This window comes from Phyllobates terribilis, unplaced genomic scaffold (genome assembly GCF_046119375.1).
Source record: "Phyllobates terribilis strain yellow unplaced genomic scaffold, ASM4611937v1 Scaffold_13__5_contigs__length_258822181, whole genome shotgun sequence".
Classification (NCBI taxonomy): domain Eukaryota; kingdom Metazoa; phylum Chordata; class Amphibia; order Anura; family Dendrobatidae; genus Phyllobates; species Phyllobates terribilis.
The window spans coordinates 137,800,688-137,872,776 of NW_027362773.1; positions in this window are offsets into that span (position 1 = coordinate 137,800,688).

Sequence of the window (72,089 nt, forward strand, 5' to 3'; positions counted from 1 at the left end):
CCATGTGGTGTGGTTAATTCATCAAAATTTATGCAACTTTAGTGCCACAAATTTTGCTCTAGTGTCTTACTGGAATAACATTTCTGGTGGATGAGCATGCCAGTTGTAGGATGCACCTAATTCATTAAGTGGCTCCAAAATTAACTAAGCACATCTTACTCCAGCATACTCATCATTAAGACTGCTGTGTACAATGCCAGTCATAACGAATCACGCTCTTAAATTCCACTTTAGAAGATTGACAGTGGCTTTTAAGCTGGTCTGATCACTGCTCTTGGAAGAAGGTGCCAGTTGTATAAGGGTATAATCACACTGTGTCTTTTATCACCATTTTTTGTAAAGTAGATCTACTCAAATAAATGTCAGAAAAAACAGTAACAAAACAATCAAAATAATGATCCTGTTCTTTTGCAGATGCCAAGCGTTTAAAAGAGGTAACATACATTCTTCTGGTGTCTTCTGGTAGGAGGAAATACCTATCTTCCTAATACTTTGCAACAGTTAATGGGACTGCCGTAATGAACAGTAAGTTATCACAAGTGAAAGTGGATGGACAACCCCGTTTAATTGTTATGACCTCTTTTCTACTGATGCTCTTTCAAGTACAAGAGGATTTTTCCTTTTTCTATCCAAGAAGGACATTCCACACATATCCCATTCATAGGTAAAAACATCTTATGGAATCCTTTTGACTGTATATTTGCAGATCACCACTGATACACGGTGATTATTATGTACTTTTTATGTATTTAAAGGAATACTTAGTACAGGTTACTTACTTGACTTGCCTTAGTTATGTACCGCGTGAATACCCTTAGGGGTATGTATGGTATTCTTTGACCCTTTCACTTTAATAGAGGTCCTCTTTTTCTGTATTTATCAACTATACTGTATATTGTCTCCAGCTAATAACTTCCATGTATTATTATCATAATTCTGAAATGTGCATTTTCTAACATGTATATATGTATATTTTGATTCGTACACAGCCAGACAAAGGTTTCATTACCCGAACCGTTGCTATACTTTAACCTGTGATGTAGTAATTTTTTGGGAATACGAGAGAAGAAAAATAAAGAGCTTTCAAAAAAAGTTCCTTTTTGTGCCTTTTCTTGATGTGCTTTAGGCTGTGTGCCCACGTAGCGTTTTTCAAGCGTTTATGCTGCGGAATTTCCGCAGCGGAAACGCTTGTAAAACGTAAGGTAATCCGCACCCCATGGTCCCCAAGGGGATTCCGCATGTTCTATGCACATGCTGCGGATTTTTCCGCAGCGTTTATGCTGCGTACAAAAATCCGCAGCATGTCATTTAATTTTGCGGAAGTGCAGCGGAACTCCCGCCATTGACTTGCATTGAGACGCACAGAAACCGCGACTGTACATTTTTACAAGCGGCTTCTATGCGTTTCTATGTGCGGATGATACCCAGTTCTGGAGGAGAGGAGACTCTCATCCAGACCTGGGTACCATTGTACCTGTAAAAAAAGAATAAAATAACAAATAAAGTTTATACTCACCTGTCCGGCGTCTTCTCTCTGAATGCCAGCAGCGCTGAAGGACCTTCGGTGACGTCACAGTCATGTGACCGCAGGCCCTTCACCGCTCTGTCTCGCGATATGCCGGCAGCCGGGAACCAGCCAGGAAGCAGCGCTGCAGCCACGCCGGGGCCTCGGGGGTGAGTATAGCTTTATTTGTTTTCATTTTTAAGGTTCACACTGTATAAATCCATGCTGTTTGCATGGATTTATACAGTGTGACCTAGTTGTCAAGCACTTTCCAAGTGATGCTATCGCCTGGAAAGTGCTTGTCAATCTGCATGCGGAAACGCATGTGAACCCGCATGTGGATCCGCATGTATTCTGCAGGAAAACCGCATGTACAATCTGCATGCGTTTTTTTCTGCCAGGGAGATGCAGAAATGCTGCAGAAATTTTCTGCTTCATTTCTGCATCGTGGGCACATAGCCTTACACTATTAATTTTCAAATTTACTATATAATGTTAGTTGTCACAACTATGACTTAAAGTAGACAGTATGCCAACAAACAGATACTTACTGTTGTTTTATATGGTGTGGTCTTCGTCAGATCTCGAAGTGTTGAAGTCAAATTGAACGGCGTTGTAGTTGGATATGTGCTGGTTGAGTATGTTTTAGTAGTGGTTGATGTACCTGTAATAGTTGAGATGTTGAATATTTTATACTTTACACTTAAAATTTTTCACACAGGTATATATATATTCCATAGCATTTAAAAATGAAAGCCTTTATAGAAACTTAGTGTAGGAAGGGTTGTCATGAGGGGAATTTTTAAAGTCAGCTTTGATTTTTTTGCTGTTATTTGTGTCAAATTTATTAAATTTAACCTAAAATAAAAAAAATGAGAAAATACCCTGAAGTCAGCAAATAAATGAATAAATAAATAGTAATAGCACATGTAAATAACATAGGGTACTCCGATAACACAATTTTGATCAAAGATCATAAAAGTCACCCCACTGCGACAAGGTGTACCCAATCAGGATGGTCCTATCTCTAGTATTAAATCTTTTTATGTGTCAGCTGGCCTGTGTTCCAGTTAATTTATTTGATTTTGCTTTCGTTTTTTTGTACTTTGTACATACAGGCATGTGGCTCCCCCCTTTTTGGACTGTGCATACAGTCAGGCCTGGGTCCTGCTCTGCCCCCATCTATTGAAGGCAGCTGGCACATACAATTGTCTAATACTAGAGAGAGGACCATCCTGATTAGGTATGCCTTGATGCTGGTGGGATGTTTTTTACGCTTTTTTGATTAAGATAGTGTCAACCAAGTACCCTGTATTAATTATATGTACTTTTGCATTTTACTAATTCACATCCTGCAGGTCATTTGCTTATTTTGTTTTTATCTTAGGTTATGTTTGTTAACGGCCACAGTGTGAATGTGCACCTACACATTGCACTAATATCAACATGTGTTCCGGCTCATTTCTTTTGTTTATATTTATCAAATTGTGTCAAGATGGTATATGAAACCTTTGTCTTGAGATGTTTTTTTCAGGATTTACTCTACCCCATTACAGGAGTGAGTTTGCTACTTTTTGTGTGTGTTTTTTTATAACAAGTCTCAATTACTAAATCTAGATTAACCTTGGTTGCATAACTAATTACAAGCTTTCTAAAAGTGGCAAGGGCAATATAAATGAGCAATATGTTTCACCACTGCAGCACATCTACAAAGACTGGAGCAGTGGTGTAGAGGCAGTGCTGAACCTGTAGAGGGTATGTAACAGCTGTGATTTATAGATCAGCAACCCTATGGATAAATAAAATTTCAAAGTAGACAATCCATTTAAGTGGGGAGAAGAGTGCTACACAAACTATGAACTGCCTGCTCTGTCACTCCCTGACTGTTATATGAACTTACTAGATCATGATATGGCTGCATAGCGACCAAGATGACACTCAGTAAACAGCCTTAAAAAGGTGGTACACTACTACACTGTATAATGCCCCCATCAATTTACACCTTTTAACTAAGTATTTTTGTAAATACCTTCTGCAGCCATATGATGTGCCTGTGAGCAGCACTATCTCTGCTCGCTCAATCCGCATCACGTGACCCCGGCTGCAGCCACCGATGACAGCCACTGTTGTCACGTCAACTTCAGGATTTCCAGGATTCACTCAGGCGTGACCCAGTCGCACTCATCCCCTTCCTGATTGACTGGGCTGTGGGCGGTGTTTCATCGCACATCTCAATCCACTATCCTGAGCGTGCTTTCCCTCTTTTCTCTGCTTTCATTGGCCACAAGCACATGCTGGATACTAGGTGGTGACGTGCGGTGAAACGCCACCCATAGACCACGCATTCAGAGAGAATGCATGCGACTGGGTCACTTCTGGGTGAATTCAGGAAATCCGGGAAGTTGATACGACATCAGCGGATGTCAGTGGCGTCTACAGCCGGGGTCACTTGATGCGGACTGAGCACAGCAGAATGTATTTACAAAAAATACTTAGTTATAAGGGGTAATCCATGGGCGCATTATACAATGTAGTGGACCACCTCTTTAGTGCGATGCTCTACCCTGTCACTGAAAATTGGCTATATCTTTCACATGTACAAAAAAAAAGGATGGAATCCAGCATCACTTCTATGAATAAAAATGATCTTCTTTCTTAATTCATATTACAAGCCGTACAAGGAAGGTAAGGTATGAATGGGGGAAGATCTTACGCATTTCGAACCAAAAGGTTCTTAATCATAGTGGCACTATGATTTAATAAAGAAACTAATTTTAATTCATCTACGTGATGCTGGATTATATCCTTTTTTTCTCCTGCTTGCTGCCGACCCAGCATTCTGTGCATCACCCAAGATTAACTCCACAAAGTGAATTGAATCTAGGTGAGCTGGATTTCTTTTTTCTGTGTTTCTTTCATATGTACAGTCTTTCTATAGGACACCCTCTGTTCGACTCACGCTGCCTCTTCTGCTTAGGTTGGCTAGTCTTTCCTCTTACTTCCAAGGTACCCTGCTGTGTACTGTGTAATGACTGTGTCTGACCGTACGGGAACATGGTCTGATCATACCACAGCTCCTGGACAGGGGATCAAGCAAAAGAGTATACAGAGAGAACAGTACGGGATCACAGCTGATTCTTTCTGTGAGTAAAACATTTCATTGCCTGTTTTTAAACAATGTTTTACTTCAAAGAAAGAATCATCTGTGATCCCGTGCTATACTGTCTGTATACTCTCTTTTGAATCCTCCACTGCCTAGGAGCAAAGCTTTTTGAGTGGTCCTTGCACTAGAAAATAAAATGGACATCAGCCATGAAAATACATTGCAGTAAATTTGTCACAGTGGTAATCACGACCCACCCAGTCCCTACTTTTGCAATACCTTGCCCAATTATTAGAAGTCTCGGGTCACTGGCAGTGCAAAAAGGCAAAAAAATCTGAATGTTTTAAGAAAATACTAATTGTGATGAATTTTACTATTTTTTGACTACAAAGATTATTAAAGCATTGTAAAGCCTATCATAAATGAAAAAAAAACTTTATTATTTACTTGCTGTTAAAATTTTACTCTTTGTATGCTGCAATGTCATCTCCAGCTCCTTAATGCCTGCTATAGTTAAGATCACAGAGATTTCCTGTCTGTGCTTTGAACAGTTCAACTCGCATCTCTACAGTGTACTCTTAATAATGATGTCATAGAGGGCATGGATTGTGATTATCAGCAAGTTTAGGATGAATGGGGATGTGATTTTGGCAAGAGGGAATGGTGCTGACTGAGCATTCCAGTGTGCCAGATTACATTACAATAAATTAATACAATGTGTCACATATTGTTCCCCTACAGTATATTGAGCCAGTGTGGAGCCAGTGTCAGCAGCTGTAACATTATTTTCTGTAACATTATTGACTGCGGGAGAATGTCATGTAATGATAGCACATACTAAGTGAAGTTGGAGAAATATTAGGGAGGAGAAACTGGGTGCAACGATTTATCCATCTTGAGAGTGTATAGGAGTCTCAGGATGGTGCTTTGTAGGTGGATTGTGCAGGCATTAAGGATTATGACCATGTGAGCTGTAGGAAAGTTACAACTCTGTCTTTTGGGAAATTAAATCTAAAGGCACAGAGGGAGAGCTGATAGGAAGTTTATGATGTAAACAATATCAAATCACAAGAATGGCTGCAGGGGGCTGAAGGTGAGCTCAAGATAATTAAAATAAAGGTAATAGGTAGATTTGTGGACTCCTTATAGAGGCAGACAGTTTTTTCCTTGTGCCTTGAAAACCCTTTTAAGTGTACAGTTAGCAATATTCAAAAAGATTTCTCTGCTCACAGGGCACCTATTCTTTGCCACTTTTCTCTATCATTTGCTTGCCGTAGCTTCACAAATTCAGTCTCAAAAGTGATTTAGGTTCATCTTTACTAATCCCTACATATGTACATGCTTAGAATCACATCTACTACCTAAAGTAATTGATTTTACATATAGAGGGCTTTAGGGGTATGAAAGAGAAGCGTAGTTAAATACCAGAATAAGTATGTACTACAAGTCTCAGTAATCATGCACCATTAATGTAAGACTGATAGACATGCCATTTAAAGTGCTCATGCTTTTGACCAGCTTTCATGTGTAGTAGGGTGCCAATTCTCTTCCAACACAAGATGGAATTGAAAGTACAAGTTCAGCTTTAGTCATGAGCTGATATATAGGTATATATACAGTACAGAACAAAAGTTTGGACACACCTTCTCATTTAAAGATTTTTCTGTATTTTCATGACTATGAAAATTGTACATTCACACTGAAGGCATCAAAACTATGAATTAACACATGTGGAATTATATACTTAAGAAAAAAGTGTGAAACAACTGAAAATGTGTCTTATATTCTAGGTTCTTCAAAGTAGCCACCTTTGGCTTTGATGACTGCTTTGCACACTCTTGGCATTCTCTTGATGAGCTTCAAGAGGTAGTCACCGGAAATGGTCTTCCAACAATATTGAAGGAGTTCCCAGAGATGCTTAGCACTTGTTGGCCCTTTTGCCTTCACTCTGCGGTCCAGCTCACCCCAAACCATCTCGATTGGGTTCAGGTCTGGTGACTGTGGAGGCCAGGTCATCTGGCGTAGCACCCCATCACTCTCCTTCTTGGACAAATAGCCCTTACACAGCCTGGAGGTGTGTTTGGGGACATTGTCCTGTTGAAAAATAAATGATGGCCCAACTAAATGCAAACCGGATGGAATAGCATGCCGCTGCAAGATGCTGTGGTAGCCATGCTGGTTCAGTATGCCTTCAATTTTGAATAAATCCCCAACAGTGTCACCAGCAAAGCACCACCACACCATCACACCTCCTCCTCCATGCTTCACGGTGGGAACCAGGCATGTAGAGTCCATCCATTCACCTTTTCTGTGTCGCACAAAGACACGGTGGTTGGAACCAAAGATCTCAAATTTGGACTCATTAGACCAAAGCACAGATTTCCACTGGTCTAATGTCCATTCCTTGTGTTATTTAGCCCAAACAAGTCTCTAATGCTTGTTGCCTGTCCTTAGCAGTGGATTCCTAGCAGCTATTTTAACATTAAGGCCTGCTGCACAAAGTCCATCCATGCACCCTTCTGGGTTCTGTGGCACCAATGCACAGCAGGGGCGCCACAAAGGCCTGCTGCACAAAGTCTCCTCTTAACAGTTGTTGAAGAGATGTGTCTGCTGCTAGAACTCTGTGTGGCATTGACCTGGTCTCTAATCTGAGCTGCTGTTAACCTGCGATTTCTGAAGCTGGTGATCGGATAAACTTATCCTCAGAAGCAGAGGTGACTCTTGGTCTTCCTTTCCTGGGGTGGTCCTCATGTGAGCCTGTTCTTTGTAGCGCTTGATGGTTTTTGCAACTGAACTTGGGGACACTTTCAACGTTTTCCCAATTTTTTGCACTTACTGACCTTCATTTCTTAAAGCAATGATGGCCACTCGTTTTTCTTTACTTAGCTGCTTTTTTCTTGCCATAATACAAATTATAACAGTCTATTCAGTAGGACTATCAGCTGTGTATCCACAAGACTTCTGCACAACACAACTGATGGTCCCAACCCCATTTATAAGGCAGGAAATCCCACTTATTAAACCTGACAGGGCCCACCTGTGAAATGAAAACCATTTCCGGTGACTACCTCTTGAAGCTCATCAAGAGAATGCCAAGAGTGTGCAAAGCAGGCATCAAAGCAAAAGGTGGCTACTTTGAAGAACCTAGAATAAAAGACATATTTTCAGTTGTTTCACACTTTTTTTTTAAGTATATAATTCCACATGTGTTAATTCAAAGTTTTGATGTCTGACTCTTCAGTGTGAATGTACAATTTTCATAGTCATGAAAATACAGAAAAATCTTTAAATGAGAAGGTGTGTCCAAACTTTTGGTCTGTACTGTATATATATATATATATATATTATATTCTTTATATTTAATTAATAGAATTATATTCTTCAGAGAAATGTGACACTGCTTTCCACCCTCTTTAGCGACAATTTCAAAGCAAAGTACAGCACCAAAATTCTCTCTTTCACAATTCTATTAAGACTTACCTCTTGTGGTTGATGAAGATATTGGAGTACTTGTGCTTGAAGTACTGCTTGTAGTGGTCCTAGTTGCTGGTGTTGTGGTAGCAGTAGAAGTGGATCTTGATGTAGTACTGGTTGTTGGTGAAATAGATGTTTTTGAAGTTGTAAAGGTACTTGTAGTGGTTGGTGTTGTAGCAGCAGAAGTGGATATTGATGTTTCTGTGGTTGTAGATGTGCTGGTTAAGGTACTGGAAGGAGTTGCACTTGTAGTGATCACAGTTGTTGGTGTTTTGGTAGCAGTAGAAGTGGATCTTGATGTAGTACTGGTTGTTGGTGAAATAGATGTTTTTGGAGTTGTAGAGGTACCTGTAGTGGTTGGTGTTGTTGTAGCAGTAGAAGTGGATATTGATGTTTCTGTGGTTGTAGAGGAGCTGGTTAAGGTAGTGGAAGGAGTTGCACTTGTAGTGATCACAGTAGTTGGTGTTGTGGTAGCAGTAGAAGTGGATCTTGATGTAGTACTGGTTGTTGGTGAAATAGATGTTTTTGGAGTTGTAGAGGTACTTGTTGTGGTTGGTGTTGTTGTAGAAGCAGAAGTGGATATTGATGTTTCTGTGGTTGTAGAGGTGCTGGTTAAGGTAGTGGAAGGAGTTGCACTTGTAGTGATCACAGTTGTTGGTGTTTTGGTAGCAGTAGAAGTGGATCTTGATGTAGTACTGGTTGTTGGTGAAATAGATGTTTTTGAAGTTGTAGAGGTACTTGTAGTAGTTGGTGTTGTAGCAGCAGAAGTGGATATTGATGTTTCTGTGGTTGTAGATGTGCTGCTTAAGGTAGTGGAAGGAGTTGCACTTGTAGTGATCACAGTGGTTGGTGTTGTGGTAGCAGTAGAAGTGGATCTTGATGTAGTACTGGTTGTTGGTGAAATAGATGTTTTTGGAGTTGTAGAGGTACCTGTAGTGGTTGGTGTTGTTGTAGCAGTAGAAGTGGATATTGATGTTTCTGTGGTTGTAGAGGTGCTGGTTAAGGTAGTGGAAGGAGTTGCACTTGTAGTGATCACAGTGGTTGGTGTTGTGGTAGCAGTAGAAGTGGATCTTGATGTAGTACTGGTTGTTGGTGAAATAGATGTTTTTGGAGTTGTAGACGTACTAGTAGTGGTTGGTGTTGTTGTAGCAGTAGAAGTGGATATTGATGTTTCTGTGGTTGTAGATGTGCTGCTTAAGGTACTGGAAGGAGTTGCACTTGTAGTGATCCTAGTGGTTGGTGTTGTGGTAGCAGTAGAAGTGGATCTTGATGTAGTACTGGTTGTTGGTGAAATAGATGTTTTTGGAGTTGTAGAGGTACTTGTAGTGGTTGGTGTTGTTGTAGCAGTAGAAGTGGATATTGATGTTTCTGTGGTTGTAGAGGTGGTGGTTAAGGTAGTGGAAGGAGTTGCACTTGTAGTGATCACAGTGGTTGGAGTTGTGGTAGCAGTAGAAGTGGATCTTGATGTAGTACTGGTTGTTGGTGAAATTGATGTTTTTGGAGTTGTAGAGGTACTAGTAGTGGTTGGTGTTGTTGTAGCAGTAGAAGTGGATATTGATGTTTCTGTGGTTGTAGAGGTGCTGGTTAAGGTAGTGGAAGGAGTTGCACTTGTAGTGATCACAGTGGTTGGTGTTGTGGTAGCAGTAGAAGTGGATCTTGATGTAGTACTGGTTGTTGGTGAAATAGATGTTTTTGGAGTTGTAGAGGTACTAGTAGTGGTTGGTGTTGTTGTAGCAGTAGAAGTGGATATTGATGTTTCTGTGGTTGTAGATGTGCTGCTTAAGGTACTGGAAGGAGTTGCACTTGTAGTGATCACAGTGGTTGGTGTTGTGGTAGCAGTAGAAGTGGATCTTGATGTAGTACTGGTTGTTGGTGAAATAGATGTTTTTGAAGTTGTAGAGGTACTTGTAGTGGTTGGTGTTGTTGTAGCAGTAGAAGTGGATATTGATGTTTCTGTGGTTGTAGAGGTGGTGGTTAAGGTAGTGGAAGGAGTTGCACTTGTAGTGATCACAGTGGTTGGTGTTGTGGTAGCAGTAGAAGTGGATCTTGATGTAGTACTGGTTGTTGGTGAAATAGATGTTTTTGGAGTTGTAGAGGTACTAGTAGTGGTTGGTGTTGTTGTAGCAGTAGAAGTGGATATTGATGTTTCTGTGGTTGTAGATGTGCTGCTTAAGGTACTGGAAGGAGTTGCACTTGTAGTGATCACAGTGGTTGGTGTTGTGGTAGCAGTAGAAGTGGATCTTGATGTAGTACTGGTTGTTGGTGAAATAGATGTTTTTGGAGTTGTAGAGGCACTTGTTGTGGTTGGTGTTGTTGTAGAAGCAGAAGTGGATATTGATGTTTCTGTGGTTGTAGAGGTGCTGGTTAAGGTAGTGGAAGGAGTTGCACTTGTGGTGATCACAGTTGTTGGTGTTTTGGTAGCAGTAGAAGTGGATCTTGATGTAGTACTGGTTGTTGGTGAAATAGATGTTTTTGAAGTTGTAGAGGTACTTGTAGTGGTTGGTGTTGTAGCAGCAGAAGTGGATATTGATGTTTCTGTGGTTGTAGATGTGCTGCTTAAGGTAGTGGAAGGAGTTGCACTTGTAGTGATCACAGTGATTGGTGTTGTGGTAGCAGTAGAAGTGGATCTTGATGTAGTACTGGTTGTTGGTGAAATAGATGTTTTTGGAGTTGTAGAGGTACCTGTAGTGGTTGGTGTTGTTGTAGCAGCAGAAGTGGATATTGATGTTTCTGTGGTTGTAGAGGTGCTGGTTAAGGTAGTGGAAGGAGTTGCACTTGTAGTGATCACAGTGGTTGGTGTTGTGGTAGCAGTAGAAGTGGATCTTGATGTAGTACTGGTTGTTGGTGAAATAGATGTTTTTGGAGTTGTAGACGTACTAGTAGTGGTTGGTGTTGTTGTAGCAGTAGAAGTGGATATTGATGTTTCTGTGGTTGTAGATGTGCTGCTTAAGGTACTGGAAGGAGTTGCACTTGTAGTGATCCTAGTGGTTGGTGTTGTGGTAGCAGTAGAAGTGGATCTTGATGTAGTACTGGTTGTTGGTGAAATAGATGTTTTTGGAGTTGTAGAGGTACTTGTAGTGGTTGGTGTTGTTGTAGCAGTAGAAGTGGATATTGATGTTTCTGTGGTTGTAGAGGTGGTGGTTAAGGTAGTGGAAGGAGTTGCACTTGTGATCACAGTGGTTGGTGTTGTGGTAGCAGTAGAAGTGGATCTTGATGTAGTACTGGTTGTTGGTGAAATAGATGTTTTTGGAGTTGTAGAGGTACTAGTAGTGGTTGGTGTTGTTGTAGCAGTAGAAGTGGATATTGATGTTTCTGTGGTTGTAGAGGTGCTGGTTAAGGTAGTGGAAGGAGTTGCACTTGTAGTGATCACAGTGGTTGGTGTTGTGGAAGCCGTAGAAGTGGATCTTGATGTAGTACTGGTTGTTGGTGAAATAGATGTTTTTGGAGTTGTAGAGGTACTAGTAGTGGTTGGTGTTGTTGTAGCAGTAGAAGTGGATATTGATGTTTCTGTGGTTGTAGATGTGCTGCTTAAGGTACTGGAAGGAGTTGCACTTGTAGTGATCACAGTGGTTGGTGTTGTGGTAGCAGTAGAAGTGGATCTTGATGTAGTACTGGTTGTTGGTGAAATAGATGTTTTTGAAGTTGTAGAGGTACTTGTAGTGGTTGGTGTTGTTGTAGCAGTAGAAGTGGATATTGATGTTTCTGTGGTTGTAGAGGTGGTGGTTAAGGTAGTGGAAGGAGTTGCACTTGTAGTGATAACAGTGGTTGGTGTTGTGGTAGCAGTAGAAGTGGATCTTGATGTAGTACTGGTTGTTGGTGAAATAGATGTTTTTGGAGTTGTAGAGGTACTAGTAGTGGTTGGTGTTGTTGTTGCAGGAGAAGTGGATATTGATGTTTCTGTGGTTGTAGATGTGCTGCTTAAGGTACTGGAAGGAGTTGCACTTGTAGTGATCACAGTGGTTGGTGTTGTGGTAGCAGTAGAAGTGGATCTTGATGTAGTACTGGTTGTTGGTGAAATAGATGTTTTTGAAGTTGTAGAGGTACTTGTAGTGGTTGGTGTTGTTGTAGCAGTAGAAGTGGATATTGATGTTTCTGTGGTTGTAGAGGTGGTGGTTAAGGTAGTGGAAGGAGTTGCACTTGTAGTGATCACAGTGGTTGGTGTTGTGGTAGCAGTAGAAGTGGATCTTGATGTAGTACTGGTTGTTGGTGAAATAGATGTTTTTGGAGTTGTAGAGGTACTAGTAGTGGTTGGTGTTGTTGTAGCAGTGGAAGTGTATATTGATGTTTCTGTGGATGTAGAGGTTCTGGTTAAGGTAGTTGAAGTAGTTGCACTAGTAGTAATCCTAGTGGTTGGTGTTGTGGCACCTGCAGAAGTGGATCTTGATGTAGTACTGGTTGTTGGTGAAATAGATGTTTTTGAAGTTGTAGAGGTACTTGTAGTGGTTGGTGTTGTAGCAGTAGAAGTGGATATCGATGTTTCTGTGGTTGTAGAAGTGCTGGTTAAGGTAGTGGAAGGAGTTGCACTTGTAGTGATCACAGTGGTTGGTGTTGTGGTAGCAGTTGAAGTTGATCTTGATGTAGTACTGGTTGTCGGTGAAATAGATGTTTTAGAAGTTGTAGAGGTACTTGTAGTGGTTGGTGTTGTTGTAGCAGTAGAAGTGGATATTGATGTTTCTGTGGTTGAAGAGGTGCTGGTTAAGGTAGTGGAAGGAGTTGCACTTGTAGTGATCACAGTGGTTGGTGATGTGGTAGCAGTAGAAGTGGATCTTGATGTAGTACTGGTTGTTGGTGAATTAGATGTTTTTGAAGTTGTAGAGATTCTTGTAGTGGTTGGGGTTGTTGTAGCAGTGGAAGCGGATATTGATGTTTCTGTGGATGTAGAGATGCTGGTTAAGGTAGTTGAAGGAGTTGCACTTGTAGTGATCCTAGTGGTTGGTGTTGTGGCAGCAGTAGAAGTGGATCTTGATGTAGTACTAGTTGTTGGTGAAATAGATGTTTTTGAAGTTGTAGAAGTACTTGTAGTGGTTGGTGTTTTTGTAGCAGTAGAAGTGGATATTGATGTTTCTGTGGTTGAAGAGGTGCTGGTTAAGGTAGTGGAAGGAGTTGCACTTGTAGTGATCACAGTGGTTGGTGTTGTGGTAGCAGTAGAAGTGGATCTTGATGTAGTACTGGTTGGTGAAATAGATGTTTTTGAAGTTGTAGAAGTACTTGTAGTGGTTGGTGTTTTTGTAGCAGTAGAAGTGGATATTGATGTTTCTGTGGTCGAAGAGGTGCTGGTTAAGGTCGTGGAAGGAGTTGCCCTTGTAGTGATCACAGTGGTTGGTGTTGTGGTAGCAGTAGAAGTGGATCTTGATGTAGTACTGGTTGTTGGTGAATTAGATGTTTTTGAAGTTGTAGAGGTACTTGTAGTGGTTGGTGTTGTTGTAGCAGTAGAAGTGGATATTGATGTTTTTGTGGTTGTAGAGGTGCTGGTTAAGGTAGTGGAAGGAGTTGCACTTGTAGTGATTATAGTGGTTGGTGTTGCAGTAGCAGTAGAAGTGGATCTTGATGTAGTACTGGTTGTTGGTGAAATAGATGTTCTTGAAGTTGTAGAGGTACTTGCAGTGGATGGTGTTTTTGTAGCAGTAGAAGGGGATATCGATGTTTCTGTGGTTGTAGAGGTGCTGGTTAAGGTAGTTGAAGGAGTTGCACTTGTAGTGATCACAGTGGTTGGTGTTGTGGTAGCAGTAGAAGTGGATCTTGACGTAGTACTGGTTGTTGGTGAAATAGATGTTTTTGAAGTTGTGGAGGTACTTGTAGTGGTTGGTGTTGTTGTAGCAGTAGAAGTGGATATTGATATTTCTGTGGATGTAGAGGTGCTGGTTAAGGTAGTTGAAGGAGTTGCACTTGTAGTAATCCTAGTGGTTGGTGTTGTGGCCGCTGTAGAAGTGGATCTTGATGTAGTACTAGTTGTTGGTGAAATAGATGTTTTTGAAGTTGTAGAGGTACTTGTAGTGGTTGGTGTTGTTGTAGCAGTAGAAGTGGATATTGATGTTTCTGTGGTTGAAGAGGTGCTGGTTAAGGTAGTGGAAGGAGTTGCACTTGTAGTGATCACAGTGGTTGGTGTTGTGGTAGCAGTAGAAGTGGATCTTGATGTAGTACTGGTTGTTGGTGAATTAGATGTTTTTGAAGTTGTAGAGGTACTTGTAGTGGTTGGTGTTGTTGTAGCAGTGGAAGTGGATATTGATGTTTCTGTGGATGTAGACGTGCTGGTTAAGGTAGTGGAAGGAGTTGCACTTGTAGTTCTCCCAGTGCTTGGTGTTGTGGTAGCAGTAGAAGTGGATCTTGATGTAGTACTGGTTGTTGATGAAATAGATGTTTTTGAAGTTGTAGAGGTACTTGTAGTGGTTGGTGTTGTTGTAGCAGTAGAAGTGGATATTGATGTTTCTGTGGTTGTAGATTTACTGGTTAAGGTAGTGGAAGGAGTTGCACTTGTAGTGATCACAGTGGTTGGTGTTGTGGTAGCAGTAGAAGTGGATCTTGATGTAGTACTGGTTGTTGGTGAAATAGATGTTTTTGAAGTTGTAGAGGTACTTGTAGTGGTTGGTGTTGTTGTAGGAGTGGAAGTGGATATTGATGTTTCTGTGGATGTAGAGGTGCTGGTTAAGGTAGTTGAAGGAGTTGCACTTGTAGTGCTCCCAGTGCTTGGTGTTGTGGTAGCAGTAGAAGTGGATCTAGATGTAGTACTGGTTGTTGGTGAAATAGATGTTTTTGAAGTTGTAGAGGTACTTGTAGTGGTTGGTGTTGTTGTAGCAGTAGAAGTGGATATTGATGTTTCTGTGGTTGTAGATTTACTGGTTAAGGTAGTGGAAGGAGTTGCACTTGTAGTAATCACAGTGGTTGGTGTTGTGGTAGCAGTGGAAGTGGATCTTGATGTAGTACTGGTTGTTGGTGAAATAGATGTTTTTGAAGTTGTAGAGGTACTTGTAGTGGTTGGTGTTGTTGTAGCAGTGGAAGTGGATATTGATGTTTCTGTGGATGTAGAGGTGCTGGTTAAGGTAGTTGAAGGAGTTGCACTTGTAGTGATCCTAGTGGTTGGTGTTGTGGCAGCAGTAGAAGTGGATTTTGATGTAGTACTGGTTGTTGGTGAAATAGATGTTTTTGAAGTCATAGAGGTACTTGTAGTTGTTGGTGTTGTAGCAGTAGAAGTGGATATTGATGTTTTTGTGGTTGTAGAGGTGCTGGTTAAGGTAGTGGAAGGAGTTGCACTTGTAGTGATCACAGTGGTTGGTGTTGTGGTAGCAGTAGAAGTGGATCTAGATGTAGTACTGGATGTTGGTGAAATAGATGTTTTTGAAGTTGTGGAGCTACTTGTAGTGGTTGGTGTTGTTGTAGCAGTAGAAGTGGATATTGATGTTTCTGTGGTTGTAGATTTACTGGTTAAGGTAGTGGAAGGAGTTGCACTTGTAGTGATCACAGTGGTTGGTGTTGTGGTAGCAGTAGAAGTGGATCTTGATGTAGTACTGGTTGTTGGTGAAATAGATGTTTTTGAAGTTGTAGAGGTACTTGTAGTGGTTGGTGTTGTTGTAGCAGTGGAAGTGGATATTGATGTTTCTGTGGATGTAGAGGTGCTGGTTAAGGTAGTTGAAGGAGTTGCACTTGTAGTGCTCCCAGTGCTTGGTGTTGTGGTAGCAGTAGAAGTGGATCTAGATGTAGTACTGGTTATTGGTGAAATAGATGTTTTTGAAGTTGTAGAGGTACTTGTAGTGGTTGGTGTTGTAGCAGTAGAAGTGGATATTGATGTTTCTGTGGTTGTAGATTTACTGGTTAAGGTAGTGGAAGGAGTTGCACTTGTAGTGATCACAGTGGTTGGTGTTGTGGTAGCAGTAGAAGTGGATCTTGATGTAGTACTGGTTGTTGGTGAAATAGATGTCTTTGAAGTTGTAGAGGTACTTGTAGTGGTTGGTGTTGTAGCAGTGGAAGTGGATATTGATGTCTCTGTGGATGTAGAGGTGCTGGTTAAGGTAGTTGAAGGAGTTGCACTTGTAGTGATCCTAGTGGTTGGTGTTGTGGCAGCAGTAGAAGTGGATCTTGATGTAGTACTACTTGTTGGTGAAATAGATGTTTTTGAAGTCATAGAGGTACTTGTAGTTGTTGGTGTTGTAGCAGTAGAAGTGGATATTAATGTTTCTGTGGTTGTAGATTTACTGGTTAAGGTAGTGGAAGGAGTTGCACTTGTAGTGATCACAGTGGTTGGTGTTGTGGTAGCAGTAGAAGTGGATCTTGATGTAGTACTGGTTGTTGGTGAAATAGATGTTTTTGAAGTTGTAGAGGTACTTGTAGTGGTTGGTGTTGTTGTAGCAGTGGAAGTGGATATTGATGTTTCTGTGGATGTAGAGGTGCTGGTTAAGGTAGTTGAAGGAGTTGCACTTGTAGTGCTCCCAGTGCTTGGTGTTGTGGTAGCAGTAGAAGTGGATCTAGATGTAGTCCTGGTTGTTGGTGAAATAGATGTTTTTGAAGTTGTAGAGGTACTTGTAGTGGTTGGTGTTGTTGTAGCAGTAGAAGTGGATATTGATGTTTCTGTGGTTGTAGATTTACTGGTTAAGGTAGTGGAAGGAGTTGCACTTGTAGTGATCACAGTGGTTGGTGTTGTGGTAGCAGTAGAAGTGGATCTTGATGTAGTACTGGTTGTTGGTGAAATAGATGTTTTTGAAGTTGTAGAGGTACTTTTAGTGGTTGGTGTTGTTGTAGCAGTGGAAGTGGATATTGATGTTTCTTTGGATGTAGAGGTGCTGGTTAAGGTAGTTGAAGGAGTTGCACTTGTAGTGATCCTAGTGGTTGGTGTTGTGGCAGCAGTAGAAGTGGATCTTGATGTAGTACTACTTGTTGGTGAAATAGATGTTTTTGAAGTCATAGAGGTACTTGTAGGTGTTGTAGCAGTAGAAGTGGATATTGATGTTTTTGTGGTTGTAGAGGTGCTGGTTAAGGTAGTGGAAGGAGTTGCACTTGTAGTGATTCTAGTGGTTGGTGTTGCGGTAGCAGTAGAAGTGGATCTTGATGTAGTACTGGTTGTTGGTGAAATAGATGTTTTTGAAGTTGTAGAGGTACTTGTAGTGGTTGGTGTTGTTGTAGCAGTAGAAGTGGATATTGATGTTTCTGTGGTTGTAGAGGTGCTGGTTAAGGTAGTGAAAGGAGTTGCACTTGAAGTGATCCCAGTGGTTGGTGTTGTGGTAGCAGTAGAAGTGGATCTAGATGTAGTACTGGTTGTTGGTGAAATAGATGTTTTTGAAGTTGTAGAGGTACTTGTAGTGGTTGGTGTTGTTATAGCAGTGGAAGTGGATATTGATGCTTCTGTGGTTGTAGAGGTGCTGGTTAAGGTAGTGGAAGGAGTTGCACTTGTAGTGATTACAGTGGTTGGTGTTGTGGTAGCAGTAGAAGTGGATGCTGATGTTTTTGTGCTAGTAGGGGTACTTATCGTTGTAGTACAAGGAATGGACACTTCTTTTTTTTTACATAGATCGTCACATATAACTTTTGTACAATTAGTATTGTTTTTCGTGTTGCCATAATATAATACACTATCTGCAAAAATAAATAAAGTAGACAATGGAGTTATTGTTAGATTAATCGAAATACAAAATTGTCTTTAACAAAAATATGCCTCAAGAGTTACATCTTTGAAAATGGCATTTATCCACATTTTAATACTAAATATGCAGATTTGAAATATGTGGCTTCCTTTTGTCCATTTCTTTTACATATAATTGCTGCATACAAATGGCATAGCTTTTAGCTTGGACAAAACAGTATAGACAGTATAAAATTTATCAGAATCAAGCAAACTTGCTGTTGGATCTTGTGGAAAACACATTCTTGTTTCTTGGTTTCCTAAGATAATGAAATATTTGCATTTATGAATCTCTTTTTAAAAATAAAGCTTTACTAATTTTTTCTAACATTTATAAATCTTTATCATACTGTATATTCATGTCATTTGGAATGAGCAGATATTGCTGCTTATTTATAAAAATAGTTAAGGCATTTTCAGGAGCTCTATTGAATCTCTTGATAAAAGTAAATGAGGTAAATGTTGGGCTGAGTATGTATATTAAATCCTAGGTACTGCAAGCAATGACTAGACTGGAGTAGACTGAAGTCTACTGTTGGTCTATATCAGGACTTGTGTAACTCAGAGCCTTTTACATGATAGATTTCAAACTTCTGCATAACTTTTCTTTCGCAATTGTTTTGTAAAGTTGTTGGAATGACATAGCCATAAGTTAAAATAATTAAGAATATTTATTACTTATTAACAAGATAGCTGTTAGATGTTGGGGAACTCAACCTGTTCTATAGATCAGTGGGGATCCCAACAATAGGGTCACCATTGATTTAACATTGGTCATTTAGCTCTTGGATTGTTGATAAACGTCTTTGGTTCTACCTTGATCTGTGATCTGTAATTCCATCAACTTCTTCTAACAAAGACCTAAAAAAGTCTTAAACTCATTTTATAAAATACTTATATTTCAGGGTGTGGGGGGTTTCGCCACTGACAGTGATGTAAATATAACAATTTAACTTACAGGCAATGCTGAATATATGTTTTCGTTTTTACTACATTGGACTACTTTCTTTTTCTTTCTTTTTTTGGGGGGGTAACTTTTTAATTCTTTATTAAACTTAATTGTACAAGGGAAACTTGAGGCAGCAATTGTGTGATGGGTCCTTTATCAGATTCCAGGCTGCGAATGGAAAGCGTCACACAGAAGGGGGGGTAAGGTTTAGCAATACACTGAAAGAGGAGTTAACTTTATTAGTCTTTGGTTAGTACTTAATAACTAAAGCTACTAACAGAAGTCTGGGTATCAATATTGCCTATTTTTACTTAAAGATGTTGTCTGGTATTTCAATATTGATGGCCTAGGATGTTTCCTGTTTTTTTCCTGCATGACTCTGCATTATTATAATTGGGCAATGTCATGCAGGGGAAAAAGTAAATGCCTCCAAAGAAGAATCTCTGCTAACGCCCCATTAATGGCTTGGTATGACATGTAATAGTGGGGAAGGACGTAGCCTTCCTTTGGCACTGATGTAGTTAAAAGAGGATGTTCCCGGAGTTAGACCTCTCTGAACTGTTGTTAGGCCAAGCTAAGTGGCTAGCTGCAGTGATCCAGTCAGTAGAGCAGGGGGGGAACTTAGTGCCATGATCAGACATTGAGTGTGTCTGGAGCTTAGTTTAACATACAGTGGGTACGGAAAGTATTCAGACCCCTTTAAAATTTTCACTCTTTGTTTCATTGCAGGCATTTGGTAAATTTTAAAAAGTTCATTTTTTTCTCATTAAAGGACTCTCTGCACCCCATCTTGACTGAAAAAAAACAGAAATGTAGAAATTTTTGCAAATTTATTAAAAAAGGAAAACTGAAATATCACATGGTCATAAGTATTCAGACCCTTTGCTCAGACACTCATATTTAAGTCACATTTCCTTGTGATCCTCCTTGAGATGGTTATACTCCTACATTGGAGTCCATCTGTGTTTAATTAAACTGATAGGACTTGATTTGGAAAGACACACATATATCTATATAAGACCTCACAGCTCACAGTGCACGTCAGACCAAATGAGAATCATGAGCTCAAAGGAACTGCCCAAGAAGCTTAGAGACAGAATTGTGGTAAGGCAAAGATCTGGCCAAGGTTACAAAAGAATTTCTGCATTACTCGAGGTTCCTAAGAGCACAGTGGCCTCCATAATCCTTAAATGGAAGAAGTTTTGGACCACCAGAATTCTGAGCAAAACTGAGCAATCGTGGGAGAAGAGCCTTGGTGAGAGAGGTATAGAAGAACCCCAAGATCACTGGGAATAAGCTCCAGAGATGCAGTAGGGAGATGAGAGAAAGTTCCACAAAGTCAACTATCACTGCCGCCCTCCACCAGTCAGGCCTTTATGGCAGGGTGGCCTACCGGAAGCCTCTCCTCAGTGCAAGACATATGAAAACCCGCATAGAGTTTGCTCAAAAACGCATGAAGGACTCCCAGACTATGAGAAATAAGATTCTATGGTCTGATGAGACAAAGTTAGAACTTTTTGATGATAATTCTAAGCAATATGTGTGGAGAAAACCAGGCACTGCTCATCACCTGCCCAATACAATCCCAACAGTGAAACATGGTGGTGGCAGCATCATGCTATGGGGGTGTTTTTCAGCTGCACGGACAGGATGACTGGTTGCAATTGAAGGAAACATGAATGCGACCAAGTACAGAGATATCCTGGATGAAAAACTCTTCCAAAGTGCTCTGGACCTCAAACTTGGCCGAAGGTTCACCTTCCAACAAGACAATGACACTAAGCACACAGCTAAAATAACAAGGAGTGGCTTCAGAACAACTCTGTGACCATTCTTGACTGGCCCATCCATTGCCCTGACCTAAACCCAATTGAGCATCTCTGGAGAGACCTGAAAATGGCTGTCCACCAATGTTCACCAGCCAACCTGACGGAACTGGAGAGGATCTGCAAGGAAGAATGGCAGAGGATCCCAAAATCCAGGTGTGAAAAACTTGTTGCATCATTCCCAAGAAGACTCATGGCTGTACTAGCTCAAAAGCGTGCTTCTACTCAATACTGAGCAAAGGGTCTGAATACCTATGGCCATGTGATATTTCAGTTTTCTTTTTTAATAAATTTGCAACAATTTCTACATTTCTGTTTTTTTTTTATCAAGATGGGGTGCACAGTGCACTTTGATGAGAAAAAAATGAACTTTTTTGAATTTACCAAATGGCTGCAATGAAACATAGTGTGAAAAATTTAAAGTGGTCTGAATACTTTCCGTACCCACTGTAATTCCTTGTGGGCTGCAGTACTTGTAACCAGCCACAAGATGACACTGTCGGGTACAGCAGTTATTGAGAGTCTACTAGCAGGATGGCAGTGAAGAGTTAATTGGGTAAAAGGACAGCCCATAGAGGGTGGGCACTCTAGGCAACAAATAGTGAGTTTCCAGAAAGGTTCAGTGAGAATTTGGACAGTGAACCTTACGGACAGCCTAATATAGTGGCTGCTAAGGTAGACGGGAGCTCCGTACCCTCAGACAGTAGGATCACCAGTGTGATGATCTCCCTACTCAAGAGTCTTGTTAGCCGGCCGGAGAAACTCAACGGAGGTATTGAGAACCAGGGGCACTTTCAGTCTGCAGGCAGCAGAGGAAGATAGGACTTCAGGTTAAGATGTGTGGGAGATAAAGGATCCGAATATACTGTGGCTGGTGAGGAAGATTCTCTTGGGCTTGATAATAGAGTCATAGAGATGCTTCACTAAAAGAGGGATCCAGGGCTGAAGATGTTTCCAGAGCCTGTGAGGGAGATGACAATCTGTCGGGCCTTATTCATTGTATTTGTCTGTAAATACTGTATATAATCTTCTTCTACAAGTAAAGTCCCAGTTATGGTTAAGAATCTCGTGTCCTCTAAATTTATTGCTACCCTGGTCCCAGAAGAGAAATACCTGGAGACAGCCGTGATCGGATGGTCTGAAGTAAATGGAGAGCACCACATACACAGCCACACATCAGAGGGAGGACACGTATTGTCTGTAGGGTGCCAGAGCAAGCAGGGACTACAGCTCGCCCACGACTACCCCGCTGGGGCACCTGACATTTGGCATAGTCGGCAGGATGCGAGCTCCTTGCATGAATAAAACGGGGAAGAGCCGACCCAGAACACTGAAGAGAAAGTAATGGAAGATATGCGGCCCAAGATGGCGGCCTGAAACATGGATTCTAAAATGGCAACAGTGGCAGTAAAGTGCAAGAGAAGCACCTCCTATCGTGAGAGTGGACGGCACCCGAGAGCACGAAAAAGTGTTCAGCCCCTTTGAGTTCCAACCAAAAGAAGGATGGGCCCAGCAACCAAGATTTGTCCCAGGATGGGAGGTATGGTGAAGAGGGCACGGCGCAGAGTGATGTCCGGCCGAGTGAGTACCAGTGCATCAGGAAAGGAGGCGCGGCTGAAGGTGGAGCCACCGAGAGTGAAGTGTGACGCGGAGGCCGCGTCAGGGATTAGGCCTAGGAAGAGGCAGAGCCAGATGTGCAGGAAGCACGTAGTCAGAGAGCGACCACCGCCATTTTCGTCCCAGCACATGAGAGGTAAGAAGCTGGGGAAGATATCAGTCGTGATGACACACCGTGATCGCGCGGCAAGAGCCCATCCTGTATTGCGAATGAGCATTGGCGATGATGACGAAGAGATGGAAGACATGAGCGGTGAGAGTCAAAATGGGGACCCGTATGCAGTGGACGAGTACTGGCGGGGACTTGGAGTCTTTTGTCTGCCCTAGGGACCTGATCACCGTGATCAAGTAGTTCCAGAGATACTACCATCCCTACTTATTGTGGCTCAGCCTGAAGGGAGGCACTCAGTGTACATCGCTCTGGGGACTGGAGGGTTCGTGACCGCTTTAGAATACCAAGAAGAGGTGGAGCCCACTGCAGAAGGTATGTAAGCCTCAGCTCCATTCCTATTCAATAAGGCTGGATGCAGGCCAGCAACTATTGCATGCTGCTCAGTAGTGTTGAGCCACCCCCGTAGTGTTCGAGTTCGGTTCGGTTCGTCGAACACCCGTATGTTTGACGAACTGTTCGTCGAACTATTCGTCGAACACATTCGAACACCGTTGAAACCAATGCCAGGCAAACAAAAACACATAGCAACACATAGAAAACACTTCAAAAGTGTCCAAAAGCTGACAAACTGCTCAGAAGACACAACTAACACATGGAAAAGTGACAAGTACATATAGTCATGCGAATAGAAAAGAGGTGGAGGAGTAAAAGGAGGGGGAGACACAGATATAGGAATGTCATGCCCTTCTAAAACCAAAAAAGTGCGAAGCCGACACGGCCAGTCCGTTCCTGCCCGTGTGACCTCCGTGTCGCCGGGTTTGTGCCAGAGCTGCGGTGGACCCTGACGGCCAGCCCCCCTCTCCCAATACTGGTGCCTGTCCGCTGGTGGGTCGAGCGAGCCCCCCTGCGGTGGAGGCAGGTCTAAGCTTTTTCATTTAAATTGTCTCTCTAATTTGAATGAGTACACTTTAAATCCTTTTACAAGGATCTATTGGAGGGCAAGTCTGATGCCAGCAGCTGCGGGAATTCCAGCTCCAGTAGCGTCCACTAAAGATGCTGCAGTTAAAATGCTTTTATAAGGATCGAGCTTGGCGGTCCACCGCAAGGTGTCCTACCGCCAGTTCCAGCCCCTGTGCCTTGGGGTGCCTCCCGATGCTCTTCACTGAGTATCCCGGGGACCCGAAGCATTTCCTTTGAAAAAATTAAGTGTCCAAACTACAGGTGGTGTAGCTTGCTTAACAGCTGGGATAATCCGCTGACTAGCAGACACTGCTACTAGGCACAAAGTATTTCCTGGGCTAGATGCAGTTAAAAATTTGTAATTAGATACTCTGGTTGGATGCTGAGAAAGCATTCCATAGAGTCTCCTGGCACGCCATATATTATTCTCTTAAAAAGCTTGGGGTAGGGGTCTAGGGGACCCTTTTATAGCCAAAATCACGGCCCTGTATCGCAATACGTCACGTAGGCTGAAGATAAATGGAACTGTAGCACCTCGAGGGCTCGGTTGCTACAGAGGTATTGCACCTCACCCAGAGGTGTGATATCTCACTTTCAGGTAAGGATGGAGTGTGGATCAGGACCCCGACACCTGCATGCATTACACCACATTGCCGTGGGGCAGGGCAACCAATATGCTCCTGAGATAGGCAAGACAGTCCCTGTCCCTGGCTGGAGTGGGGGGAGGGAACACCGAGGAAGGGGAACCCTGTAGGGCAGGAGCAGGGAGGAAGCAGTTCCTGGGTGCATTGAGAAGGGAGTATAAAAGGTGGGCACCATCTTAGTTCAGTGCAGAGAAGTCTGAGCAGAAGTGACAGGGAGCAGGGGCTCTGCATGAGCTCTGCTCCGGAGGCGGGCCTAGTAACAGAGGCCCAGGCCTGGAAGAGAGAGAAGGAAGGAAGAGGAGCGGAGAATGCTCCAGGAACGAGGAACGAAGGGATCCCAGGGGTGCGGACGGGCGAATCGCCACCGCATGCCCGAATCCACCTGCGTAGAGGGGTCAGGCCAAAGGGGGAGACCGGTTCCCGAAACTAGTGGAGGCAGGAAACGACCCTCAGCTAGAAACCGGAGGCTGTGACATTTTATGTGGCGCAGCCCCTCACTACACCCGCTAGGAAGGCACCACATAGGGTCAGGGAAACTGGCGCCAAGTTTACCAAGAGGAGGCCCGAGGCAGCCGAGCAGAAGCGTGGTCACTGGTGGGGTAAGAAAGGCCAGAGAAAGGACACACAAAGGGGGTCCTGTGAAGCGCTCCAAAGTTATCTGGGAGTTGGCCGAGCCCCTCACCTGGTGAGCACAGTACGACGTGGGCAGCCGTTACCTGGAGAAATGGTCTGGATAATAAGAACTGTGAGTAAAGGCCCTGGACTGCATCACTGACTCCGTGTCGTTACTGCTGCTGCCCTGCACCATCACCCCCATCCTCCGCATACACTGCCCTGAGGCTATACTGCTCCCGTGGGGAGTTATACTACGCTCTGCTGCACACACAACACAAGCCTCAGCGGTCTGCCCTGCAGCGGCGGTTCACTCTGACCGCAATCCACGGGTGGCGTAGTCGGACATTTAAACATCAAAACCACATAAATAGTTCCGCCACTGGTTTGACCACCCTGAGCCACGGAACCGGGTCGCCGCCATGGAGACTACAACCACCAGCATCCACCAAAAGGGGTCCGGCTCCGGGAGTCCCAAGGCCCAGGGGGCGCGTCAGAACATTTTCATCACCTTTCATAATCACCAATGGGACAAGGCAGGGATGTCCTCTGTCCCCTCTCTTATACATTCTAGTGACGGAGCACCTGCTCTCATCAATTCGCCATAACCCCAATATTAGGTGGATTGAGGTGGGAGGCACCGAGTACAAGTGCTCTTCATTTGCTGATGATGTCCTAGTATATATCACTCAATCACATATATCCATCCCTGCTGTTATGGCTGAAATAGATCACTTTGTTACATGGTCAAATTTTAAAATCAATGCAGCGAAGTCTGAGGCCCTCAATGTTTCCCTCCCCAAATCCATACAGGATTCCATCCAGTCCAACTTTCCCTTTGCCTGGCCCTCACAGGGTATCAAATACTTAGGAATTCCTATTCATAGAGACCTCTCCTGTCTAAGTTATCTTAATTTTGGGCCCTTTATTGAACAACTCCATACAGACCACGGTTTGCAAGTTAGAACTGTAAGATTCACTACGTGAACCACAGGTGTTTTGTGGAAAAGCACATGTACACTGTGTTCCCAATTATTATGCAAAACGTGTTTAGGAGTGATAAGGTAAGTTTTTTTTTGTTTGTCAGTTAAACTCATTGATGGTGATGTGTGTCAGGGCTCTTTATATCACTGTAAGCAATTGCAGACACCTGTGCTAATTAGTTTGGCAGGTGTGTCCAATGAAAGGCAAGACTACTTAAGAAGGCTGTCCCACATTATTAATCAGCCTACATTTTCTGCCAAAATGGGAAAGAAAAAGGATGTGTCGGCTGCTGAGAAGCAACAAATTGTGGAGTGTTTAGGTCAAGGCATGACTACAATCAACATTGCCAAGACACTTCATCCTGATCATCGCACAATCAAGAAGTATGTAGCTGATTCACAGTACACACGTGTGCGTGCTGATAAGGGAAAATTGAGGACTCTTTCCTACAGGCAATTACGTCAGGTTAAAAGAGCAGCGGCAAAAAAGCCTTGTCATAGCAGCAGACAAGTTTTTGAAGCTGCTGGTGCCTCCAACGTCCCCTGAACAACAAGATGCAGGGTCCTTCAGAGGTTTGCAGCTGTGCGTAAGCCATCCTGTCGACATCCTCTATCCATTGTACACAAGCAGAAACGGCTCCAGTGGGCCAAACAATACATGAAGACTGACTTCAAAACTGTTTTGTTCACCGATGAGTGCCGTGCAACGCTCGATGGTCCAGATGGATGGAGTGGAGGATGGCTGGTTGATGGACACCCCATGCAAACACGGCTATGGCGCCAACAAGGAGGAGGTGGAGTAATGTTTTGGGCTGGAATCATGGGGAGAGAGATTGTCAGCCCCTTTAGGATCCCTGAAGGGGTAAAGATGAACTCCATAATGTATGTGGAGTTTCTCAAACAGCACTTCCTGCCATGGTTCAAGAAGAAGAACCGTGTATTCCGCAGCAAGATCATTTTCATGCATGATAATGCATCATCTCATGCTGCACATAACACATCTGCATCTCTGGCTGATATGGCCATAAAAGGGGACAAACTTATGGTGTGACCCCCATGCTCCCCTAACCTCAACCCCATTGAGAACCTCTGGAGCATCATCAAAACGAGTGTCTATGATGGCGGGAGGCAGTTCACATCTAAGCAACAGCTCTGGGAGGGTATTCTGTCCTCATGCAAAACAATTGAAGCAGAAACCATCCAAAACCTGACAAATTCAATGGACGAGAGAGTTCAGAAGCTCCTTTCGAACAAGGGGTCCTATGTGCAAATTTAAGATCACCTAGAATAAAGTTTTGAGTTGAAAACTGTTTGATTTCAGTTTCTAATAACCTGCTAATGCTTATAATTTCAAAAATGACCATTTTTTTGTTCTTTATTAAAATGAAAAGGTTGATCGAAGAGTGTGGGGGATCTAAGAGTGTGGCAACCCAGTAATCAGGATTATTTTGAATTCTGACAATCTGAGGGTCATGTTGCAGGTAGTGCAGCAAGAAGGCACTCTTGTGTCTTGCGCATCTAGGAGACCCAAAATTATTTTTCGGGCTAGATGCAGCTAAAAATTATTATTAATTTGAAAGCTGGTGGAGCTTAGTATAGATGGCCTAATAGAATCAGTACTGCAAACTGCTACAAGGCCCAAATTATTTTACAGCCAAGATACAGATAAACATGATTAGTAATTTTAAATCTGGTGGAGTTTAGTATAGATGGCCTAATAGAATCAGTACTGCAAACTGCTACAAGGCCCAAATTATTTTACAGCCAAGATACAGATAAACATGATTAGTAATTTTAAATCTGGTGGAGTTTAGTATAGATGGCCTAATAGAATCAGTACTGCAAACTGCTACAAGGCCCAAATTATTTTCCAGCCAAGATACAGATAAACATGATTAGTAATTTGAAAGCTTAAAACGGTTGGAGAGGTGATTTTAACAAATCATCAAGCTTTTACTCTCCCCAGGATGACACAGGGGTAGAAAAGTCCTTTTGGATCCATGATTTGTTCATTTTTATGAGCGTGAGTCTGTCTACATTATCAGTGGAGAGCAGCGTGCGCTTATCTGTCAGCACACCACCAGCAGCGCTGAACACACGTTCAGACAGAACGCTGGCTGCGGGGCATGACAAGATTTTCAAGGGGTAAGTGGCGAGCTCCGGCCATTTATCCAGGTTGGAAGCCCAAAAAGAGCAAGGGTCCAGTGACACAGTCATGGCTTCAATGTTTACTTGGAGATACTCCTGTACCATCGTCTCTAGGCGTTGACTATGTGTCAGACTTCTTGTCTCCTGTGGCCTTGCAAAGGATGGGCTAAAAAAGTGGTGAAATGATTCCGCAAAATTGATGGTACCAGCAGATACTGTGTTTCTGTTACGTTTTGAGTGCTGAACACTTGACGGTCCTACGGTTGGCAAGTTGGAACTGTGAGATTCACTACGTGCACCACTAGTGTTTTGTGGAAAAGCACATGTAAGATTCTGCAACAGTCTCTGCTGATACTCCTGCATGCGTGAATCTCTTTCTATGGCAGGAATGATTTCTGCAAATTTACTTTTGTACCGGGGATCTAACAGTGTGGCAACCCAGTAGTCAGGATTATTTCTAATTCTCACAATTAGAGGGTCATGTTGCAGGTAGTGCAGCAAGAAGGCACTCATGTGTCTTGAGCATCCAGGAGCACCAAGTCCCTGTTGTGTTGGTGGCGAGGTAACAATCATGCTTCCTTCCTCTGCCCTCTCCCCCCAACCTCGCACAGCAGAAATGTGATCAAGGTCTCTCTCATCTGATGAGTCTTCCATCAGTTCGTCCTCCACTTCTTCCTGGGCTCCTGCACCTTCCTCACTAGTTTGGCTGCTACCATGCGCCCTGATAAAACCATCTCCCCCACCCTTATATGCCTGCCGCCTTGGTGCTGCCGACAATCTGAACCTTGCAGATGTTAGCCCTTCCGCATACAACTCCTCCTCCTCTACTTCCTCCACCTCCTCTTGTGCCACCACCTGACTCCGAATTCTGTTTAACATGTGCTCCAGCATTTAAATCACCGGAATAGTCATGCTGATAATGTCATCGTCAGCACTAAACATCTTCGTCGCCATTTCAAAACTGTACAGAAGGGTGCATAGGTCCCTGATCTGAGAACACTCCTCCAGCGTGATTTGCCCCACCTCTGGATCTCGTTGGCCCAGGTAACACGTCAGAAACTATTGCACCAGGGCTTGTCGATGCTGCCACAGTCACTGCAACATGTGCAGAGTTGAATTCCACCGGGTAGGCACATCGCATTTTAGCCGGTGAAGTGGCAGGCCCAACGACTTCTGTAGAGATGTAAGTCGCTGAGCTGCGGGATGCGAACGGCGGAAGTGAGCACACAGCGACCGTGCCCTCTGCAGAAGGCCATCTAGTCCGGGATAGTGGGCTAAAAATTGCTGGACAACCAGGTTCAACACGTGAGCCATACAAGGCACGTGCGTGACATTGCCCTGGCGAAGGGCCGCACCCAGGTTTGCAGCATTGTCGCACATAGCCTTCCCTGGTTTCAGGTCCAGTGGAGACAACCATTCATGAAACTGGTTCTCCAGAGCTGACCACAACTCCTCAGCTGTGTGACTCACATTTCCCAGACATTTCAAAGTAAAAACTGCCTGAACACGTTGAGCCCTGCTGCCAGCATAGTAAGGAGGTGTGCAGGATCCGTTCTGCGCAGTTAGAAAGCTTGTGGCATGACCAGACAGGCTTTGGGTGCAGGTGGAGGACCGAGAGGAGGTTGAGGAGGCAGAAGCAGTGGAGGAACTTCGAGATAAAGAGGATAGACCCACAACTCGTGGGGACGGCAAGACTTGGACAGCAAACCTTTGTCCTGCTGTCACCATAGTTACCCAGTGCCCAGTCAGTGACATGTAACGCCCCTGTCCATGCCTACTTGTCCAAGTGTCTGTGGTGAAATGCACCCTGTCACACACAGAGTTTCTCAAATAAGCAGTGATGTTGTGTGCGACATGCTGGTGGAGCGCAGGCACACCTTTCTTTGAGAAGTAGTGCCGACTGGGCATCTGGTACTGGGGCACTGCGACGGACATAAGGTCTCGAAAATCCTCTGTGTCCACCCGGAGGAAAGGCAGCATTTCTGTAGCCAAGAGCTTGCAGATGGTGAAATTCAACCTCTTACATTTCTCATGGCTAGGAGGAAATGGTCTTTTACTTGTCCACATCTGAGGGACCGAGGGCTGGCTGTTGTGCTTAGATGGGGTTGAGAAGGGTGTCCCCGGCAAACTGCTGGTCTGTGAGGAAGATTCAGGCGGACATGTTAGGTTGACTTGATCCAAAGGTGGTGCTATCGATGTCGGACAGCGCCGAACACCAGCTGGTGTTTCCACCTCCAAAGAAAATGATGACCTGCCAATCACGCTGGCTGTTGCGGGTAAAGAGGTGGCAGGTCTGCGTCTCAAAACAGGTGTGACTGCTGTCCCCACAGTCACAGAGGATGAAGAGGCCGTGGATGCACAAGATGTGGCAGACGGTGGTTGGCCCGGCCGGCGAGGCCGCATGGTAGCACAGTGAGCTTCCCACTGCAAATTATGCTTCATATCCATGTGCCGGTTCATGCATGAAGTACTCAAACTATGTATTTTTTGGCCTCTAGTTAGCTTTTGCTGACAAACGTTACAGATAACACGAGTTGGGTCATCTTTATCGATCTGAAAAAATGTCCAGGCTATGCAAGGCTTAGCACCCATGTGACCTGAAGAGCCACCACGACTTGTGGTCAGAGGCAGAGTTGTGTTTGAGGATGCAGTTGTTGACATGCTTCCAGTACTACGTTTCTGTCCAGGAAGGCGCAACCTGACCTCGTCGTCACTAGCATCCTCCTCCACATCCTCTGCTGACCTCATCGACTGGCTGACTGTGGGTTGACAGTAAGTGGGATCTCCAACCTCGTCATCATCACCCTGTGTGTTATCACACCCGTCGTCCTCAGAGCCAACCTCTTCCTGCCCTGACAAAAAAACTAAAGTTGTCGCTCCAATCAGGTGTTTGAGTCTCATCATCGTCTTCCTCATTGTCTCCACCAACAGGAGTTACAGTTTGGGAATGAGGGTCGACATTATGGTCAGAACCTTCTGCATCTGGTCCTGGATCCGACTCATTAAGATTCTGGGCATCAGTGCAGATCATTTCCTCGTCTGGATTCACAGAAGCTCTGGAGCCGACCTCTGATTCCCAGGCTATAGTATGAGTAAACAGCTCTGTAGACTCAACCATCTGTTCTACCCCATACTCAGACGGGCAGCTGGAGACTTGGGAGCTGTGAGGAAGCAAGTGCGATTGGGGTGACACCTCTGAGGACTGTAGTATTTGTGATGTTGAAGTTGAGGTGGAGGAGAGCCCACTTAAAGGAGCACTTTATATCCGTTAAAGCACCTGCTGTTTTTGTGCCTCATCTGGAATTTGTAGCGATTGGCGTGGCCGTAAGAAAGGGATCTTATCACATTGTCCGCTAAAAGAAGTAGACATCTTAGTTTGGCTGGAAGATGGTCTTTCTTCTGCAGATGTTACTGTTGCTTTAACACCTACCCCACGGACACAACCTTTTTTTCCCTTCCCAACACGCCTATTCCCCTTTCCACCAGCAGCAGGCCTTTTTCCACTCATTTTGGTGGTTAACTAATTGACAACTCTGGAGTTGTTTGCACAAAAAACAATGGATGGGAACCGAGCAGAGCTGAGTGGCCAAACTGTGGTATTAGCCCAAAAGTATTGGCGGGGTTAGATGCAGATAAAAATTATTTTGAATTTGCAACCTGGTGGAGGTTAGTATAGATGGACTAATAGAACAAGTCCCACACACTGCTACAAGCCAAAATATTTTTTCAGAGCTAGATGCAGATAAAAATTATTTTGAATTTGCAACCTGGTGGAGGTTAGCATAGATGGACTAATAGAACAAGTCCCACACACTGCTACAAGCCGAAATATTTTTTCAGAACTAGATGCTGAAAAAAATGATATTGAATTTGCAAACCTGGTGGAGGTTAGTATAGATGGACTAATAGAACAAGTCCCACACACTGCTACAAGCCGAAATATTTTTTCAGAGCTAGATGCAGATAAAAATCATTTTGAATTTGCAACCTGGTGGAGGTTAGTATAGAAGGACTAATAGAACAAGTCCCACACACTGCTACAAGCCGAAATATTTTTTCAGAGCTAGATGCAGAAAAAAATTATATTGAATTTGCAACCTGGTGGAGGTTAGTATAGATGGACTAATAGGAAAAGTCCCACACACTGCTACAAGCCGAAATATTTTTTCAGAGCTAGATGCAGAAAAAAATTATATTGAATTTGCAACCTGGTGGACGTTAGTATAGATGGACTAATAGAATAAGTCCCACACACTGCTACAAGCCGAAGCCCAAATAGTTTTTCAGAGCTAGATGCAGATAAAAATTATATTGAATTTGCAACCTGGTGGAGCTTAGTATAGATGGACTAATAGAACAAGTCCCACACACTGCTACAAGCCGAAATATTTTTTCAGAGCTAGATGCAGAAAAAAATTATATTGAATTTGCAACCTGGTGGACGTTAGTATAGATGGACTAATAGAACAAGTCCCACACACTGCTACAAGCCGAAGCCCAAATAGTTTTTCAGAGCTAGATGCAGATAAAAATTATATTGAATTTGCAACCTGGTGGAGGTTAGTATAGATGGACTAATAGAACAAGTCCCACACACTGCTACAAGCCGAAATATTTTTTCAGAGCTAGATGCAGAAAAAAATTATATTGAATTTGCAACCTGGTGGAGGTTAGTATAGATGGACTAATAGAACAAGTCCCACATAGTGTTGAGCCACCCCCGTAGTGTTCGAGTTCAGTTCGGTTCGTCGAACACCCGTGTGTTCGCCGAACTGTTCGTCGAACTGTTCATCGAACACCTTCGAACACCGTTAAAACCAATGGCAGGCAAACAAAAACACATAGAAACACATAGAAAACACCTTCAAAGGTGTCCAAAAGCTGACAAACTGCTCAGAAGACATAACTAACACATGGAAAAGTGACAAGTACATATAGTCATGCGAAAATAAAAGAGGTGGAGGAGTAAAAGGAGGGGGAGACACAGATATAGGCATGTCATGCCCTTCTAAAATCCAAAAAGTGAGAAGCCGACACGGCCAGTCCGTTCCTGCCCGTGCCACCTCCGTGTTGCTGGGTTTGTGCCAGAGCCGCGGTGGACCCTGACGGCCAGCCCCCCTCTCCTAATACTGGTGCCTGTCCGCTGGTGGGTCGAGCCCCCCGTGGTGGGGGGGGAGTAACATCTGCAGAAGAAAGACCATCTTCCAGCCAAACTAACATGTCGACTTCTTTTCGTGGACAATGTGATACGATCCCTTTGTTACGGACACGCCCATCGCTACAAATTCCAGATGAGGCACAAAAACAGCAGGTGCTTTAGCAGATATCAAGTGCTCCTTCAAGTGGGCTCTCCTCCACCTCAACTTCAACATCACAAATACTCCAGTCCTCAGAGGTGTCACCCCAATCGCACTTGCTTCCTCACAGCTCCCAAGTCTCCAGCTGCCCGTCTGAGTATGGGGTAACACAGATGGTTGAGTCTGCAAAGCTGTTTACTCATACTATAGCCTGGGAAACGGAGGTCTGCTCCAGAGCTTCTGTTAATCCAGACGAGGAAATGATCTGCACTGATGCCCAGAATCTTTATAAGTCGGATCCAGGACCAGATGAAGAAGGTTCTGAGCATAATGTAGACCCTCGTTCCCAAACTGTAACTCCTGTTGGTGGAGACAATGATGAAGACGATGATGAGACTCAAATACCTGATTGGAGCGACAACTTGACTTTTCGGTCAGGGCAGGAAGAGGTTGGCTTTGAGGACGACGGGTGTGATAAGACACAGGGTGATGATGACAAGGTTGGAGATCCCACTTACTGTCAATCCACAGTCAGCCAGTCGATGAGGTCACCCGGGCCTTTGCCTGGCCTTTGGGATGTCGCGGTGGTCGGCTCCCTGGCCCGTACCCTGGGGTCACTCTTTAAAAGGGTGGATAATTGTTAATTTTATAAGAGTTTGTGACACCACCTGTGGTATCTGGTGAGAAGCACCAGCGCTGCAGCAGTCCACTGAGGCCCGTGATAAGGCAGCTCGATGGTATAGCTCCCCACAGGTGGAGCTAGGTCTCAGGGCAGCGTATGCAGGGGGAATGCAGGACAGGCGAGACCCAGCTGGGTCAGAGCAAGAACGGAAACGGACACGGTAGTCACTTCAGTACCTTTTACTGGAGGAAATTCAGGCACATCCTGGAGCACTGTAGGGTGAAGGGTGCATATCAGGATCCTCCCCAATGAGCGGGTGTAGGGCCTCCTGTTTCTTGCCTCTGCGCAGTAAGTTTCTGACCTGCCTGGAGCTAGGCCTAACTTTGTCTCTGTCCTGCGCTGGCTGACCTTATGGTAGGGCCTTCTCTTGAAGTTCACGCTCCCAGTATGCGGGGCCTAAGCGTCTCCTGGCTCTGTTACGTATCAGCACCTTAGCGATCCTGGGACCTGTAGTTCTCCAGGGATTCCGGTTATGCCTTACTGGGTCATAGAGATCCCGGTAAGCTCGGATCCGGTGTCCGGTAAATGCTTCGGGGTGAGCTGGTTAAGCTCCTCTGCCCCTTATGTACTAACTCGCCACTAGAGATGAGCGTTGTTCTACTCGAACTGTTCGCCAATCTCAAATTCGAGCTGTTTTGGGCGGTGTTCGAGCCGGTCGGCGAACACGAACAATTTGAGAAAAATTCGGCTGTTCGAGGTTATGTTCGATAACTGTTCGTGCACCAAAATCATAACTGGATTTTTTCTCAGTAATGATGAAAATGAATGTTAATACGCAGTTTGAGTGTACAGCGGGGTGGGGGGAGGGGCAGGGGATGGATCTCTGCAGGAACAATGAAGATCTCCATTTTTTTTTCTCTTTCCCGCATTTGCAGTGGGGAGGTGCAATTTGTCAGCCTATCAGCAGCGCACACACGGAGCAAAGTGCTTTTTTTCACACAAGCAAGGGCATGTGTGATTGGCAGTGTATGTCACATGTCCTTGCCCTATAAGACCAAGCCATTTTCCCCGTCGCCACCATTTTCTCACTGCTGCAGCTGCGTGTTAGACGGCACCGCTGTTGCTGTGTGCGCTATACCTTGTTAATTTCAAGCCAATTTTCGCACAAATATACAGATAGCTTGGGAGTAGGGAATAGTTGTGATTGCAGTCCTTTTAAGGACTAGGTTACAGCATTTCCTACGACTTTTATCAGGCAGGTCTGTGCTCTTAAATAGATAGATTGTGGGAGTAAAGACTAATTGTAATTGGAGTCCTTTTCAGGACTAGGTTACATCAGTTCCTATCAGTTTTTGCCAGGCAGGTCTGTGCCAGTGCTGTGCAAGTTTTTTTCACAGCATTTGGCTGAATCTAGCAAAGCTAATCCTTTTTGGCCTATTGCAGAGTGTGTTAGTCAGTGGAGTAGCCTATCTGTGTTGCAAGATATACCACCTGTGTATAGAATACCAATTTTTTTACTGCACCTAGTGAAGTAAAATCTTTTGGGCATAGCATCATTCTATTAGTCCATCTATACTGACCTCCATCAGGTTGCAAACTGAATATAATTTTTTTCTGCATCTAGCTCTGAAAAAATATTTGGGCTTCTAGCGGTGTGTGGGACTTGGTCTATTAGTCCATCTATACTGACCTCCATCAGGTTGCAAATTAAAAATATTTTTTTTCTGCATCTAGCTCTGAAAAAATATTTGGGCTTCTAGCAGTGTGTGGGACTTGGTCTATTAGTCCATCTATACTGACCTCCATCAGGTTGCAAATTAAAAATAATTTTTTTCTTCATTTATCTCTGAAAAAATATTTGGGCTTCTAGCAGCGTGTGGGACTTGTTCTATTAGTCCATCTATACTGACCTCCATCAGGTTGCAAATTAAAAATAATTTTTTTCTGCATCTAGCTCTGAAAAAATATTTGGGCTTCTAGCAGTGTGTGGGACTTGGTCTATTAGTCCATCTATACTGACCTCCATCAGGTTGCAAATTAAAAATAATTTTTTTCTGCATCTAGCTCTGAAAAAATATTTGGGCTTCTAGCAGTGTGTGGGACTTGGTCTATTAGTCCATCTATACTGACCTCCATCAGGTTGCAAATTAAAAATAATTTTTTTCTGCATCTAGCTCTGAAAAAATATTTGGGCTTCTAGCAGTGTGTGGGACTTGGTCTATTAGTCCATCTATACTGACCTCCATCAGGTTGCAAATTAAAAATAATTTTTTTCTTCATTTATCTCTGAAAAAATATTTGGGCTTCTAGCAGCGTGTGGGACTTGTTCTATTAGTCCATCTATACTGACCTCCATCAGGTTGCAAATTAAAAATAATTTTTTTCTGCATCTAGCTCTGAAAAAATATTTGGGCTTCTAGCAGTGTGTGGGACTTGGTCTATTAGTCCATCTATACTGACCTCCATCAGGTTGCAAATTAAAAATAATTTTTTTCTGCATCTAGCTCTGAAAAAATATTTGGGCTTCTAGCAGTGTGTGGGACTTGGTCTATTAGTCCATCTATACTGACCTCCATCAGGTTGCAAATTGAATAAAAAAAATTTCTGCATCTAGCTCTGAAAAAATATTTGGGCTTCTAGCGGTGTGTGGGACTTGGTCTTTTAGTCCATCTATACTGACCTCCATCAGGTTGCAAATTAAAAATAATTTTTTCTGCATCTAGCTCTGAAAAAATATTTGGGCTTCTAGCAGTGTGTGGGACTTGGTCTATTAGTCCATCTATACTGACCTCCATCAGGTTGCAAATTAAAAATAATTTTTTTCTGCATCTAGCTCTGAAAAAATATTTGGGCTTCTAGCAGTGTGTGGGACTTGGTCTATTAGTCCATCTATACTGACCTCCATCAGGTTGCAAATTGAATAAAAAAATTTTCTGCATCTAGCTCTGAAAAAATATTTGGGCTTCTAGCGGTGTGTGGGACTTGGTCTATTAGTCCATCTATACTGACCTCCATCAGGTTGCAAATTAAAAATAATTTTTTTCTGCATCTAGCTCTGAAAAAATATTTGGGCTTCTAGCAGTGTGTGGGACTTGGTCTATTAGTCCATCTATACTGACCTCCATCAGGTTGCAAATTAAAAATATTTTTTTTCTTCATTTATCTCTGAAAAAATATTTGGGCTTCTAGCAGCGTGTGGGACTTGTTCTATTAGTCCATCTATACTGACCTCCATCAGGTTGCCAGTTAAAAATAATTTTTTTCTGCATCTAGCTCTGAAAAAATATTTGGGTTTCTAGCAGTGTGTGGGACTTGGTCTATTAGTCCATCTATACTGACCTCCATCAGGTTGCAAATTAAAAATAATTTTTTTCTGCATCTACCTCTGAAAAAATATTTGGGCTTCTAGCAGTGTGTGGGACTTGGTCTATTAGTCCATCTATACTGACCTCCTTCAGGTTGCAAATTAAAAATAATTTTTTTCTGCATCTAGCTCTGAAAAAATATTTGGGCTTCTAGCAGTGTGTGGGACTTGGTCTATTAGTCCATCTATACTGACCTCCATCAGGTTGCAAATTAAAAATAATTTTTTTCTTCATTTATCTCTGAAAAAATATTTGGGCTTCTAGCAGCGTGTGGGACTTGTTCTATTAGTCCATCTATACTGACCTCCATCAGGTTGCAAATTAAAAATAATTTTTTTCTGCATCTAGCTCTGAAAAAATATTTGGGCTTCTAGCAGTGTGTGGGACTTGGTCTATTAGTCCATCTATACTGACCTCCATCAGGTTGCAAATTAAAAATAATTTTTTTCTGCATCTAGCTCTGAAAAAATATTTGGGCTTCTAGCAGTGTGTGGGACTTGGTCTATTAGTCCATCTATACTGACCTCCATCAGGTTGCAAATTGAATAAAAAAAATTTCTGCATCTAGCTCTGAAAAAATATTTGGGCTTCTAGCGGTGTGTGGGACTTGGTCTTTTAGTCCATCTATACTGACCTCCATCAGGTTGCAAATTAAAAATAATTTTTTTCTGCATCTAGCTCTGAAAAAATATTTGGGCTTCTAGCAGTGTGTGGGACTTGGTCTATTAGTCCATCTATACTGACCTCCATCAGGTTGCAAATTAAAAATAATTTTTTTCTGCATCTAGCTCTGAAAAAATATTTGGGCTTCTAGCAGTGTGTGGGACGTGGTCTATTAGTCCATCTATACTGACCTCCATCAGGTTGCAAATTGAATAAAAAAATTTTCTGCATCTAGCTCTGAAAAAATATTTGGGCTTCTAGCGGTGTGTGGGACTTGGTCTATTAGTCCATCTATACTGACCTCCATCAGGTTGCAAATTAAAAATAATTTTTTTCTGCATCTAGCTCTGAAAAAATATTTGGGCTTCTAGCAGTGTGTGGGACTTGGTCTATTAGTCAATCTATACTGACCTCCATCAGGTTGCAAATTAAAAATAATTTTTTTCTTCATTTAGCTCTGAAAAAATATTTGGGCTTCTAGCAGTGTGTGGGACTTGTTCTATTAGTCCTTCTATACTGACGTCCAGCAGGTTGCAAACTGAATATAATTTTTTTCTGCATCTAGCTCTGAAAAAATATTTGGGCTTCTAGCGGTGTGTGGGACTTGGTCTATTAGTCCATCTATACTGACCTCCATCAGGTTGCAAATTAAAAATAATTTTTTTCTGCATCTAACCCAGCCAATAGTTTTGGCCTAATACCACAGTTTGGCCACTCAGCTCTGCTCGGTTACCATCCATTGTTTTTTTGTGCAAACAACTCCAGAGTTGTGAATTAGTTAACCACCAAAATGAGTGGAAAAAGGCCTGCTGCTGGTGGAAAGGGGAATAGGCGTGTTGGGAAGGGGAAAAAAGGTTGTGTCCGTGGGGTAGGTGCAGAAGAAAGACCATCTTCCAGCCAAACTAAAATGTCTACTTCTTTTAGCGGACAATGTGATAAGATCCCTTTCTTACGGCCACGCCAATCGCTACAAATTCCAGATGAGGCACAAAAACAGCAGGTGCTTCAACGGATATCAAGTGCTCCTTTAAGTGGGCTCTCCTCCACATCAACTTCAACATCACAAATACTCCAGTCCTCAAAGGTGTCACCCAAATCGCACTTGCTTCCTCACAGCTCCCAAATCTCCAGCTGCCCGTCTGAGTATGAGGTAGAACAGATGGTTGAGTCTGCAGAGCTGTTTACTCATACTATAGCCTGGGAATCAGAGGTCGACTCCAGCGCTTCTGTGAATCCAGACGAGGAAATGATCTGCACTGATGCCCAGAATCTTTATGAGTCGGATCCAGGACCAGACGCAGAAGGTTCTGACCATAATGTAGACCCTCATTCCCAAACTGTAACTCCTGTTGGTGGAGACAATGAGGAAGACGATGATAAGACTCAAATACCTGATTGGAGCGACAACTTTAGTTTTTTGTCAGGGCAGGAACAGGTTGGCTCTGAGGACGACGGGTGTGAAAACGCACAGGGTGATGATGATGAGGTCGGAGATCCCACTTACTGTCAACCCACAGTCAGCCAAGAGATGAGGTCAGCAGAGGAGGTGGAGGAAGATGCTAGTGACGACGAGGTCAGGTTGCGCCTTCCTGGACAGAGACGTAGTACTGGAAGCACGTCAACAACTGCATCCTCAAACACAACTCTGCCTCTCACCACAAGTCGTGGTGGCTCTTCAGGTCGCATGGGTGCTAAGCCTTGCATAGCCTGGGCATTTTTTCAGATCGATAAAGATGACCCAACTCGTGTTATCTGTAACATTTGTCAGCAAAAGCTAAGTAGAGGCCAAAAAATACATAGTTTGAGTACTTCATGCATGAACCGGCACATGGACATGAAGCATAAGTTGCAGTGGGAAGCTCAGTGTGCTACAATGCGGCCTAGCCGGCCGGGCCAATCACCGTCTGCCATATCTTGTGCATCCGCGGCCTCTTCATCCTCTGTGACTGGGGGGACAGCAGTCACACCTGTTTTGGGGCGCAGACCTGCCACCTCTTTACCCGCAACAGCCAGCGTGATTGGCAGGTCATCATTTTCTTTGGAGGTGGTAACACCAGCTGGTGTTGAGCGCTGTCCGACATCGATAGCACCACCTTTGGATCAAGGCAACCTAACATGTCCGCCTGCATCTTCCTCACAGACCGGCAGTTTGCCGGGGACACCCTTATCAACCCCGTCTAAGCACAATAGCCAGCCCTCGGTCCCTCAGATGTGGACAAGTAAAAGACCATTTCCTCCTAGCCATGAGAAAGCTAAGAGGTTGAATTTCACCATCTGCAAGCTCTTGGCTACAGAAATGCTGCCTTTCCGCCTGGTGGACACAGAGGATTTTCGAGACCTTATGTCCGTCGCAGTGCCCCAGTACCAGATGCCCAGTCGGCACTACTTCTCAAAGAAAGGTGTGCCTGCGCTCCACCAGCATGTCGCACACAACATCACCGCTTCTTTGAGAAACTCTGTGTGTGACAGGGTGCATTTCACCACAGACACTTGGACGAGTAGGCATGGACAGGGGCGTTACATGTCGCTGACTGGGCACTGGGTAACTATGGTGACAGCAGGACAAGGGGCTGCTGTCCAAGTCTTGCCGTCCCCACGAGTTGTGCGTCAATCCTCTTTATGTCAAAGTTCCTCCACTGCTTCTGCCTCCTCAACCTCCTCTCGGTCTTCCACCTGCACCCAAAGCCTGTCTGGTCATGCCACAAGCTTTCTAACTGCGCAGAAGGGATCCTGCACACCTCCTTACTATGCTGGCAGTAGGGCTCAACGTCATCAGGCGGTTTTTACATTGAAATGTCTGGGAAATGTGAGTCACACAGCTGAGGAGTTGTGGTCAGCTCTGGAGAACCAATTTCATGAATGGTTGTCTCCACTGGACCTGAAACCAGGGAAGGCCGTGTGCGACAATGCTGCAAACCTGGGTGCGGCCCTTCGCCGGGGCAATGTCACACACGTGCCTTGTATGGCTCACGTGTTGAACCTGGTTGTCCAGCAATTTTTAGCCCACTATCCCAGACTAGATGGCCTTCTGCAGAGGGCACGGTCGCTGTGTGCTCACTTCCGCCGTTCGCATCCCGCAGCTCAGCGACTTACATCTCTACAGAAGTCGTTGGGCCTGCCACTTCACCGGCTAAAATGCGATGTGCCTACCCGGTGGAATTCAACTCTGCACATGTTGCAGCGACTGTGGCAGCACCGACAAGCCCTGGTGCAATACGTTCTGACGTATAGCCTGGGCCAACGAGATTCAGAGGTGGGGCAAATCACGCTGGAGGAGTGGTCTCAGATCAGGAACCTATGCACCCTTCTGCACAGTTTTGAAATGGCGACGAAGATGTTTAGTGCTGACGATGCCATTATCAGCATGACTATTCCGGTGATTTACATGCTGGAGCACATGTTAAACAGAATTCGGAGTCAGGTGGTGGCACAAGAGGAGGTGGAGGAAGTAGAGGAGGAGGAGTTGTATGCGGAAGGGCTAACATCTGCAAGGTCCAGACGGTCGGCAGCACCAAGGCGGCAGGCATGTGAGGGTGGGGGAGATGGTTTTACCAGGGCGCATGGTAGCAGCCAAACTAGTGAGGAAGGTGCAGGAGCCCAGGAAGAAGTGGAGGACGAACTGATGGAAGACTCATCAGATGAGGGAGACCTTGATCACATTTCTGTTGTGCGAGGTTGGGGGGAGAGGACAGAGGAAGGAAGCATGATTGTTACCTCGCCACCAACACAACAGGGACTTGGTGCTCCTGGATGCGCAACACACATGAGTGCCTTCTTGCTGCACTACCTGCAACATGACCCTCGAATTGTGAGAATTAGAAATAATCCTGACTACTGGGTTGCCACACTGTTAGATCCCCGGTACAAAAGTAAATTTGCAGAAATTATTCCTGCCATAGAAAGGGATGCACGCATGCAGGAGTATCAGCAGAGACTGTTGCAGAATCTTACATGTGCTTTTCCACAAAATACCAGTGGTGCACGTAGTGAATCTCACAGTTCCAACTTGCCAACCGTGGGACCGTCAAGTGTTCAGCACTCAAACCGTAACAGAACCACAGTATCTGCTGGTAACATCAATTTTGCGGAATCATTTCACCACTTTTTTAGCCCATCCTTTGCAAGGCCACAGGAGACAAGAAGTCTGACACACAGTCAACGCCTAGAGACGATGGTACAGGAGTATCTCCAAGTAAACATTGAAGCCACGACTGTGTCACTGGACCCTTGCTCTTTTTGGGCTTCCAATCTGGATAAATGGCCGGAGCTAGCCACTTACGCCTTGGAGATCTTGTCATGCCCCGCAGCCAGCGTTCTGTCTGAACGTGTGTTCAGCGCTGCTGGTGGTGTGCTGACAGATAAGCGCACGCGGCTCTCCACTGATAATGTAGACAGACTCACGTTCATAAAGATGAACAAATCATGGATCCGAAACGACTTTTCTACCCCTGTGTCATCCTGGGGAGAGTAAAAGCTTGATGATTGGTTAAAATCACCCTACCAACCGTTTTAAGCTTTCAAATTACTAATCATGTTTATCTGTATCTTGACTGGAAAATAATTTGGGCTTTGTAGCAGTGTGCAGCACTGATCCTATTAGGCCATCTATAATAAGCTTCACCAGATTTAAAATTAAAAATAATTTTTAGCTGCATCTAGCCCGGAAAATAATTTTGGGGCTCCGAGATGCGCAAGACACATAAGTGCCTTCTTGCTGCACTACCTGCAGCATGACCCTCATATTGTCAGAATTCGAAGTAATCATGACTACTGGGTTGCCACACTCTTAGATCCCCCAAACTTTTCGATCAACCTTTTCATTTTAATAAAGACCAAAAAAATGGTCATTTTTGAAATTATAAGCATTAGCAGGTTGTTAGAAACTGAAATCAAACAGTTTTCAACTCAAAACTTTATTCTAGGTGATGTTACATTTTCACATAGGACCCCTTGTTCGAAAGGAGCTTCTGAACTCTCTCGTCCATTGAATTTGTCAGGTTTTGGATGGTTTCTGCTTCAATTGTTTTGCATGAGGACAGAATACCCTCCCAGAGCTGTTGCTTAGATGTGAACTGCCTCCCGCCATCATAGACACTCCTTTTAATGATGCTCCAAAGGTTCTGAATGGGGTAGAGGTCAGGGGAGCATGGGGGTCACACCATAAGTTTGTCCCCTTTTATGCCCATATCAGCCAGAGATGCAGATGTTTTATGTGCAGCATGAGATGGTGCATTATCATGCAGAAAAATGATCTTGCTGTGAAATACACGGTTCTTCTTCTTGAACCATGGCAGGAAGTGCTGTTTGAGAAAATCCACATACATTATGGAGTTCATCTTTAGCGCCTTCAGGGATCCTAAAGGGGCCGACAATCTCTCTCCCCATGATTCCAGCCCAAAACATTACTCCACCTCCTCCTTGTTGGCGCTGTAGCCGTGTTTGCGTGGGGTGTCCATCAACCAGCCATCCTCCACTCCATTCATCTGGACCATCGAGCGCTGCACGGCACTCATCCGTGAACAAAACAGTTTTGAAATCAGTCTTCATGTAATGTTTGGCCCACTGGAGCCGTTTCTGCTTGTGTGAAGTGGATAGAGGAGGTCGACAGGATGGCATATGCACAGCTGCAAACCTCTGAAGGACCCTGCATCTTGTTGTTCGGGGGACGTTGGAGGCACAAGCAGCTTCAAAAACTTGTCTGCTGCTATGACAAGGCTTTTTTGCCGCTGCTGTTTCAACCTGACGTAATTGCCTGTAGGAAAGAGTCCTCAATTTGCCCTTATCAGCACGCACACGTGTGTACTGTGAATCAGCTACATACTTCTTGATTGCCAAGACACTTCATCCTGATCATCGCACAATGTTGATTGTAGTCATGCCTTGACCTAAACACTCCACAATTTGTTGCTTCTCAGCAGCCGACACATCCTTTTTCTTTCCCATTTTGGCAGAAAATGTAGGCTGCTTAATAATGTGAGAGAGCCTTCTTAAGTAGTCTTGCCTTTCATTGGACACACCTGCCAAACTAATTAGCACAGGTGTCTGCAATTGCTTACAGTGATATAAAGAGCCCTGACACACATCACCATCAATGAGTTTAACTGACAAACAAACAAATTCTTCCCTTATCACTCCTAAACACTTTTTGCATAATAATTTGGAACGCGGTGTACATGTGCTTTTCCACAAAACACCAGTGGTTCACGTAGTGAATCTTACAGTTCTAACTTGCCAACCGTGGTCTGTATGGAATTGTTCAATAAAGGGCCCAAAATTAAGATAACATAGATGGGAGAGGTCTCTATGAATAGGAATTCCTAAGTATTTGATACCCTGTGAGGGCCAGGCAAAGGGAAAGTTGGACTGGATGGAATCCTATATGGATTTAGGGAGGGAGACATCGAGGGCCTCAGACTTCGCTGCATTGATTTTAAAATTTTACCATGTAACAAAGTGATCTATTTCAGCCATAACAGCAGGGATGGATATATGTGATTGAGTGATATATACTAGGACATCATCAGCAAATAGAGAGCACTTGTACTCGGTGCCTCCCACCTCAATCCACCTAATATTGGGGTTATGGCGAATTGATGAGAGCAGGTGCTCCGTCACTAGGATGCATAAGAGAGGGGACAGAGGACATCCCTGCCTTGTCCCATTGGTGATTGTGAAAGGTGATGAAAATGTTCTGACGCACCCCCTGGGCCTTGGGACACCTGGAGCCGGACCCTTTTTGGTGGATGCTGGTGGTTGTAGTCTTCGTGGCGGCGATCCGGTTCCGTGGCTCAGGGCGGTCAAACCAGTGGCGGAACTATTTATGTGGTTTTGATGTTTAAATGTCCGACTACGCCACCCGTGGATTGCGGTCAGAGTGAACCGCCGCTACAGGGCAGACCGCTAAGGCTGGTGTTGTGGGTGCAGCAGAGCGTAGCATAACTCCCCACGGGAGGAGTATAGCCTCAGGGCAGTGTATGCGGAGGATGGGGGTGATGGTGCAGGGCAGCAGCAGTAACGACACGGAGTCAGTGATGCAGTTCAGGGCCTTTACTCACAGTTCTTATTATCCAGACCACGTCTGCAGGTAACGGCTGCCCACGTCGTACTGTGCTCACCAGGTGAGGGGCTCAGACAACTCCCAGATAACTTTGGAGCGCTTCACAGGACCCCCTTTGTGTGTCCTTTGTCTGGCCTTTCTTACCAACACTTCTGTCCGGCTGCCTCGGGCCTCCTCTTGGTAAACTTGGCGCCAGTTTCCCTGACCCTATGTGGTGCCTTCCTAGCGGGTGGAGCAAGGGGCTGCGCCACATAAAATGTCAGAGCCTCCGGTTTCTAGCTGAGGGTCGTTTCCTGCCTCCACTAGTTCGGGGACCGGTCTCCCCCTTTGGCCTGACCCCTCCACGCAGGTGGATTCGGGCGTGCGGTGGCGACTCGCCCGTCCGCACCCCTGGGATCCCTTCATTCCTCGTTCCTGGAGCCTTCTCCGCTCCTCTTCCTTCCTTCTCCCTCTTGCAGGCCTGGGCCTCTGTTACTAGGCCCGCCTCCGGAGCAGAGCTCATGCAGAGCCCCTGCTCCCTGCCACTTCTGCTCAGACTTCTCTGCACTGAACTAAGATGGTGCCCACCTTCTATACTCCCTTCTCAATGCACCCAGGAACTGCTTCCTCCCTGCTCCTGCACTGCAGGGTTCCCCTTCCTCAGTGTTCCCTCCCCCCACTCCAGCCAGGGACAGGGACTGTCGTGCCCATTTCAGGGGCATATTGGTCGCCCTGCCCCGCGGCAATGTGGTGTAATGCATGCAGGTGTCGGGTCCTGATCCACACTCCATCCTTATCTGAGAGTGAGATATCACACCTCTGGGTGAGGTGCAATACGTCTGTAGCAACCGAGCCCTCGGTGCTACAGTTCCATTTATCTTCAGCCTAGGTGACGTATTGTGATACAGGGCCGTGATTTTGGCTATAAAAGGGTCCCCTAGACCCCTACCCCAAGTTTTTTAAGAGAATCATATATGGCGTGCCAGGAGACTCTATGGAATGCTTTCTCAGCATCCAACGAGAGTATCTACTTACAAATTTTTAACTGCATCTAGCCCAGGAAATACTTTGTGCCTAGTAGCAGTGTCTGCTAGTCAGCGGATTATCCCGGCTGTTAAGCAAGCTACACCACCTGTAGTTTGGACACTTAATTTTTTCAAAGGAAATGCTTCGGGACCACGGGATACTTAGTGAAGAGCATCAGGAGGCACCCCAAGGCATAGGGGCTGGGACTGGCACTAGGATGCCTTGCGGTGGACAGCCGAGCTCGATCCTTATAAAAGCTTTTTAACTGCAGCAGCTTTAGTGGACGCTACTGGAGCTGGAATTACTCGGCTGCTGGCATGAGACTTGCCCTCCAATAGATCCTTGTAAATGGATTTAAAGTGTATTCATTCAAATTAGAGGGACAATTTAAATTAAAAAGCTTAGAGCTGCCTCCACCACAGGGGGGCTCTCTCGACCCACCAGCGAACAGGCACCAGTATTGGGAGAGGGGGGCTGGCCGTCAGGGTTCACCGCGGCTCTGGCACAAACCCGGCGACACGGAGGTGGCACGGGCAGGAGCGGACTGGCCGTGTCGGCTTCTCACTTTTTGGATTTTAGAAGGGCATGACATTCCTATATCTGTGTCTCCCCCTCCTTTTACTCCTCCACCTCTTTTCTTTTCGCATGACTATATGTACTTGTCACTTTTCCATGTGTTAGTTGTGTCTTCGGAGCAGTTTGTCAGCTTTTGGACACCTTTGAAGGTGTTTTCTATGTGTTTCTATGTGTTTTTGTTTGCCTGCCATTGGTTTTAACGGTGTTCGAAGGTGTTCGACGAACAGTTCGACGAACAGTTCGGCGAACACACGGGTGTTCGACGAACCGAACCGAACTCGAACACTACGGGGGTGGCTCAACACTACTCGCCACTCGCCTTCGGCCTACTCGGGCCCTCAATAGGCTATACACACTAACGGCAGCTTGCCGCGCTTCACCGATCTTATGACGCTGGCACACCTTAAGCTCTATCTGGGCTCCCTGAATCTAGCTAGCAGGAGCCTCGTGCTCCACTGCTGAACTATTAACTGAGTTCTCTAGACTAGACTGAGTTCCACTGCAGACTGACCTCTCTTAGGCTTCTCTACTGCAGGAACTCTTCAGAGGAACTGAACTGCCTAGCTCCACCTTCCCTATTTATATCCCTAACGGGCTCCCTCTGCTGGTCTGAGGTGGAAGGTGGAGATGTGTGAATGTTTATGGGGGCCTCTTGTGGAGGATTCCATCAATACACTCTTCTAGGATCTGTGATACCAAGCGCAGCGGGGCGTCACAGATGCTATTGACGACGAGGTTAGGTTGCGCCTTCCTGGACAGAGACGGAGTACTGAAAGCACGTCAACAACTGCATCCTCAACCACAACTCCGCCTCTGACCACAAGTCGTAGTGGCTCTTCAGGTCGCATGGGCTCTAAGCCTTGCATAGCCTGGGCATTTATTCAGATCGATAAGGATGACCCAACTCGTGTTATCTGTAATATTTGTCACCAAAAGCTAAGTAGAGGCCAAAAAATCCATAGTTTGAGTACTTCATGCATGTACCGTCACATGGATATGAAGCATAAGTTGCAGTGGGAAGCTCACTGTGCTACAATGCGGCCTAGCAGGCTGGGCCAACCACCGTCTGCCCCATCTTGTGCATCCGCGGCCTCTTCATCCTCTGTGACTGGGGGGACAGCAGTCACACATGTTTTTGGACGCAGACCTGCCACCTCTTTACCTGCAACAGCCAGTGTGATTGGCAGGTCGTCAGTTCATTGGGAAGTGGAAACACCTGCTGGTGTTGAGAGCTCTCTGACATCGAGAGCACCACCTTTGGATCAAGGCAACCTAACATGTCCGCCTGCATCTTCCTCACAGACCGGCAGTTTGCCAGGGACACCCTACTCAACCCCGTCAAAGCACAACAGCCAGCCCTCGGTCCCTCAGATGTGGACAAGTAAAAGACCATTTCCTCCTAGCCATGAGAAAGCTAAGAGGTTGAATTTCACCATCTGCAAGCTGTTGGCTACAGAAATGCTGCCTTTCCGCCTGGAGGACACAGTGGATTTTTGAGACCTTATGTCCGTCGCAGTGCCCCAGTACCAGATGCCCAGTCGGCACTACTTCTCAAAGAAAGGTGTGCCTGCGCTCCACCAGCATGTCGCACACAACATCACCGCTTCTTTGAGAAACTCTGTGTGTGACAGGGTGCATTTCACCACAGACACTTGGACGAGTAGGCATGGACAGGGGCGTTACATGTCGCTGACAGGGCACTGGGTAACTATGGTGACAGCAGGACAAGGGGCTGCTGTCCAAGTCTTGCCGTCCCCGCGAGTTGTACGTCAATCCTCTTTATCTAGAAGTTCCTCCACTGCTTCTGCCTCCTCAACCTCCTCTCGGTCCTCCACCTGCACCCAAAGCCTGTCTGGTAATGCCACCTGCTTTCTAACTGCGCACCTCCTTACTATGCTGGCAGCAGGGCTCAACGGCATCAGTGTTTACTTTGAAATGTCTGGGAAATGTGAGTCACACAGCTGAGGACTTGTGGTCAGCTCTGGAGACCCAGTTTCATGAATGGTTGTCTCCACTGGACCTGCAACCAGGGAAGGCCGTGTGCGACAATGCTGCAAACCTGGGTGCGGCCCTTCGCCGGGGCAATGTTACACACGTGCCTTGTATGGCTCACGTGTTGAACCTGGTTGTCCATAAATTTTTAGCCCACTATCCCGGACTAGATGGCCTTCTGCAGAGGGCACGGTCGCTGTGTGCTCACTTCCGCCGTTCGCATCCCGCAGCTCAACGACTTACATCTCTACAGAAGTCGTTGGGCCTGCCAGTTCACCGGCTGAAATGCGATGTGCCGACACGGTGGAATTCAACTCTGCACATGTTGCAGCGACTGTGGCAGCACCGACAAGCCCTGGTGCAATAGTTTCTGACGTATAGCCTGGGCCAACGAGATCCAGAGGTGGGGCAAATCACACAGCAGGAGTGGTCTCAGATCAGGGACCTATGAAGTTGACGCGCCCCCTGGGCCGTGGGGTACCCGGAGCCGGGCCGGTAGACGCTGGGGGTTGTAGTCACTGTGGCGGTGACCCGGTCCGTGACCCAGGGCGGTCAATCCAACGGTAATTTGTATATATGGATTTTATAATGTCCGACTACGCCACCTGTGGAGTGCGGCCAAAGGGGCCGCCGCTGCGGAACAGTCCTCTGAAGCTGGTGGTTTTGCTGCAATGGTATTATTACTCACCACAGGAAGAGTGTAGCTTCAGGGCAGTGTGGGTGGATGATGGTGGTTGTAGTGCAGGGAGTCAGTAATGAACACAGAGTCCGTGTGATGCAGTCCCAAGATCTTTACTCACAGTTGTTGCAGTCCAGATTACATGTACCAGAGCTATCTCACCCGTCGTGCTGTGCGAACTCAGTGAGGGGCTCAGTCCACCCCCAGATAGCTCCGGAGTACTTAGCAGGACCCCCTTCTGTGTGTCCTTTCTCTGGCCTTCTCCCTGCATCTCACACCCAGTGACACTTCTATCCGGTATCCTCGGGCCTTGGCGGGCGACTTGTGTTCCGTCCCCTGGGTCCTATGTGGCTACCTTCTTAGTGAGACTGGTGTGGACTTTTTCCTGCAGTAAATGAAATGCTGCACCCTCCGGTTTCTAGTTGAGCCTTGCTGTTTCTCCTCTAGTTGAGGGACCGGTTCCCCTTATCTGGCCTGACCCCTCTACCTCCTGGTAGCAGCGGGAGTACAGGTGGCCTTCTGCACGGCCCGTAGCCCTAGGGTCCCTTCGGTTCCTGGAGCCTTCCTGCTCCCACTCCTCTCTTCTCTCCTTCAGTCCTGGGCCTCCCAGGCTAGGCCCGCCTCCGGAGCAGAGCTCATGCCGAGCCTCTGCTCCTGTCACTTTTCCTCCTCTGACTGGCTTGCTCTTTCTAAGATGGCTTCCTATTTATACTCTCCCTGTCATGTGCTCCCCTAAGCTGCTCCCCTAAGCACCCACTACATAGGATCCTCCCACCAGCTAGGGACCTGGGACTGTGCTCTCCCTTAGGAGCAATCTCGCCCTAACCCCACTGCGGGTATGTGTTGGATGCAGGTGTTAGGGTCCCGAGCCATACGCCTTCCTTACCTGAGGGTGAGATACCACACCTCTGGGTGAGATGCAGTAACTCTGTGGTGACTGCACCCTCAGGGGCGCCACACACCTTTCTGCACAGTTTTGAAATGGCGACGAAGATGTTTAGTGCTGACGACGATGCCATTATCAGCATAACTATTCCGGTGATTTACATGCTGGAGCACACATTAAACAGAATTCAGAGTCAGGTGGTCGGACAAGAGGAGGTGGAGGAAGTAGAGGAGGAGTCGTATGCAGAAGGGATAACATCTCCAAGGTCCAGACGGTTGGCAGCACCAAGGAGGCAGGCATGGGAGGGTGGGGGAGAGGGATTAAACAGGGCGCATGGTAGCAGCCAAACTGTTGAGGAAGGTGCAGGAGCCGAGGAAGAAGTGGAGGATGAACTGGCGATGGGCATGGAAGACTCATCAGATGAGGGAGACCTTGATCACATTTCTGTTGTGCGAGGTTGGGGGGAGAGGGCAGAGGAAAGAAGCATGATTCTTACCTCGCTACCAACACAACAAGGACTTGGTCCTCCTGGATGCGCAAGACACATGAGTGCCTTCTTGCTGCACTACCTGCAACATGACCCTCAGATTGCAGAATTCGAAGTAATCTCGACTACTGGGTTGCCACACTCTTAGATCCCCGGTACAAAAGTAAATTTGCCGAAATAATTCCTGCCATAAAAAGGGATTGACGCATGCAGGAGTATCTGCAGACGCTGTTGCAGAATCTTACATGTGCTTTTCCACAAAACACCAGTGGTGCATGAAGTGAATCTCACAGTTCTAACTTGCCAACCGCGGGACTGTCGAGTCTTCATCACTCAAACCGTAACAGTAACACAGTATCTGCTGGTAACAGCAATTTTGTGAAATCGTTTCACCACTTTTTTAGACCATCCTTTGCAAGGCCACAGGAGACAAGAAGTCTGACACATAGTCAATGCCTAGAGAGGATGGTGCAGGAGTATCTCCAAGTGAACATCGAAGCCATGACTGTGTCACTGGACCCTTGCTCATTTTGGTATTCCAATCTGGAAAAATGGCCGGAGCTCGCCACTCACGCCTTGGAGATCTTGTCATGCCCTGCAGCCAGTGTTCTCTCTGAACGTGTGTTCAGCGCTGCTGATGGTGTGCTGACAGATAAGCGCACGCGGCTGTCCACTGAGAATGTAGACAGACTCACGTTCATAAAGATGAACAAATCATGGATTCGCAAGGACTTTTCTAATCCTGTGTTATCCTTGGGAGGCTAAAAGCTTGAGGATTTGGTAATATCACCTCACAAACCGTTTTAAGCAACTGTGGGGCAATTGATGCCACTTAACCCTAGAACGCATGACCATAAAAATCTACACTTTCATATACCTGGGGCCTTTTAGGCCCGTGTGCAAATAACATTGAATAACTCAAACTCAAATGACAAACAACTATATACATGAAGAATACCTAGAGTTTCAAAATTCTAACTAAAGTAATCTTGCAGAAAATAGAAAACAATTAACAGGGCGGGACTGCGAGGCCCCAGGTATGCGTTCTAGGGTTAAGTGGTGTCTGTGCCACAATTTTGGGAAAAAATGGAAACACTTTTTGGAGTCCCCTTGCTGTGTCTTACGTGACGTTGGCATCGTCAATTCCAGGTGGGTTGGGTCGCTCCCCCCCCCCTTTTAACTGTAAGAAACTACATACACTATGGCTTGGGGTAACACAGATGATTGAGTCTGAAGAGCTGTTTACTCAGAGGTCTGCTCCAAATCTTCAGTGTCTGCTAGTCAGCGTAGAATTTTTAACTGCATCTAGCCTAGGCAATACTTTGGGCGTAGTAGCCCAGCTGCAAAGCAAGCTGCACCGCCTGTGTATCTAATAAGAATTTTTAAATGCATCTAGCCTAGGCAGACTGTGGGGACCCCCAACCAAACCCAGACGCTCAGCCCCCCTACCGCCCCCCTTTCCTTGACAATACAATAATGTAACTCTTACAACTGGATGGGTGAGGATCGGTCACAGCTTTATTAACTCTTTATACTCATTCCATTAGAAAGACATTTTATTTCTAAAATAATTCAGCTTGTTGCAGCATGCCCTGGGTCTCCACTCCGGCAACTTGGCCAACAAGTGTAACTCTCCAACATGTCCTTTCTATTTCCAGGCCACGGAGGATCCTGCGTACTCGTATGCAGGACTCTGACCCCCACCCATCACTCTTAACGCTTGTTCCACTCCGTCCTGGAGTCCTGACAGGAATATGTCCAGTCCAATATCCATTAAGTGAACACCGTCGGGCCATATGAGGCCTGCTTTATCTCCTTCCAGTTGTCGGTGTCGTACCACTACACCGCCTCTGTCTCTTCTAAATTTTGCCATCCGAATATTTATTACCCGCCTTGTCCGTTCGATGGCCGTGATGTCTCGCGCACCTTGCCATACCGCTATCGGCACAATCTCTGACCATACTATAGCTAGTTTTGTGAAAAATTCTCTGAAGCGCTCAGTGTCTAGTTTCATTATTGCCATTAGTTATGCGCTCTTGTGATGACCTAGGTTGTTTCCCCCGGCCTGTATAACTAAGATGACCAGACATCTTGCCTCTCTCCCTACCTTGATTACCTCCATTAGTACCTGTGGCCATAGCAGGCCTCTAATACCTCTCCAGTTGAAATATGTGTTATGAAACTCTAATTTCCTCCCGCCTGGGCGGACTTTCGCCCTTTAATCTGCCCAATATATATACGAGTGGCCTATCACCCACACTGTTGGCTTAGCGTCACCTGTAAAAGAAACAAACCACGTTAGGATAAAAAGTCCGGTCTTATGTATCTTGCCAAACACGTGGATCACCATCTCTCTATCCTCTGAACTTCCGTTTCTGACAGTCCTGCTCTTGCTGCTTCTGTGGCCCCGCCTATGCGGAATGAGTGTGTCCCGTAATCTTTGGGGTGGATCCCTGCCGATGTTATGCATTTATTAAATATAGCTTGTAACTGGTATCTTGCTAATGGCGTCCCATCAATGTGTGATAGGAACAAATTACTTTGTGATCTGATGGTTAGATATGGTTTTACTATTGTTACCCAACTCAGTGTACCGTTTGTGGGTTGTAGAAGTACCCAAGTGCCCCTGCCCGCTGGAACCATTTTCGATTTGTGTATGCGTAGACGTATTGCATTATTGGCTATGACTACGTCCTGGTGTAATAAGCCTCCACTGGTGCTAATTTTGGATTGAGGGACTAATTTGCTTATGCATAGCGCCCCGAAGAAGGCGATCACAAATGCAGTAGACAGTAGTGTTGCTTCAAATTGTGAGTGTCATGTTAATGGTGTTAGGGATATGATGTGAGAAATCAGTTTTAGTGACACGGGACGGGACGTCTACACTCCTGACTTGGCTGACCCCTTTTCCACCCTTCTATGGATTGTCTGATGATGAATCTTTGTCACATCTCCCCAATTCAGTAGTTGGAAGTGAAATGCTACTCCGGTCAGACACAGCTGCGCTGACGCCCCTGATATGCCCCTCATCATTAGCTGGTGGAGAAATTCTATGGTGACTTGTGATCTGGCTTGTTCACATTGGTCAACCCGTCTGCCTGCTACTAGTCGTGTCCACTCTTCCCATGCCTTACCGTATGCTTGCCACGTCGACGGGGCAACTGACGCTCTGATTAATGGCATCAACTATTCGCCACTAGATCCCATAGGGAAGGTGGGCAACTGTTGTCCCGATGGGTGGGCATTGTGGAAGAGCTCTGTGAAAATCTGCCAATTGAATTGTTATAAAGCGTTAGCAGCAGCTTTAGACCCCTTAGCATAGTGGCTAGCGCGGACCCATACATTGTGTTTTAGGCACAGGAATGCTAGCCTGGGTAGTAGGCCTAGCACTGGGAGAGACGATGATGCCATCTTATTAATGCAGTGCGCTAAGCTGGTGTTTTTTGTTATGAAGCGTATATTTTTGTAAGCCAGGAGCGCGCCCCATATTTCTATTGCTACCACTATTGGGAAGAAAAATTATTTTCAGGGCTAGATGCAGCGAAAAATTATTATTAATTGAAAAGCTGGTGGAGCTTGGTATAGATGGCCTAATACAATGAGACCCACACACTGCTAGAAGGCCAAATATTTTTTCAGAGGTAGATGCAGAAAAAAATTATATTCAGTTTGCAACCTTATGGAGGTCAGTATAGATGGACTAATAGAACAAGTCCCACACACAGCTAGAAGGCCAAATATTTTTTAAGAGGTAGATGCAGAAAAACATTATATTCAGTTTGCAACCTTATGGAGGTCAGTATAGATGGACTAATAGAACAAGTCCCACACACAGCTAGAAGGCCAAATATTTTTTCAGAGGTAGATGCAGAAAAAAATTATTTTGAATTTGCAACCTTATGGAGGTCAGTATAGATGGACTAATAGAACAAGTCCCACACACAGCTAGAAGCCCAAATATTTTTTCAGAGGTAGATGCAGAAAAAAATTATATTCAGTTTGCAACCTTATGGAGGTCAGTATAGATGGACTAATAGAACAAGTCCCACACACAGCTAGAAGGCCAAATATTTTTTCAGAGGTAGATGCAGAAAAAAATTATATTCAGTTTGCAACCTTATGGAGGTCAGTATAGATGGACTAATAGAACAAGTCCCACACACAGCTAGAAGCCCAAATATTTTTTCAGAGGTAGATGCAGAAAAAAATTATATTCAGTTTGCAACCTTATGGAGGTCAGTATAGATGGACTAATAGAACAAGTCCCACACACAGCTAGAAGGCCAAATATTTTTTCAGAGGTAGATGCAGAAAAAAATTATATTCAGTTTGCAACCTTATGGAGGTCAGTATAGATGGACTAATAGAACAAGTCCCACACACAGCTAGAAGCCCAAATATTTTTTCAGAGGTAGATGCAGACAAAAAATTATTTTGAATTTGCAACCTTATGGAGGTCAGTATAGATGGACTAATAGAACAAGTCCCACACACAGCTAGAAGCCCAAATATTTTTTCAGAGGTAGATGCAGAAAAAAATTATATTCAGTTTGCAACCTTATGGAGGTCAGTATAGATGGACTAATAGAACAAGTCCCACACACAGCTAGAAGGCCAAATATTTTTTCAGAGGTAGATGCAGAAAAAAATTATATTCAGTTTGCAACCTTATGGAGGTCAGTATAGATGGACTAATAGAACAACTCCCACACACAGCTAGAAGGCCAAATATTTTTTCAGAGGTAGATGCAGACAAAAAATTATTTTGAATTTGCAACCTGATGGAGGTCAGTATAGATGACTAATAGAACAAGTCCCACACACAGCTAGAAGGCCAAATATTTTTTCAGAGGTAGATGCAGAAAAAAATTATATTCAGTTTGCAACCTTATGGAGGTCAGTATAGATGGACTAATAGAACAAGTCCCACACACAGCTAGAAGGCCAAATATTTTTTCAGAGGTAGATGCAGAAAAAAATTATATTCAGTTTGCAACCTTATGGAGGTCAGTATAGATGGACTAATAGAACAAGTCCCACACACAGCTAGAAGCCCAAATATTTTTTCAGAGGTAGATGCAGAAAAAAATTATATTCAGTTTGCAACCTTATGGAGGTCAGTATAGATGGACGAATAGAACAAGTCCCACACACAGCTAGAAGGCCAAATATTTTTTCAGAGGTAGATGCAGAAAAAAATTATATTCAGTTTGCAACCTTATGGAGGTCAGTATAGATGGACTAATAGAACAAGTCCCACACACAGTTAGAAGCCCAAATATTTTTTCAGAGGTAGATGCAGACAAAAAATTATTTTGAATTTTCAACCTTATGGAGGTCAGTATAGATGGACTAATAGAACAAGTCCCACACACAGCTAGAAGCCCAAATATTTTTTCAGAGGTAGATGCAGAAAAAATTATATTCAGTTTGCAACCTTATGGAGGTCAGTATAGATGGACTAATAGAACAAGTCCCACACACAGCTAGAAGGCAAAATATTTTTTCAGAGGTAGATGCAGAAAAAAATTATATTCAGTTTGCAACCTTATGGAGGTCAGTATAGATGGACTAATAGAATTAGTCCCACACACAGCTAGAAGGCCAAATATTTTTTCAGAGGTAGATGCAGACAAAAAATTATTTTGAATTTGCAACCTGATGGAGGTCAGTATAGATGACTAATAGAACAAGTCCCACACACAGCTAGAAGGCCAAATATTTTTTCAGAGGTAGATGCAGAAAAAAATTATAATCAGTTTGCAACCTTATGGAGGTCAGTATAGATGGACTAATAGAACAAGTCCCACACACAGCTAGAAGGCCAAATATTTTTTCAGAGGTAGATGCAGAAAAAAATTATATTCAGTTTGCAACCTTATGGAGGTCAGTATAGATGGACTAATAGAACAAGTCCCACACACAGCTAGAAGCCCAAATATTTTTTCAGAGGTAGATGCAGAAAAAAATTATATTCAGTTTGCAACCTTATGGAGGTCAGTATAGATGGACTAATAGAACAAGTCCCACACACAGCTAGAAGGCCAAATATTTTTTCAGAGGTAGATGCAGAAAAAAATTATATTCAGTTTGCAACCTTATGGAGGTCAGTATAGATGGACTAATAGAACAAGTCCCACACACAGCTAGAAGACAAAATATTTTTTCAGAGGTAGATGCAGAAAAAAATTATATTCAGTTTGCAACCTTATGGAGGTCAGTATAGATGGACTAATAGAACAAGTCCCACACACGGCTAGAAGCCCAAATATTTTTTCAGAGGTAGATGCAGACAAAAAATTATTTTGAATTTGCAACCTTATGGAGGTCAGTATAGATGGACTAATAGAACAAGTCCCACACACAGCTAGAAGCCCAAATATTTTTTCAGAGGTAGATGCAGAAAAAAATTATATTCAGTTTGCAACCTTATGGAGGTCAGTATAGATGGACTAATAGAACAAGTCCCACACACAGGTAGAAGGCCAAATATTTTTTCAGAGGTAGATGCAGAAAAAAATTATATTCAGTTTGCAACCTTATGGAGGTCAGTATAGATGGACTAATAGAACAAGTCCCACACACAGCTAGAAGGCCAAATATTTTTTCAGAGGTAGATGCATACAAAAAATTATTTTGAATTTGCAACCTGATGGAGGTCAGTATAGATGACTAATAGAACAAGTCCCACACACAGCTAGAAGGCCAAATATTTTTTCAGAGGTAGCTGCAGAAAAAAATTATATTCAGTTTGCAACCTTATGGAGGTCAGTATAGATGGACTAATAGAACAAGTCCCACACACAGCTAGAAGGCCAAATATTTTTTCAGAGGTAGATGCAGACAAAAAATTATTTTGAATTTGCAACCTGATGGAGGTCAGTATAGATGACTAATAGAACAAGTCCCACACACAGCTAGAAGGCCAAATATTTTTTCAGAGGTAGATGCAGAAAAAAATAATATTCAGTTTGCAACCTTATGGAGGTCAGTATAGATGGACTAATAGAACAAGTCCCACACACAGCTAGAAGCCCAAATATTTTTTCAGAGGTAGATGCAGAAAAAAATAATATTCAGTTTGCAACCTTATGGAGGTCAGTATAGATGGACTAATAGAACAAGTCCCACACACAGCTAGAAGCCCAAATATTTTTTCAGAGGTAGATGCAGAAAAAAATTATATTCAGTTTGCAACCTTATGGAGGTCAGTATAGATGGACTAATAGAACAAGTCCCACACACAGCTAGAAGCCCAAATATTTTTTCAGAGGTAGATGCAGAAAAAAATTATATTCAGTTTGCAACCTTATGGAGGTCAGTATAGATGGACTAATAGAACAAGTCCCACACACAGCTAGAAGCCCAATATTTTTTCAGAGGTAGATGCAGAAAAATATATATTCAGTTTGCAACCTGATGGAGGTCTGTATAGATGGACTAATACAACAAGTCCCACACACAGCTAGAAGCCCAATATTTTTTCAGAGGTAGATGCAGAAAAAAATATATTCAGTTTGCAACCTGATGGAGGTCAGTATAGATGGACTAATACAACAAGTCCCACACACAGCTAGAAGCCCAATATTTTTTCCGAGCTAGATGCAGAAAAAAATTATATTCAATTTGCAACCTGATGGAGGTCAGTATAGATGGACTAATAGAATGATGCTATGCCCAAAAGATTTTACTTCACTAGGTGCAGTAAAAAAATTGGTATTCTATACACAGGTGGTATATCTTGCAACACAGATAGGCTACTCCACTGACTAACACACTCTGCAATAGGCCAAAAAGGATTAGCTTTGCTAGATTCAGCCAAATGCTGTGAAAAAACTTGCACAGCACTGGCACAGACCTGCCTGGCAAAAACTGATAGGAACTGATGTAATCTAGTCCTGAAAAGGACTCCAATTACAATTAGTCTTTACTCCCACAATCTATCTATTTAAGAGCACAGACCTGCCTGATAAAATTCGTAGGAAATGCTGTAACCTAGTCCTTAAAAGGACTGCAATCACAACTATTCCCTACTCCCAAGCTATCTGTAGATTTGTGCGAAAATTGGCTTGAAATTAACAAGGTATAGCGCACACAGCAACAGCGGTGCCGTCTAACACGCAGCTGCAGCAGTGAGAAAATGGTGGCGACGGGGAAAATGGCTTGGTCTTATAGGGCAAGGACATGTGACATACACTGCCAATGACACATGCCCTTGCTTGTGTGAAAAAAAGCACTTCGCTCCGTGTGTGCGCTGCTGATAGGCTGACAGATTGCACCTCCCCACTGCAAATGCGGGAAAGAGAAAAAAAAATGGAGATCTTCATTGTTCCTGCAGAGATCCATCCCCTGCCCCTCCCCCCACCCCGCTGTACACTCAAACTGCGTATTAACATTCATTTTCATCATTACTGAGAAAAAATCCAGTTATGATTTTGGTGCACGAACAGTTATCGAACATAACCTCGAACAGCCGAATTTTTCTCAAATTGTTCGTGTTCGCCGAACGGCTCGAACACCGCCCAAAACAGCTCGAATTTGAGATTGGCGAACAGTTCGAGTAGAACAACGCTCATCTCTAGTCCCACACACTGCTACAAGCCAAAATATTTTTTCAGAGCTAGATGCAGAAAAAAAATATATTGAATTTGCAACCTGGTGGAGGTTAGTATAGATGGACTAATAGAACAAGTCCCACACACTGCTACAAGCCGAAGCCCAAATATTTTTTTAGAGCTAGATGCAGATAAAAATTATATTGAATTTGCAACCTGGTGGAGGTTAGTATAGACGGACTAATAGAACAAGTCCCACACACTGCTACAAGCCAAAATATTTTTTCAGAGCTAGATGCAGATAAAAATTATATTGAATTTGCAACCTGGTGGAGGTTAGTATAGATGGACTAATAGAATGATGCTATGCCCAAAAGGTTTTACTTCACTAGGTGCAGTAAAAAAATTGGTATTCTATACACAGGTGGTGTAGCTTCCAACACAGATAGGCTACTCCACTGACTAACACACACTGCAAGAAGCCAAAAAGGATTTGCTTTTCTAGATTTAGCCAAATGCTGTGAAAAAAAACTTGCACAGCACTAAAACAGACCTGACTGGCAAAAAGTGATAGGAACTGATGTAACCTAGCCCTCAAAAGGACTGCAATTACAATTAGTCTTTACTCCCAACCTATATATTTAAGAGCACAGACCTGCCTGATAAAAGTCGTAGGAAATAATGTAACCTAGTCCTTAAAAGGACTGCAATCACAACTATTCCCTACTCCCAAGCTATCTGTAGATTTGTGCGAAAATTGTCTTGAAATTAACAAGTATAGTGCACACAGCAACAGCGGTGCCGTCTAACACGCAGTTGCAGCAGTGAGAAAATGGTGGCGATGGGGAAAATGGCTGGGTCTTATAGGGCAAGGACATGTGACATACACTGCCAATGACACATGCCCTTGCTTGTGTGAAAAAAAGCAGTTCGCTCCGTGTGTGCGCTGCTGATAGGCTGACAGATTGCACCTCCCCACTGTAAATGCGGAAAAAAGAAAAAAAATGGAGATCTTCATTATTTCTGCAGAGATCCATCCCCTGCCCCTCCCCCCACCCTCTGTACATTCAAACTGCGTATTAACATTAATTTTCAGCATTACTGAGAAAAAATCCAGTTATGAGTTTGGTGCACAAACAGTTATCGAACATAACCTCGAACAGCCGGATTTTTTTCAAATTGTTCGTGTTCGCTGAACGGCTCGAACACCGCCCAAAACAGTTCGAATTTGAGATTGGCGAACAGTTCGAGTCGAACACCGCTCATCTCTACTGCTCAGCTGCCAACCCAAAGAAGCTGCGGTGAATTCCTCAGAATCATAGAGCGGTGGTATGTCGAGGGGAGGAAGATGGTAGAGGAGCTTCAGGAAGGACTTTGGGCCTTGACTTCACTCTGGGAGCCTGATGCAGATATGCAGGTAGTTCTAGTGATAACTATAGCTGAAAGTGGTTTGATTCTGCCTGAGAAGAGTCTGGAAGAAGATGGAGAAATTCCAGGAGACACCTGAGCAGTGACCAAGGTGCCCTCTGGGCAGTTACAGTTACCCAATTCGTCCTGCAGGCTATTTTTAGGGGTCAAGTTCTGAGGAACCCCAATTTATAGGCTGAAGACCAGTCAAGTCTAAGGAAACGAAGTTTAAGGCGCCTCGCCTTTGTTATTCTTGGAAGGAGTGTTGATGACTTCATGGCCAGAAGGCCTGTGTGTTTTTTTTCCTGAAAAGGAATCAGAGGGACTGTTTGAGCTATCCTCGAGGCCAGGTGGGCCTGTAGTAGCAGTGGATGGCTGAAGGTTTGTTTACCCCTTTCTCATTCCCAGCTCCTGCTGGTTGTGGGGCTTTGTGCTGTGAGAGGGTTCACACTGCGGCACACCTTGAGGTTTGATATCCTCTACTACCAAGAGACTTGCGGCGTAGCGGGAAGAACCGGTGACCCCCGCTAAGGCCAAAAAGAAAGAGACTCAGGGGGTGTTCCCTGTGACCATGTGCCTCGGGATGCAGCCCTTGAAGGAGATTGAGGGCTATTGATGCGTGACCTATCTTAACAAGATGGACATGGACACTATGTTTCCGGGGCCATTAACCGAGAAGGGCCAGTCTCCACCTGAGAAGAATACTTCAGGACTCGTCGAATACTAACAAGTTATAGTAATGCGATAAGATGCTATAAATGTTGATTGTGGTTTGTTGCTGAGTATGGTCGAGGACGACCATCATTACAGTGTAGGGGAATGTAATAGTGGGGAAGTACGTAGCCTTCCTTTGGTACTGATGTAGTTAAAAGAGGATGTTCCCGGAGTTAGACCTCTCTGAACTGTTGTTAGGCTAAGCTAAGGGGTTAGCTGCAGTGGTCCAGTCAGTAGAGTAGGGGGGGAACGTAGTGCCATGATCAGACATTGAGTGTGTCTGGAGCTTAGTTTAACATAATTCCTTGTGTGCTGCAGTACTTGTAACCAGCCACAAGATGCCACTGTCGGGTACAGCGGTTAGTGAGAGTCTACTAGCAGGATGGCAGTGAAGAATTAATTGGGTAAAAGGACAGTCCATAGAGGGTGGGCACTCTAGGCAACGAGTAATGAGTTTCCAGAAAGGTTCAGTGAGAATTTGGACAGTGAACCTTACGGACATCCTAATATAGTGTCTGCTAGGGTAGACAGGAGCGCCGTACCCTCAGACAGTAGGATCACCAGTGTAACGATCTCCCTACTCAAGAGTCCTGCTAGCCGGCTCGAGAAACTCAATGGAGGTATTGAGGACCAGGGGCACTTTCAGTCTGCAGGCAGCAGAGGAAGATAGGACTTCAGGCTAAGACGTGGGGGAGATATAGGATCCGAATATACTGTCACTGGTGAGGAAGATTCTCTTGGGCTAGAGAATAGAGTCATAGAGATGCTTCACTTAAAGAGGGAACCAGGGCTGAAGATGTTTCCAGCGTCTGTGAGGGAGATGACAACCTGTCGGGCCTTATCCATTATATCTGACTATAAATACTGTATATATTCCTCTTCCCCAAGTAATGTCGCAGTTATGGTTAAGAACCTCGTGTCCTCTGAATTTATTGCTGCCCTGGTCCCAGAAGAGAAATGTCTGGAGACAGCCATGATCGGATGGTCTGAAGTAAGTGGAGAGCACCACATGCACAGCCACACATCAGAGGGAGGACACATATTGTCTGTATGGTGCCAAAGCAAGCAAGGGCTACAGCTCGCCCACGACTACCTTGCTGGGACACCTTACAGACACATGTGCAGTATATCGCAGATATGGAGTAACCGCTACTCGGTGATAGGTGTGCTCTGTGGAGTCTTTGATATTCATGAACTGTCACCTTCTCTGCTCTACTAACATTGACTGATACCTTTCTTGCATATACAGGATACAGAGAAAGCTGTCAATGAGTAGTGGGAGGGCAGAGAGAACCCACTGCTCATCAATATGTTATTTCCTACCAATGACTAGTACTGAGTTAGCGATAAAACCAGAATATCTATCACTACATTATGGAGCTCAATATAAGGTAATATAAACTTAGTGAGATTCAAACTCAAGTGAAAATTGAGAATGGCTGTCTCATCTATAAATTTTGCTGAAAAATAGTATGAGGATCATAATTTATTCTTTTGTCTCAATCCTTCATTTTATTGCAAATTTTTGCAACAAGTTTGGTTTTTATTTATTTATGCCAAATGTATTATCATTTTTGAGCTATTTTTTACTCTAGACTTTCCGTCCTTCTTCACTTTTTCAGGTTTGCCCAACAATGTGGTTGAGGTTGCCATTACCAAGATGTTTGGGCTAATTCACCATGTGACACTTTCCGATATGCCACAGCATTTTTGTGCAATTGTACTTTGGTACATTAGTGAAATACAAAATTGGTTTATTTATTTATTTATTTTCATGCAGTTAAAAGCCAACAGGCAACACCCTAAAGCTTATTGAAAGAATTGTTAAAAAGAATCAGAGTCTAATTATAAAGTCACTGCAGAGTTTGATAGATTTTAGGTAGAATCCAGTCATATTCAAAACAGCTTACCTGGCTTAAATGTTTGGCCATTAAAAGTGCAAAAACATTTTGTTGTGGATGGTGATGTGGAGGTAGCTGTGGTTGATTCAGAAGTTATCGTTACTGTGGATGTATGAGTTGTGGTGCTTGTACAACGAGTCATGTATTCATTTATTGTACCATTGACACCACATACAATGTGTTTGCAAAATCCTTTGTGGTCGTTTATCACTTCAATTGTTTCATTGTAGGCATAAATTTTTTCATTATGAATGCAGTAGCAATCTGCAGAAGGAGCATATATTAATGTCAGAATATTTTATCCTACAATGTACTCTATACGTATTGATTATATTTTGTAAGAAGTTCAAGTTGATAATATATAAAGAATGTTGAATTTGAAGAAAAACAACAAAAATCACCAACAAAGCACCAATAAATAAAATGCATTGTGTGTTTTATATTTCATTATGAACCTTAAGCTACTTCCTGACTGCACAAAAAAGGCAATGGGAAATGCTATTAAAAACACCAAAAAAAGTGGGCATTTTCAGAAAAGCATTGCATGCTAAACAAAACTTATATGCAGATTATATTAGGGACATTGCCTCCATTTAGAATGGAAGCCATGATCCCTGTGCTGGAACTGCTTTCCAACAGATCCAAATGAACACTGACAGACCTCATTGACTTGAACCCCTTGGTAAGATCCACTGTACATTTACTGCTGATATGTGCACTACTTGTATGGAGTATGCTCAGTAGCAGAGGCCACTTCATATCGTGTGAATATCAGCTGTGTCACACAGAAGACACCCAAGCTTAACTATTGAGATCAAATCTAGCTTTAAAGACGCTCTTCCCATCAAAGTTTTTATTCTCTTAATATAGTGCAGTCATCATATTATATATCCCTTCATACTTACAATTGTTCATTTTGTCCGTCTATCCAGTTAATTATTCTCTTTTTCATTAGGTCATTGACATCACGTGATTTAAAACCGACTTGCTGAATCCATCTAAGCTCTATTTAAAAACCGGCAGTCTCTTTTATTCTGCATGAGACATAATTAGAACTGCAATTATACATCCCTGCAAGGTCTCTGGTAGCACAGCTCCACTTTTTCTTCAACTGCTGACCCAGCTACTCCGTTCCTCTCCCCCTGCCAGGGACTTTGAAGTGATGGAGATTGTAGAATTGTAGTTCTAGTGCTGACTCACTGAGGGAAAAGAGACTTCCTGTTGCTATATAGAGCTTAGATGGATTTACCTAGTCTGTTATCAATCACATAATGTCATAGACCTGATGGAAAAATGAGAGAATTAACTGGGGAGAATAGCAAAATGAGCAATTGTAAGTACACACTGCTGTATAATATGATGATTGCAAAACATTAAGAGGATAGAAACTTTGATGGGAGGAGTGCTTCTCTAACTCTTTAAATGGCACTTTCAGGCATGATGCGACGGTTTATTATATTAGTCATGGGCCCCCCACTTGACATAATCACGGGGGTTTCACAGGATGCCATGGAAACTGGGGACGTACAGAAGGCTTCCATGACTTCTATGGAGATTTTCAATTTTACAGTGATGCAGTTTATTGCATGAGTGATCAAGTGATCACAGGTTCAAGTCCCGTAACGGGACTAATTAAAAATGTGAAAAAAAATATTACATTTTGTAAAAAGAATATAAGAATTCCCCATTACATATAAACCTTTAAATCACTCAATTTCTCCCCAAACAAAACTAGCAAAATGTTAAAATGAAAAACAAAATTTGGTATCACTACATGCTTAATTAACTGAACTAATAAAATATCAAAAAATTCATCTCATACGGTGAAGGCTGAAAATAGAAAAAACTAAATAGAAATAGAAGATACACAGTTTTTGGGTAATTTTGCCTCAGACAAAATATTGAATAACAAGAGTTCAGAAAGTTGCATGGACACCAAGATAAAAAAAACAATTAAAACTACAGCTTATACTGCAAAAACAAGCTTACATGCAACGCTATCACCCAGAAGCAAATAAGGTTATGGCTCTCAGAATATGGCAACTGAAACCAAAATTTTTTTTCAAGACCTTTATTTTAAATTGCTAAAAAAAAATCTGTATAAATTTTGGTGTACCATAACAGTACTGAGCCCAACAGCAAAATTTCTAAGTCATTTACAACCCCTGGCAAAAATTATGAAATTACCATACTCGGAGGATGTTCATTCAGTTGTTTAATGTTTTTGAATAAAAGCAGATCACAGACATGGCACAAAACTAAAGTCATTTCAAATGGCAACTTTAGGGCATTAAGAAACACTAAAAGAAATCAAGATTAAAAATGTGGTACTCAGTAAGGGTAATTTTTTTCAGACCAAGCAGAGGAAAAAAAATTATAGAATCACTCAATTCTGAAGAAAAAATTATGGAATCATGAAAAACAAACACACAAAAGAACACTCCAATACATCACTAGTATTTTGTTGCACAACCTCTGGCTTTAATAACAGCTTGCAGTCTCTGAGGCATGTACTTAATGAGTGACAAACAGTACTCTTCATCACTCTGGCTCCAACTTTCTCTGATTGCTGTTGCCAGATCAGCTTTGCAGGTTGGAGCCTTGTCATGGAGCATTTTCTTCAACTTCCACCAAAGATTTTCAATTGGATTGAGATCCGGACTATTTGCAGGTCATGACATTGACTTATGTGTCTTCATTCAAGGAATGTTTTCACAGTTTTTGCTCTTTCGCAGGATGCATTATCATCTTGAAAAATGATGTCATCATCCCCAAACATCCTTTCAATTGATGGGATAAGAAAACTGTCCAAAATATCAATGCAAACTTGGGCATTTATTGAAGATGTAATGACAGCCATCTCCCCAGTGCCTTTACCTGACATGCAGCCCCATATCACCAATGACTGTGGAAATTTGCATGTTCTCTTCATGCAGTCATCTTTATAACTCTCATTGCAATGGCACCAAACAAAAGTTCCAGCATCATCACCTTGCCCAATGCAGATTCGCAATTCATCATTGAATATGACTTTATCCACTCATCCACAGTCCACGATTGCTTTTCCTTAGCCAATTGTAACCTTGATTTTTTCTGTTTAGGTGTTAATGATGGCTTATATTTAGCTTTTCTGTATGTACAGTACTGACCAAAAGTTTGGACACACCTTCTCATTTAAATATTTTTCTGTATTTTCATGACTATGAAAATTGTACATTCACACTGAAGGCATCAAAACTATGAATTAACACAAGTGGAATTATATACTTAACAAAAAAAGTGTGAAACCACTGAAAAGATGTCTTATATTCTAGGTTCTTTAAAGTAGCCACCTTTTGCTTTGATGACTGCTTTGCTCACTCTTGGCATTCTCTTGATGAACTTCAAGAGGTAGTCACCGGAAATGGTTTTCATTCACAGGTGTGCCCTGTCAGGTTTAATTAGTGGGATTTCTTGCCTTATAAATGGGGTTGGGACCATCAGTTGTGTTGTGCAGAAGTCTGGTGGATACACAGCTGATAGTCCTACTGAATAGACTGTTCGAATTTGCATTATGGCAAGAAAAAAGCAGCTAAGTAAAGAAAAACGAGTGGCCATCATTACATTAAGAAATGAAGGTCAGTCAGTGTGAAAAATTGGGCAAACTTTGAAAGTGTCCCCAAGTGCAGTTGCAAAAACCATCAAGCGCTACAAAGAAACTGGCTCACATGAGGGCCGCCCCAGGAAAGGAAGACCAAGAGTCACCTCTGCTTCTGAGGATAAGTTTATCCGAGTCACCAGCCTCAGAAATCGCAGGTTAACAGCAGCTCAGATTAGAGACCAGGTCAATGCCACCCAGAGTTCTAGCAGCAGACACATCTCTACAACAACTGTTAAGAGGAGACTTTGTGCAGCAGGCCTTCATGGTAAAATAGCTGCTAGGAAACCACTGCTAAGGACAGGCAACAAGCATTAGAGACTTGTTTGGGCTAAAGAACACAAGGAATGGACATTAGACCAGTGGAAATCTGTGCTTTGGTCTAATGAGTCCAAATTTGAGATCTCTGGTTCCAACCACCGTGTCTTTGTGTGACACAGAAAAGGTGAACGGATGGACTCTACATGCCTGGTTCCCACCGTGAAGCATGGAGGAGGAGGTGTGATGGTGTGGGGGTGCTTTTCTGGTGACACTGTTGGGGATTTATTCAAAATTGAAGGCATACTGAACCAGCATGGCTACCACAGCATCTTGCAGCGGCATGCTATTCCATCCGGTTTGCATTTAGTTGGACCATCATTTATTTTTCAACAGGACAATGTCCCCAAACACACCTCCAGGCTGTGTAAGGGCTATTTGACCAAGAAGGAGAGTGATGGGGTGCTACGCCAGATGACCTGGCCTCCACAGTCACCAGACCTGAACCCAATCGAGATGGTTTGGGGTCAGCTGGACTGCAGAGTGAAGGCAAAAGGGCCAACAAGTGCTAAGCATCTCTGGGAACTCTTTCAAGATTGTTGGAAGACCATTTCCGGTGACTACCTCTTGAAGCTCATCAAGAGAATGCCAAGAGTGTGCAAAGCAGTCATCAAAGCAAAAGGTGGCTACTTTGAAGAACCTAGAATATAAGACACATTTTCAGTTGTTTCACACTGTTTTGTTAAGTATATAATTCCACATGTGTTAATTCATAGTTTTGATGCCTTCAGTGTGAATGTACAATTTTCGTAGTCATGAAAATACAGAAAAATCTTTAAATGAGAAGGTGTGTCCAAACTTTTGGTCTGTACTGTAAATCCCATTTCCTTTAGGTGGTTTCTTTCAGTTCGGTCACAGACATTGACTCCAGTTTCCTCCCATTCGTTCCTCATTTGTTTTGTTGTGCATTTCCTGTTTTGTAGACATATTGCTTTAAGCTTCCAGTCTTGACGCTTTGATGTCTTCCTAGTTCTACCAGTATGTTTGCCTTTACCAACCTTCCCATGTTGTTTGTATTTGGTCCAGATTTTAGACACAGTTAACTGTGAACAACCAACATCTTTTGCAACATTGCGTGATGATGTACCTTCTTTTAAGAGTTTGATAATCCTCTCCTTTGTTTCAATAGACATCTCTCGTGTTGGAGCCATGATTCATGTCAGGCCACTTGGTGCAACAGCTCTCCAAGGTGTGATCACTCCTTTTTAGATGCAGACTAACGAGCAGATCTAATTTGATGCAGGTGTTAGTTTTGGAAATGAAAATTTCCAGGGTGATTCCATAATTTTTTCCTCAGAATTGAGTGATTCCATAATTTTTTCTGTCTGCTTGGTCTGAAAAAAATTACCCTTACTGAGTACCACCATACAATGACTTTAGTTTTGTGCCATGTCTGTGATCTGCTTTTTTTCAACAACATTAAACAACTGAATGAACATCCTCCGAGCCCGGTGATTCAATAATTTTTGCCAGGGGTTGTATATCTCAAAGTGAACAACATGAAAACAAAACCGAAAAATCACAAAATATATTAAATTTAATAACAATTTTTCTATCACTTGGCATTATGTTATATTTTCAATACATAGTAGGGTAAAATAAATGGGGTTATTCACAACTACAACTTGCCCTGTAAAAAAACAAGCCTTCATGTTGAAGGGAAACAAAAAAAATGCATCCTGAAAAAAATGAAAGAAAAAACAAAAGCAAAAAAGAGTTAATGAAAATTATTGTTCACATTGATATAGAAGGGTTAATATTTTCTTCTATAATCTATATATTTAGTATTAATTAGTCTCGCAGTCTTATTTTTTGTTAAATATTTTTCTTAAGGTTTCGCATTTGGTCTAATATTTTCCTATCTCATATGCAATGTTTTGAGAAAACTGTGTGCTATGGGTAGTATACGGAGAAAGACATAATAGCTAAACAATCTCATAACATGCTTGTGAGAAGGGGGCAGCTCATGGGAATCTCCACATTTGTTTGTAAATAGGAATCTTGCTCACAGGGTAATAAACCAAATTGTTATGCTCACAACTAATGTGCATGTCTTTTCTCCAAGCGCCCGTGACTGAGAGGGCCGAGTCCCACAATTTGGCCTCACTGGCGATCCCGAAATCGGACTTTAAGTCAGAGCAAACAGCTATAACACACTACATTCACACTAATAATGCTAGATTTTCAGTTTTCACAAGTTTATACAGATACACATAAGTCTTAGAACTTACCATGCACAGAATAGTAACAGCTGATGCCAGAAATTGTGCATGCACTGAAAAATTAAGTGAATAATCGATAAGGTTCAAATTGCCACAAAATACTGTAGGTTACTACTAACTAACAGGGGGCAATATTACTATTTGGGGCACATAGGAGGACATAATTACTATATTTGGGCCACATAGAGGGAGAATATAACTGTATGGAGGCACCCTTAGGAGAAATCATTACTATATGTGGAACACATAGGATGACATTATTATTATATGATGCCACATATGAGGGCCTTTACACTGTATGGGGCCACATAGGGGGATATTATTATATGGGGTGGCCATATAGGGAGATGTTATTAATATATGGGGGGCACATAGAAGGATATTATTACTGTATGGGGACAACATAGGGGGCAATAAACTGTAATGGAGGGCACAGAGGATGACATTATTACTGTATGGAGACCATATAGGGGGACTTTATAATGATATATGGGATACATAGGATGACATTATTACTATATAGGGCCATAAAGGGTGACATTATACTGTATGGTGGTCACCTAGCGGGCCTTTATTACTTTATGTGAGACACAGGGATTTTGAGGGATATTGTTACTATGGGATAAAAGGAAAAGGGGGATCAAGAAGTGATTAGCCATAGATGTCTGTGTGTTATTTTGCAGAAACGAGTCTGGCTGGAAAAAAAGTTATAGCAATCTCTGCTGGGTGAAGAAGAAAAGCGAAAAGGAATTAATTCAATTGGAGATATCAGTGGTATCTGGAGTTACCTATCCTGTTTATACTGATACCATCCAATATACAGTCATTGTATAGGGGAAATATTAGAGTTAGTACTGCAATTTTTGTTTATAATCAGTACGGTGGTATTATTAGGTGACAATTTGGCGATTTGTATATGGTTATTGTATTATCACATTATTTGCTTTTTGTACATGGAATTATTGGTACATTGGTCTTGATATAGTAGACTTTGTTTAATAATAGTAAGGGGATATTATTTGTTATTCGGTAATATATGACTATTATTTAAAAGTATTACTTAGAAAATTATCTCATTGCTGTAATTTTCCATCAGATTTATACCTTGCATTTTTTATGGGCAGCTAATACAGACTCTATAAATGCTACTGGGATCCTTGCATCTAAGCAACATGTTGGTGGAGAGAAAAAGGGTCAAATTTTGCCTTTGGGCCGAAAGGGTTTTAGTTATGCCACTTCTTACTAACATATCACTAATGTGTATCAAACAGAAATGTGTATTCTAGCTACTCACCAAGTCTCACAATTGGTGCAGGATATAATTTTGTCTCCTACTTTATAATAGTGTCCAACTTGATCATAACAGCCACACACAGCTACACACTCCATATTAAATTCTTCATAGAAAGGCTTATCATCAGGGCACTTAGGATAACAGCCTAAATAAATATACATATAGAATAACTAAAAGTGGTATTAACAAAGAAAAGAAAATATTTTCTAATACATTTTAAATAATCTTAAATTATTATTAAATGGGTCTAACACTGATCAGTTGTTTTTATGAAACTTTAAACACTGCAGACAAAACAGATACACTGAAGCTGAATTCTTAATTTATTTAGAACATTTTCTTTTAGAAATACATTGAAAAATATCTACTAAATGCAAACAAATGTCTTAAACCATGTGAATTGAGCTTTACCCCTTTGCGTGCACCAGCAGCAGCAGGGAGGCCGGAAGATGCCAGAGCAAGAGCGCGGCAGTAAGAGGGACGGCGTCTCTGCCTAGCAGAGGGCAGAGACGCCGATGCTACACTGAGCCATGTGATGTTGCCCTCCAAAAACCCCTTGACCTGTGGATGTGTATTTAAAAAGGAGATGTGCTTCTGTAGCAGATATACTTGGGACAGAGAATCTAGGAGCATCAGAAAGACTTTAGAAGGAGAATAAGAGACATCCTTCAGGACAGTAGATGGATTGCATGGCATTTTCCCAGAGAGACACAGATTTGTATTCTACATGATTCTAGTCTAAGGGTATCGGCCCTGACTGGAAAGATTCGGATCTGCTCCATTAACCATCAGAGAGACCATGGATACTTTTGGGGAGACCAGGAGAGGACGAAGAAGTCATCTGGCCACATGGATATGTTGTTTTGGGGATGCTAGAAGGGACCCACTGGTCACCTGGCCCCATGAAAACTCTCGGAAAGGCCAGGGTGGGACCCTTGGGTCTCCTGACCTTGTACCTCAAAGGACTGCAGGCTTCCTAAGCTTGCCGCTACCTTCTCTCTGTGGAGACCTGCCAGAAGTGGAGGCCACTGGTTGAGGTAGTCGGGCCTGGAAGTCTCCAAAGTTGCAGCTGTTCTATCCCAGGAAGGGTGAGACTGTGTAATGTTGTACCATCTAGGGTATTTGCTGGGACTGTTTTATGTGTTTATTTTCCTCTTTGTGGTTCATTAAAGTATTGCCACTCTGTTTTACCCTCACCCTGTGTTGTCTGAGTAGCGTTACGCCCACGGAAGACCACGAGCCTTTACAAGCAGCAAATGAATTCTGTAGCGCAATTTTGGCTAAAATAGGTTGCAGATGCCATGTCACATTTGAAGAGCCCCCGACATGTCAAAACAGCAGAAATCCCCACAAATGTCCCCATTTTGGAAACTATAACTCTTGAGGAATTCATATAAAGATGTAGTGATGATTTTTAACCCTCAGGCAATTCACAAAATTGTATAACATTGGGCTGAGTCAATGGAAATTATTATTTTTTTCACTAAAATGTTATCTTGGCCTCAAGTTTTAATTTTTCAAAAGGGTAACAGGAGAAAATGGACCACAACATATATTACACTATTTCTCCTGAGTTCGCCAATACCTTATATTAGGTCAAAACTACTTTGGGGTACAGTGAAAAGCTCAGAAGGGAAGGAGCACCACATTGTAGTGCATACTTTCCTGGAATGGTTTGAGGGTGCCATGTCACATTGATAGAGCTCATGAGGTACCAGATCAGCAGAACCCCCCCATAAGTGACCCTATTTAATAAACTACACCTGTCAATGAATTCATCTAGGCGTGCAGTGATCACATTAACACCATATGTGTGTAACAGAATTTTATAGCATTGTGTGGTGTAGAAAAAATAATTACATTTTTATCACAA